At 38.3% G+C, this 72089-nt stretch overlaps 3 protein-coding genes across 10 annotated transcripts in view; all 3 read left to right on the top strand.

The window, feature by feature from the left end:
• LOC141510019 (T-cell-interacting, activating receptor on myeloid cells protein 1-like) overlaps window positions 1–2646 on the top strand; it is a 9853-nt gene extending 7207 nt beyond the window's left edge. For all 4 annotated transcript variants that reach the window (XM_074219972.1, XM_074219974.1, XM_074219971.1 and 1 more), the window contains one exon: window positions 1–2646. This exon is cut by the window's left edge and continues 453 nt beyond it. The gene's annotated coding sequence lies outside the window, so the exon portion shown is untranslated.
• A 26863-nt stretch (window positions 2647–29509) lies between these two features.
• On the top strand, window positions 29510–54958 carry LOC141510014 (immunoglobulin superfamily member 1-like). Of its 5 annotated transcripts, XM_074219958.1 has the most exons (11): window positions 29511–29642; window positions 30483–30651; window positions 30916–30948; window positions 37779–38078; window positions 38457–38777; window positions 40686–40985; window positions 41396–41683; window positions 41941–41970; window positions 42161–42252; window positions 48935–48970; window positions 54874–54958. In XM_074219958.1, exons 2-10 carry the CDS (start codon window positions 30618–30620, stop codon window positions 48956–48958), a joined length of 1422 nt encoding a protein of 473 aa, XP_074076059.1. In that variant the 5' UTR covers window positions 29511–29642; window positions 30483–30617; the 3' UTR covers window positions 48959–48970; window positions 54874–54958. The 5 variants fall into 5 exon arrangements, 4 of the variants coding, with proteins under 4 accessions (XP_074076058.1, XP_074076059.1, XP_074076060.1 ...); XR_012474761.1 differs by lacking the exon at window positions 54874–54958 and having other exon boundaries at window positions 42161–48695; window positions 48935–54868; XM_074219959.1 differs by lacking the exon at window positions 54874–54958 and having other exon boundaries at window positions 42615–54868.
• Window positions 51882–56450, top strand: LOC141509827 (immunoglobulin superfamily member 1-like). Its single transcript, XM_074219648.1, has 4 exons — window positions 51882–52000; window positions 54857–55173; window positions 55577–55864; window positions 56133–56450. The coding sequence occupies exons 1-4, from the start codon at window positions 51882–51884 to the stop codon at window positions 56276–56278; spliced, it is 870 nt and encodes a 289-aa protein (XP_074075749.1). The 3' UTR covers window positions 56279–56450.
• Window positions 56451–72089: the final 15639 nt, after the last annotated feature.

Below are 72089 nucleotides of genomic sequence, written 5' to 3'. Positions count from 1 at the left end.
ATTTGAACTTATGAAGATGAGTCTTCCTAACTCCAAACTTCAGAACTCTAAATACTATGGATGGCTCAGAATGACCTGAGTTGATCCAGGGCAAGTCATTTAACATTTGCCTCAGTTTCCTCAGATGTAAAATGGAAATAATAATAGCATGTAGCTCAGATGAGTTAATGTAGATAAAGTATTTTTCAAAACAATAAAAATGCTAGTTATTATCATTACTCATTATTATTATTAAAACTCACTACCTGCTCCACATTCTAATTTCATGTGGTCTATGTTGCAGTCATTGGAACAATAATTTTAGGCTTAGATTGTGGAAGACAATGAGAAAAAAAGGCAAGGGAAAGATTTTTATTCATTCCTTTTAATGAATACAAGGGGATAATTATGGAAGTAAAAGTTAAAGAAATGAGAGGATGGTGGAACATAGGGGACTATAGAAACCACAATATGTTCATAGGTTAATCAATATAGTTTGCAAAATGAAATAGCAGAATGGGAAGGTGAATGGAGGTGAATGAATGAAGGGGATGTATACAGTATCCTGGTCAAGTTCAAGAATGAACAGCAAAGGGAGATGACTCAACATTTTCCTTCAAGTTGGAGGGCTCCTGGAGAATGGTAAAGTCAGCAAAATGGAGGAAATGCAATGGGAATGAAAGGGAGAGGTTGCAGCCTAACAGTGGCAGGGAAGCTCACCAAAAAGTGATCTCATGGGATAAGTCTGTGTCAATTATAAGACCATGAGATTACTTTTTTGGTGGAGAAATTACATTGAGTCTAGTCTATGGAGAATCCACATTCAGAAGAGCATGTATTCTTTTGATAGAATGTGCCTGTACATTTTGCTCTGAGTTACGAGAGTCAATAATTCCCTAGAAGTGATGAGCTCATGGACCATTGGAAATATTCCAAGGCAGATTGGATAGAGCGTAGTCTTAGGGAGGATAGAGAGTATAATTGCATTTTTGTTGAATAGAACATTTTCTATTATAGGTTAATCTTTCTAGCCTTATGAATGGATACTTTCAAATGGGAGGTATGATGGAAAAGAGGGAAAATGAGGCAAGAGATATAATGAATGAGCCAAGGCAAGAACTTAGAGTTTTACTAGATGAGAGATTTCAAATACGGAATTTCAGAAGCTTTCGTTTCATGAGGAAAAGAGACTGGAGAAGGAGTAAATAAGTAAAGAACATGGATCAAGGAACAAAATTTCAATGTAGACAGGAAGAGAAGAACAATGGAGAGACAAGGTAAATACATTTGAAAATGCTAACAAAGAATTTGGAGGGTAGCAAGAAAGAAGAGTCTGAATTTATCACAGTGCAAAGGAGAAAAAGAAATTTGGTATTTGTTAGTTAAAAAAAAGAAATAAAAAGAAATCTGTGATTTATATGAAACTCCAAAATCATAGAAAGGGTAGAAAAATGAAAGTGGGGCTAGCTGGAGAAGAGAAATCATGGAATGAGTTTATTTTAAAGTATACTTTGTAAAAGGTAGACAATTTTTACTTAAGTAAGAAGGGAGAAACAAAAAATCAAAAAAAGTACTATTTTAAAAGAAACAGGTCAAATTCTCATAATTTTAAGTGGACTAAACATAATTTTGAGTGGACTAAACAATTCATAAAGGTAAACTATCAGATTGGACAAGGGAATAATAGCTACAATTTGATGTTTATAAGAAATACTTCTTAAAGACAAATATATATACATATATATAATTAAAAGTGAAAGATGGGAAGAAAATACAGTATGCATTAGAATTATAACTAAAAAAATTTTGATCAAACTATCAGCATAAAAACAAAAGAAACAATATAAACAGGAATACATAAGGAAATTTTCCTGCTGAGGAAAAAATTCCATCATTAAAAATATATTAACAATATAGGAGATTATTTAATTTATGATGATATAAATAAAATTAGAAACCTAAGAAACAAACTCAAAAATAAGAATGAATTAGGAAATTGGAAGCTTCATTATTAGAGGAGAAAGAGATAATCTGAAAGTCCAAAATTAAATCAACCTGATGAATAAAACTAAAAGGTGGTTCTTTGAAAAGAAAAATTAAAAACTGATAAACTTTAAGTCAGTCTTTTTAAAAGGAAAAAGGCAGAAAAAATAAATTATGTGAACTTCTACAAACTGAAAAAATCAAAATGATCATCAGTATTTTCTCTGCCTGGTTATTAATAAACAAAATAAGAAAACCATAAATTTAGACATTTCTTAAAAAATATAAAATGCTCAACACAAGAGAAGACCAGAGTAAAATATCTTATAATCTGTTCTCAGATGAACAGCTTGGCTTAATTGCAAATATGAAATCAAAGGGGACAAAAGCCCCCCAAATTCCCTTCTCCCTGATGTGAAGAATTTATTAGAAATGTTATGAACTTTTAAAGATCAATTCATATTTATAAAATTCAAATTGTTCTCAATTTTTGAGAAGACAAACACAACCTCCTCTTTTGTGGCCAATATGGTTCTAACACTTGAATCACTGAAGGCTAAATCAGCAAAAGACAACTAAGAGTCGCTAATTAATATCAATGTTAGAATTTAAATAAAATAATTTCAAGATTATGACAATTTATAAAAGAAAAATGTTTATTATGCCAAGTTAGCTTTATATTAGGGATGCAGAGATGATTCAAAATTAGAGAAAATCAATACAAATAAGCATTTTTAAACTAGAAACTTATGTTTATCTTAACAGATGAACAATAAGCCTTTTAAAAAGTACAAAATACATTTATGTTACCTACATATAATAAGCATAGTCTTTTAAATGTGACAAAAACAATAAATCAAAAAATCCAAAGTAATTATTTATATAATAAAGATATTAGAAAATTTCCTGGTAAATATAGGAACAAGGTATGAATGCCCTCTCCCTAATATTATTTGATTTAGTTTCAGAAATTTACTGGGACAATAGTTTCAACAAAATGTTAGACTAGAAAGTAAAGTCATGAAAATCAAAAGCATCTCTTTATGGAAATTTCAAGATTCTGAGTGCAACAAAAAGAGAAAAAAAAAAGAAAAAAGACCTACATACACAAAAACATTGGTGGTAAAGAATTAGAAATTGAGGGGATGACCTTCAGTTGGAGAATGACTAAAAAAGTTGGGATATATGTTTGTGATAGAATGGCATTGTGCTATACTAAAAAACAAGCAGGAGAATTAAAAAAAACCTAGAAGCTGATGTATGAACTGATACATGAGCTAGTACAAAATGGAGTGGACAAAATGGAAGAACATTTCACAAAGTAATGGCAAAATAAAGACATGAAAAATACTACCTATCCTCACACAATAAACTCATTTATTCTGAAAGCAGATCAAAGCATAGTTTTTTAAAAATTTAGTTTATTTTTTCATTTTTGGTGGGTGTTTTACAACACGACTAATATGAAAATATGTTTTGCATGACTATTTGTTATCACAGGGAAGAAAGAGGAGAGGGAAGAAGGCAGAAAATTAGAAACATAAAATTAGAAAATAAAATTAGAAAATTAGAAAATAAAACATAGTAAAATGGTTTCCCCATGTAATTGAGAAAATAAAAGATTAAAAAAGACTCTGAAAAGACTCTGAAAGCATTGAGAGAAAAGACAATCCCATTTAAAACAACTTTATAATTTCGTATGGCATAATTATATTCTTTTTCATCAGTGTAGCATAATTTTTTAACCATTACCTTATTGATGGATATCTCTTCTGTTTTTGACTCTACTTTCCCACAAAGTAATGCTGTGATATTTTGGTGCATATGATAACATTTTTCTAGTCAATGAACTTCTTGGGGCTTTAAAACCTTATTTGCATAATTCCAAATTTCTTTCCAAATGATTGTACTAATTCTCAGTTTTTGCTTTACACACACACAAATGCATCTGTATATGCACATATGTATGTCTAAATAAACACACACATCAAGTATGTATATTTTTGAATCTTGGATACTAAATATTTTCCAGAAAAATTTGTTGCAAACACTTTCCCCTCCTCATTTGATTATTTCCCTTTTTATCCTAGTTTCAATTCATTTGTTTGTACAAAAGTCTTTCGGTTTTAGTTCAATTAGCTCTTTATCTTTGTAATTGTTTCTATCTTTTATTTAATAAAAAGATATCTCCTACCTATACTTGAGAGTATATAAACAGCTATTCTCTTAAGGTTACACTTCCCTTTAGAATTAATTATTGAAAATGGAATAAAGGGTTGATCTAAGTCTAATTTCTGTAAGAATGCTTTCTAGTTTTTCCTGCATTCATTATCAAATAAAATCTTTCCAAAATAATTAAAGTCATCTGGAATAGTAAGCACATTTCATTTCTTGCTCAGTCTATTCCACTGATTTCTCTGTGTATTTTTTAAAATAAATGCTAGATATTAAAATGATTACTGATGCTTAATAATATAGTTTGAAGTCCAGAAGCTCTATTACCACTTTGTCATTGTCTCTTTTTTTATTTACATGGAAATTTTCCTGATCCCTTTCTACCTGCTATGCAATTTATTTATATTCTAAATAGTCCACATATATGTATATACATATTATATTTTCCATTATATTATATACATATACATCCAGACAATGCCTAAATACACACATATAAATATTTATATATTCACCTTATATACATGTATATACACATATATTGCTAACTTTACTCAAGTAAGACAGACCTTATCTGAAGTCCTTCTCAGATATTTTAAATTGGAAAACGTTTCACTCCATCTTTTTATCAGTTTTGGTGTGCTAGAGTCTAGTTAGAGACCTGGTGTAACATTGTTTCCAAGTGAAATTGAAAACAATTTTCCTGACTTCTCTTTGCCATCTTGACTCCACCCCAAGATCCAAAATCTTAAGAAAATAACTCTTTGAAAACTAGAATTGAGCAAGTTGGATCAAATGTCATTGTAAGAAACAAAAGGATTAATAAAACTAGAAAAAGCAGAAAATAATATGAAACATCTCCTTAGGGAACAGAAAAACCAACTGATCTGGAGAACAGATTTGAAGACATTATATAGGAATGTCAAACCATCTGAAAGTTATCTGAAATATAACAAAATCTGAATATAACATTCCAAGAAATTATTAAGGAAAATTGTCTTGAGGTTTAGAACAAGAAAATAAAATAGAATAGAAAAAAATCTGTGAGTTAGCACCTCAAAGAGATCCTAGGAATAAAATTTACAGGAATGTCATTGCCAAGTTTCAAAATTCCCCATGTAAAGGAGAAAACATTGCAAATACAAAAGAAAAATTAAATACAGCAGAAAATGAATTAGGGTTTCACAAGACATAGATAATTCAACAATAAAAAACCCAGAAGATTTTGGATATTTGAAGAGCAAAAGAGTTGGCTTCAAAAATAAGTTATTCATCTTTCAATATTTGTAACAAAATGATTGGAACTCAATGGAAAATTTGATAATAAAAATATAAGAAAATCCTTAAAGTGTAATTATAAAGTATTTACTGATTAAATTGTTTACTTATTATGTTAAAATGTTAATAGTAGTTATTATTAATAATGTTATTAAAACTGTTATTATTACTTAATTTAAAAGAAAATTGGGACTGGATTGTATTTAATGAGGTGATTCTAAAAATACTTGAGTAGAATAATATTAAAAGGTGAGCTCTTAAAAACTAATCATTAAAGTAAGAACTAATAATGAGGAAGTAGGTGAGGTGGAGGGTTTGTTATATTGGTGCCTTATGACCATCTGGGTGGAATACAAAACAGTATATTCATCTGAAAATGATTATAAGTCTTCTGAGCCTCTAGAGAAGTGAGAAAACTGGGGATTAGGGTGAGAGAGCGTGTTTTAAAATAAAATTAAGAGGGCGAGGATAAAAGATAAGCAAACATATTTTAAAGGGGTTTTAAGGTTAAAAAATTAATAGAAGGGAGAGGGAAGAAGATAATGTGTCAGGAATAGGGTAAAAAGAAGACTGATAAAGAAAATAGTGAGTAAAAATAAGATAGAGAAAATAAAAAATAGCAAATTATAACTTTGGATGTGAATGAGATGAATTCACACAAGCAACAAAAATCAAAGAATGAGTTAAAAATCAGAATACACTTTTTAAAAATTGTATAAATATTTTATTTTCCCAACTATATACAAGGGTTGTTTTTACCAGCCATCTTTTTCAAGGTTTTTGTATTTTACAAATTTTCTCTCTCCTTCCCTTTCCTTCTCTCCTTCCCCTGACAGGAAGCAATCTGATATAGACCCTACATTTGTAATCATGTTAAACAAAGATCAAAATTGAACATGCTGTGAGAGAAGAATCATATCCAAGAATAAGAAAGAAAACATTATATATAACAACATTACATAACGCATAAGTCAACTTTTAAAAATAGAAGAAAATCAGCTTTGATCTTCATTTAAACTCCACTGTTGCTTCTCTGAACATGGATAGTATTTTTTATCACGAGTCCCTTAAAACTATCTTTGACTATTGTACTGTTGAAATGAACAAGTCCATCATAGTTGCCCATCACCCCACGTTGATCTCAGTGTGTATAATGTTTTTCAGGCTCTGCTTATTTCACCTAGGATCACTTTCCTGGCTTTTCTGAAATCCTATCCCTCATGATTTTTTATGGAACAAAAGTATTCCGTTACATTCATAACCCCAGGTAATGGGCAGCCCCTCAGCTTCCAATTCTTTACCACTACAAAGAGTTGTTATGTATATTTTGGTACACGTGGAATTTTCATGATCTCTTTTCATGATCTCTTCAGGGTATAGACCCAGTAGAGGTATTGCTGGATCAGAGGGCATGCACATTTTTATTTCCCTTTGAGCATAATTCCAAATTGCTCTCCAGAAAGGTTAGATCAGTGCACAACTCCATCAGTAATGCATTAGTGTCCCAGCTTTTCCACATTCCCTCCAGCACTGATCATTATTCTTTGTATTCATATTGGCCAATCTGAGAAGTTTAAGGTGGTACCACAGAGATGCTTGCATTTCTTTAATCAGTAATTATTTAGAGCATTTTTTCATATGATTAAAAGTTTTGATTTCTTTGTCTGAGAATTGACCTTCTATAGCTTTTGACCATTTATTAATTGGGAAGTGACTTTTTCCCCTAAATTTGACTCATTTATATATTTTAGAAATGGGTCCTTTGCCAGAAACACTACTTGTAAAAATTGTTTCCCAATTTGCCACATTCCTTTTAATGTTGGTTGCATTGGTTTTGTTTGTACAAACCCTTTTCAATTTAATGTAATTAAAACTATCCAGTTTGATTTTTTATAATATTCTTTGGTCAAAAACCAAATTTAGTCTTTCCATGGATCTGACAGGTAAATTATTATTGTTCTCCTAATTGGCTTATAATATGACCTTTTATGTCTAAATCTTGCACTGATTTTGACCTTTTCTTGGTATAGGATATGAGATGTTGATCTATTCCTGTTTTCTGCCATACTATCTTCCAGTTTTCCTAGGAATTTTTTAATCAGAGTGAGTTCTTATCCCAGAAGCTGGAATCCTTGGGTTTATCAAACAGTAGATTGCTATACTCATTTCACTGTCTCTTTTGCACCTAATCTATTTTACTGATCCACCACTTGATTTCTTAAACAGTACCAGACAATTTTAATGACTGATATTTTGTAATCTAATTTTAAATCTGAAATGGGTAGGCCATCTTCATTTTGTGCTTCATTAATTCTTTTTATATTCTTGACTTTTTGTTCCTTCATATGAATTTAGTTATATTTTTCTAGCTCACAAAATAATGTTTTGGAAGTTTGATTGATATAGCAGTAGAATTTTCATTTTATTATATTAACTTGGCCTACCCATGAGCAACTATTTGTCCAGTTATTTAGATCTGATTTTCTTTATGTGAAACGTGTTTTATAGTTGTTTTCATAAAGTTTCTGAATTTGCTTTGGTAGTTAGATACCCAGTATTTTGCGATGTCTGAAGTTGTTTTAAATAGAATTTCTCTTTCTATCTCTTGCTGCTGTATCTTGTTAGCATTATATAGAAATGCTGAAGATTTATGTGGGTTTATTTTATATTCTGCAACTTTAGCAAAGTTGCTAATTGTTCCCACCAGTTTTTTGGTGATTTTCTAGAGTTCTCTAGTTACACCATCATATCATCTGCAAAGAATGAGAATTTTCTTTCATTACCTACTTTGATTCCTTCAATTTCTTTTTCTTCTCTTTTTGCTAAAACTAACATTTCTAATACAATTTTAAATAATGGGGGTGATAAGCAACATCCTTGGCTCTCCCCTCCACCCCAATGTTATTGGGAATGTTTCTAGCTTATCCTCATATATAATGCTTGTGGATGTTTCGGACAGATACTACTTATCATTTAAAGGAACTACTTATTCCTATGCTCGTTAGTGTTTTTAGATGTTTCTAGCCATCTTTTGAGATAATCATAACATTTGTGTTGGGTTTGTTATTTTGCTTATAGTTTTCCTAATATTGAACCAACACAACATTTCTGGTATAAATCCTCCTTGATCATAGTGTATTATCCTAATGATAACTTGTGCAATTACTTTGCTAATAATTTACTTAAAATTTTTGCCCCTATATATATTAGGGAAATTGATCTATAATTTCCTCTCTCTGTTTTGATGCTTCCTGGTTTAGGTATCAGCACCATATTGCATCGTAGAAGAAATTTAATGGAGCTCCTTCACCTATTTTTTCAAATAGTTTATATATAATTGTTCCTTGAATGTTTGATAGAATTCACTTGGGTATCCATCTGATTCAGGAGATTTTTTTCTTTGGGAGTTCATTAATGGTTTGTTGAATTTCTTTTGTCCTGAGATAGGGTTATTCAAGTATTTATTTTCCTCTTCTTTTAACCTGGGAAATTTATATTTTTGTTAATATCATCCATTTCTTTTAGATTATCAAATTTATTGGCATACAGGTTGGCAAAATAGTTCTGAATTATTGCTTTAATTTTCTCCTCACTGATGGCGAATTGATCTTTTCCAATTTTGATACTAGTAGTTTGATTTTCTTCTTTCTTTTTTAAAATCAAGTTAACCAAAGGTTTATCTATTTTAGTGTTTTTTTCATAAACTAGCTCTTGGATTTATTTATTAGTCCAGTAGTTTTCTTGCTTTGGATTTCATTGATTTTACTTTTAATTTTCAGAATTTCTAATTTAGTGTTTAATTGAAGATTTTTAATTTGTTCTTTCTCTAACATTTTTAGTTGAATGCTCAGTTCATTGATCTCTTCTTTCTCTATTTTAATCATATAAGCATTTAGAGATATTAATATATCCCCTAAGAAGTGCTTTGGGAGTATCCTATAAGTTTTGGTATGTTGTCCTTTTTGTGTCATTGTCTTGGATGAAATCATTAATTCTTTCTGTGATTTGATGTTTGATTCACTCATTCATTAAAATTAGGTTCTTTAGTGCCCAATTAGTTTTAGAACTATTTCTCCATGACTCTTTACTGTATGTGAATTTTATTGCATCATGGTCTGAAAAGGATGCATTAAATATTTTGCATTTGTTTATGAGATTTTTATGCTCTAATAATGGGTGCCATGTACCACAGGGAAAAAAGGTATATTCCCTTCTATCCCTATTCAATTTTCTCCAGAGATCTATCACATCTAAGTTTTCTATCATTCTATTCACCTCCTTAACTTTCTTTGTGTTTCTTTTATGATTAGATTTATCTAATTCTGGGGTAGGTTGAGGTCTCCCACCAGTAAAGTTTTGCTGTCTATGTCTTCCTGTAACTCATTCAGTCTCTCCCCTAAGAATTTGGATGCTATACTGCTTGGTACATACATATTTAGTTTTGAAATGACTTCACTGGTTATATTACCTTTTAAGAGGATGTAGCTTCCTTCCTTATCTATTTTAATGAGATCTATCTCTGTAACTGTTTTTTCTGAGATAAGGATTGCTACCCTTGATTTTATCACTTCAGTTGAAATATAATATATTATTCTCCAGCCTTTTACCTTTACTCTGTTTGTGTCTCTGCTTCAAATGCATTTCTTGAAAGCAGCATATTGTGGGTGTTCTGATTTTTAATCCACTCTGCCATCCACTTCTGTTTTAGGGGAGAGTTCATTCCATTTACATTCAAAGTTATAATTACTAACTCTTCATTGCTTCCATTCTATCTCCCTTCTGTTTGTATTTTTTCCCCTTCTTTTCACCACATCTTTTCCCAGTATTTTTTCTCCCCAGTTTTACTACTTCTCTCAATGTGTTTACCCTCTTTAACCATTCCCTCCCTTTTCTTTCTTTTTCTCCCTTCTCTCCCATCTATCAGTCCCTCCTTCACCCCTCCCCACACTTTCCCCTCTTAATACTTGAAAGATAAGATACATTTCTAAACTTAACTGAATGTGTGTGTTAATTCCTCTTTGAGACAAATCTGATGAGAGTAAGATACAGGTGGTTCTCATCTCTCCCCCTTCCCCCTTCCCCTCTATTGCAATAGGTCCTTTGAACCTCTTCATGTGATGTAACTTACCCTATTCAATCTCCTCTTCCACTAATCTCTTTACTATCCCTTCTTTTTAAGGAGATATTATTTTTAAATCATTCCATCAAATCATGGACAAGTCATGAGTGCCCATTACTTCTGGCCAAGTATATTTCCTCTTATAGTGCTACTATTCTTAAGAGTTATTGAGAATCTTTTTACCAGGTGGGGATATAGCCAGTATCATCTTATTGGATAAGTTTTTTTTCTTCTCCACTTTTTACCTTTTCATGTATCTCTTGTTTCTTCTGTTTGAAGATCAAATTTTCTATTTAGCAATGTAATTTACCCCATCCAACTTCTCCCTTCCTGCAGTCTCTTTATTGTCCCCCCTTTTAATGAAACATATATATATATGTATATATATATATATATATTTATACATATTTTATATCATTCTGTCAAAGTCATGGACATACTGTGAATGTCCACGCCTTCAGTCTAAGTATATTCCCTTTAACAGAGTCACAATTCCCAGATGGGAAGTCTTATTGGATAACAATTTTTTCTTTTTCTTCTGTTTACCTTTTTTTGTGTCTCTTGAGTCTCCTGTCTGTAGATCAAATTTTTTTTTTGTTTTGGTCTAGTCTTTTTATCAGGAAAGAGTGAAAGTCATCTATTTCATTAAATGGTCTTCTTTTTCCCTGAAAGAGAAGGCTCAGTTTTACTGGATAGTGGATTATTGGTTTTAATCCAAGTTCCCTTGTCCTCCAGAATATCATATTCCAGATCCTTCAATCCCTTAATGTTGATGTAGTCAGGTCCAATGTAATTCTGACTGTGGCTTCTTTGTATTTGAATTGTTTCTTTCTGGCTGCTTGCAGGAGTTTCTCCTGAAAGAGTTTTTATGGAGTTTGGCCACAATATTACTTGGTGTTTTTATTTTAGGATAGCTTTCAGGAAGGGACCTATGTATTCTTTTAGTGACTCTGGTTCCAGAATATCAGAGCACTTCCCCTTAACTTTATCCTGAAGTATGGAGTCCCGGCTTATTTTTTGATCAAGGTTTTCAAGTAATCCCATGTTTCTTAAATTGTTTCTTCTGAATCTGTTTTCCAGGGTAGTATTTTTTAATCAATGAGGTATTTTACATTTTCTTCATTTTTTTTTCTTTTTTTGATTTTGTTGAACGATTCTTGGCATCTCATGAAGTTAGTTTCCACAGATTCCAATCTTTTTAAGGAAGAATTTTCTTCATTAACCTTTTCATCTCCTTTTCCAATTGTTCAATTATATTTTTAAAGGAGTTGTTATCTTTATCCATTTGTCCAATTGAGAGAGTCAGTTTCTTTTTGTATTTGTCCAATTGTATTTTTAAAATATTTAATTTTTCTGTCATTTTTATTATAAGATTTTAATTTTTCTCTTGCATAGTGTTCATTTTCTCTTAAATTTATTTTCCCAATTTTTTCCATTTGATTTTTAAGAAATTAAGAAATATTTCTGTGCTGGAGACCAATTCATATTTCCCCCTGAAGCTTCCCTTATAATGCTCCTTCTATCCTCCTTTTCTGAGCTTGTATCCTTATCTCCAAGATAAGATTCAATAGACTCTGCTTTGCACTGATGTTATGTTTCCTTAGAGTCTTGTATTGGGGAGAGGCTGGTTAGCAGATCTTCAGTGTTGAGCTCATTGGGGTTAGGAACACCAGGGGGTTTCTCAGTGGACCAATTAGTGATGAACTGGAATCTTTCTCTGGATTGTCTGTATTGGGGGCTCCCTGGGACTGGGACTGGATCTGAGTTATCCTTACACAACCTGGGCCAGATCCTCAAGGCTAGAAAGACCAAAGACTCTCCTATATTCAACACTAGGGAAGATCTGAGGCCCACACCCAGGCCTTGAACAAAATGAGAACACTTGGGGCTGTTTGGGTGTTTGTATTGGAGAAAGTCAGACCCTCCCACACTATCAACTGGAGTTCCACTGGAAACATGGGACTTGGGCCTTCCAGAGCAGCTGAGCTGGCTGGCTGGGTGTCCTGGGTAACTGTGTTGGAAGTCTCTAGGTTAGTCCACTGCACACATGCAATGACCTCCATCAATCCCTGGCTTCACTCTGCTGCCTGTGCACTGGGTCTCTGTTCTCTTCCCTGGACACCTCCATGATCCATGACAGACCTTGCTGGAAGATGTTCCCTTCTGTTCTTCTGTGAGTTCTGTTGATCCAAAATCTTTTAAGAGGCTTGATTCATTTTTGGTTCTGAGGGAAAGCCAGGAGAACTGAAAAAAATGCATGACTTCTTTTTGCCATCTCAGTCAGAAGTCCTCAACAATATGTTGTTTACAAAAAACACACTTAAGTTCAAGGCATACACAGAGTTAAAATAAAAATTTGGAGTAGAATTTATTTCATACTACCTCATCTAAGAAAGGCAGGTGAAGAAATTATGATTTCAGACAAAATTTAGGCTAAAATACATTTAAAAAATATTCACAGAGAGGGGGCAGCTAGTGGCGCAGTGGATAGAGCACCGGCCCTGGAGTCAGGAGTCCCTGAGTTCAAATCAAGCCTCAGACACTTAATAATTATCTAGCTGTGTGGCCCTGGGCAAGCCACTTAACCCCATTGCCTTGCAAAAAAAATATTCACAGAGACTATATTTTGATAAAAGATATCATAGGCAATGAAGTAATATTAATCCTGAACCTATGAACCAAATACTATAGAAACTAAATTTTTAAAAGAAAAATTAAATGAATTGCAGATGGAGATAAATAATAATATTATTACCCTTTCCGAACTTGGTTAATTTAACCAAAAAAGAAGTTAAGAAAATGAATAGAATTTTAGGTAAACTAGATATGATCCATATCTCAAGAGAATTAAAAGAGAATAGAAAGGAATATAATTTTTATCAGTGGTTCATGATCACATATTGGAATATAAAAATATGGGAAAAAGCAGAAATAATAAAATTATCCCTTTCAGATCAACATATAATAAAATATATTTAATACGTGATGAAGGAAAAATATTTAAAACTAATTTAAAGAGATTAAAGGACCTAATTTAAAGAACGAATGGGTTAAAGAACAAATCATAGGAACATTAATTTCATGATAAAGAAATATATTGAAAAAACATATCGAAATCTATGGAACAGAAAAAGCAGTGATTAGAGGAAAATTAATATCTATAAATGCTAACATCAACAAAATAGAGAAACAGTAGATTAATAAATTTGATATGCAATTAAAAAATTCAGAATAGACAAATTTAAAAATCCCCACTTAAACTATAATTTAAAAATTCTAAAAATTGAACATGAAGTTAATAAAATTGAGAGTAAAAACTTGCTGAATTAATAAATAAAACCAGGAGATGGTTTTATGAAAAAGAAAATCCAAGTAAATAAGATAAGCAATAAGTAAGTTTGATTCAAAAAAGAGAGAAAAAATTAAAACACTAAGAAAAAGATGAAATGCCCCTGACAAAAATGAAATCAAAACAATTTTGGTCAATTATTTGCTAATAAATTGAACAATTTAACTGAAATGGAAGAACATTAAAAAAATAAATTGCATAGATTAGCAGGAGGACATAGAATATCTAAGTAGATCAATTTTTGGAAAAGATATTGAACATGCCATATATGACCTTTTCAAAGAGAAAAACACCAGGACCAGATGAATATATAAGTGAATTTTATGGCATAACATAATGATGAACTAATTTCAATATTAAGTGATTAATTTAGAAAAATAAGTAAAGAAGGATTTCTACCAAGTTCCTTTTATAAAGTCCATATGATACTAAAAGTTGCCCAAAGAAGAGTAAAAAGAGAAAAAGGTCAATTATAAACCAATTTTGTTAATGAAATTGGATGGCAAAATGCTAAATAAAATACCAGCTAAAACTTTATAACAATCTATTAAAGAGATCATACATTATGATAAAGTGAGATTTATATCACCACTAAAGAGATGATCTAACATAAGCAAAACTTTTAGCAAAAGTGATTAGATCAATCATAATGGTAAAAATAATATACTTTTATCAATAGATAAAGAAAAAACTTTTGTTAAGGTTCAATTCTTGCCAATTAAACAATATCAGTTTCTTTGAATGCATTTCTGAATCCTCTGATATGGAAGATAGCTGTCAATTTGACATTCTTTACTAGTTGCATTCAAAAAGCAATGTAGTAGCAGCAGTTGTAGTAGTAATATAGTAGTAGTAGTAGTAGTAGTAATCATCATAGTAGTAGTAGTAGTAGTAGTAGTAGTAGTAGTAGTAGCAGCAGCAGCAGCAGCAGCAGCAGCAGCAATGGTAATGTTAGTAGTAGTAGTAGTAGTAGAAGAAATAGTAACAGTAGCAGCAGCAGTAGAAATATTAGCAACAGTAGCAGTAGATTGGTTCTTGTCCTTCATTATCAAAGAAGACCAAAATGGCATCAGTATGTCTCAGACAAATGACAGTGGTTCAACTGCGACTTATCAGACCAATATGAGTTCAGAATACTCTACCACAGGTTGGCCACAAATAGTCCATGTGAACACCTGAGGTATTTACCCTAAACTTATAGATGTCACGTTTCCTTTGAGTTGCTTCAATTCTGCCTTCCTCATAGAGTGCGACCCCCTTCCTCATGAGGGCATGCTATGCTGGGTGGTCCTGTGCCAGTGTGTCCCATGCTGTACAATCAGTTCTGAAGCTCTTCAATGAGACCTTCAGGGTGTCTCAGTATCATTTCTACTGACCCCCTTGTGAGCACTTGCCCTGTGTAAGTTCTTTATAAAATAGTTTTCTTGGCAAGTGTACATCTGGCATTCTAACGATGTGTCCAGCCCATCGTGGTTGCATTCTCTTCTCCTGCCAGGTGATCTTCAGAATCTTCCTAAGACAATTTAAATGGAAGCGATTCAGTTTCCTGACATGGTGCTAGTAGACTGTCCAGGTTTCATAGGCATATAGCAATGAGGTCAGCACAATGGCTCTGTAGACTTTCAGTTTGGTAGTCAGTCTAATACCTCTACTCTCTCCCAAAAACCTCTCAAATACTGAAATAGTCCTGGCAATGCAAGTGTCAACCTCATTGTCAATGTGACCCTCCTTTGAAAGGACACTGCCAAGGAAAGTGAACTTATACATAGTAATCAAAACTTCTCCATTTGCTGTAATTGATGGTTGCACATCTAGTGCTGACTGTTGGAGCACCTGGGTTTTCTTGGTGTTCATTGTTAGACTAAAATGAGCCCAAGCAGCTGAGAATCGATCCATACTTTGTTGCATCTTAGCTTCAGAGGCTTCATTGAGGGCACCATCATCTGCAAACAGAAGATCATGCACCAACACTTAGCTTGCAGCCTTTTCAATTGAAAGAATTTTCCATCAGTGCAGTAGCTGACCTTGAGGTCATGTTCATGCTCAGTGAAGGCTTTTGTTAACATGGCTGAAAACATCCTGCTAAAAAGAATGGGAGCAAGAACACATTCTTGTTTTTCCTCCATTGGTGACTGGGAAATCTCAAGAGCATCATCCACTATCCAGAACCCGGACAGGCATGCTATCATGAGATTGATGTACAATACTGATGAACTCTGGACAACCAAATTTAGATATAATTATCCATAAACCCTTGTGACTGCTGGTGTTAAAGGCCTTGCTCAGATCTACAAAAGTTGTTTACAGACCTCTGCTCTGCTCCTTGAATTTTTCCTGGAATCGTCAGGCAGCAAATACCATATCGACTGTTCCCTGACTTTTTCTAAAATAATAGTAATAATAACAATAGTATTAGTAGCATTAGAAGTAGCAGTAGTAATTGTTCTTGCTGTTCAATCATTTCAGTTGTGACTGACTCTTTGTGATCTTATTTTGAGTTTTTTTCGGTAAAGTCATTTGAAAGGTGTACCACTTCCTTCTCCAGCTCATTTTACAGATAAAGAAAATGGGAAAAAATGTGGTAAAATGACTATCCCAGGGTCATACAGTTACTAAGTGTCTAAGATCATATTTCAACTCAAGTCTTCCTGATTCAAAGCTAAGCACCCTATTCCCTGGGTTGGTTAACCGCCCCATAGAGCACAATAAAATATTGATATCTATGAGTTATATAATACTTAGCACTTTCCAGGCAATGTACTAAGTATTTTGTAATTATTATCTCACTTCATCCTCAACCACCCTCCTTCCCAACCCCCCACCCCCACCCCAAACCTTGAAAGATAGGTGCTAACATACCATTTTACAGGTGAGGAAACTGAAGCAAATGGATGTGACATAGTTTGCTCAGGGTCAAAGAGCTAATACATGTCTGAGACTGGATTTCAATTCAGCTTTTTCTGATTCATGTAGTTTCTCAGCATATAGGTCCTAGTGCCAAATAATGACTACTTTTTAAATAAAATTCTGATTTTTCCACAACTATACTAATTCCACACTTCTTATTGCAAATGAGTCTACATTATGATTTAGTTTCAGAACAAACTTTAGCTAATTTAATTGGATTTACAATTACAACTGGTTACGTGCAAAATCTCGGTTTTCCTAAGGGCCATGAGCTGTCAGCACCTAAAATTTTAGAGCCTGCTGTTTTCAGTTAGCTCACTTTCAAAGACCCAGGACCGCAGTCTCACATTTCCTTCCATCTCCTTTTGGAGTCTCTGGAACTCTAAGGATTGGGAAACATTCCACCAATAATTCAAATGTAGATATTTAGAATGTTCTACTCAAACAGTTTCATGCTGCAAATTTATTTCTATAGTTTCCATTTGCTAAATATTAGAACTCGATTTAAAATACATTTGATTGAAATTGCTATCAGCCCCCCTCACCAGTTATTCATATATTTCTTATTTCAGTAATATAAAAAACCCCAAGCCTCTCAAACCTCTTTCCAAAACTTCAAATTTGTTACATTCGTGTCACCTTTCATTCAAACTGTGTAAAAGCACACTAAATCTTCCTTAAATATTTTACCCTTATTTCTACTCATTTAAACCTCTAGTAGGTTCCTCCACTTGTCCCTGGTTGCACAAATGACTTTGAAAAAGAATATTAACTTCAAACTGATCTTTTTATTGTACTCTGATTCCATCCTGCACTTTTATATTCCATTTTTCTAAAGTCCATCTCCTTTTGTTTCCCAATTACATTAAAGTCTAATATACCACTGAATCTCTCATATACAGATTTGCTTATACAATAACAATTAATTGTTATACATTTACATCTTGATTTGCAGTCTATTTATTTTTTATTTTTATTATTTTTTTGCCAGGTAAAAGGGGTTAAGTGGCTTGCCCAAGACCACACAGCTAGGTAATTAATAAGTATCTGAGGCTGGATTTGAACTCAGGTACTCCTGACTCCAGGGCCGGTGCTCTATCCATTGCACCACCTAGCCACTGCCATTTTTTATTTTTTCAAAGTTCTTTCTTTTTTTTTTTCCAAAAAACATTTATTTTTCCAATTATATGAAAAGATATTATTCAAAATTCCTTTTTGTAAAGTTTTTCCTTCCCACCTTTCTCTACCTCACCCCTAAGATGGTAAGTAATTTGGTATTGATTATACATGTATAATCATGTTAAACATATTACCACATTCTTTTCCATGCATATTTACATGCAGTCAAAAAAGAACTAGGACAAAAGAGAAAAATCACAAGCAGGGAAAATACCAAAACAAAACAAAACAAAACAAAGAAGAAATTAATATGTTTTGATCTACATTCAAATGCTACAGTTCTTTTTCTATATGTGGATGGCATTTGCTATGGCAAGTCTTTTAGGATTGTCTTTGATCACTAAGAATAGGGGCCATCCAGGATGGAGGGGGAGGTCCTGAAGGCATGGTCAAACAGGGATTCACTTAGACGCAATGTATAGGGGCTTGGGGTTAATGGAAAAGAGGAGACGTTGGGGAGGCAAGGTAAAACCAACTAGCTATTAATTGTAGGTGGAAGCAAACCAAAATAGAGGGTTCTCCTAAGTCGATAGGGGCTTTGAATCACAGTAATTCAGGTAACAGAGAGCATGGAGTTGATGAGAACTGAATGAGAAATAATGCATTGTTTGTAATGAGGGAGAAAGGTGGGTTCATTGTTAGAAAATTGAATTAAAGATAGTATCATCAGAGAGTTCATAGGCCTGTTGGGTTACTGGAGGTTGGGGCTCCAATATCTGAGCTAAAGTCTCACATGGGGCCAGGCTTGGAGATTCATCCAAAGATGGTAGATGATCAAAGACTGAGAGATGCACTGAGGGGTCCCTCAGCTCTCAGAGAGGCCTTGTAAAGGATGTTGGGCTGTGGGCAACCTTAGTCATAGCATCAAAGATCTTGGTTAAATGGATCCCAGCCTTGTGATGATTTCAGCATCAGCTTCCTGTCTTCACTGCCACATCTGGTATCTTAGCCTCTGATGCTCTTGACACAAGGCCTCCATCTGAGACCTTGTTCCTTTAGAACTATACTTGATGATTCAAGTCTTGGAACTTCAAGGGTCTGCTGACTAAGAACCTTTTTAAAACTTGGTTAAAACCATTCTTATCTCAACTTTTTCAGAATTGAAGAATATCGGGCCTGACTGCTGGGACTTGGGGATAGCAACTCTTGCTACCACATCCTGGCTTCAATTTCTAGTCTGCCCTGCTCTACTCTGCTCAGTTAAAGGCACTAGCATCAGACTGATTGAGGGATCAGTATATCAAAATCATCTTTATGCTCTATTTTGGTTAGTCCCAAAGCTGGGCTTGGGGAGTGCATTGGGTGAGAAGGCATTTCGAAGACAATTTGCTCAGAAAATTGTTGAAGAAAAAGGGACATGGAGACCCAATGAGAAATATTCTGGAGAGCAGAGATCTCCTGACTCTCACATCCTTTTTCCTGGCCAGGATAGTTTGAACACAAAAATTACTAGAAAGTGGAGAAGTGAGGAAGGACAGCTGTAAATTGGAGGAGGAGACATCCAGCATCTGAACTTCTTTTACAGGACTAAGCCTGGGTCAGACAATGGAGGTGTATGATGGTGAGTTTTTCTTCCAGAACTACCCCCCCCATTCTCCTTTAGTGTTAACTTGTCATAGAGAACAACTAACAGAGTAACTAGACAAAGAAATTTGTGGAAACTCTTAGAGAAAACTGGGAAACTAGAATTGAGGATGTTGCACCCATAAGCAGTGACCTTCATGCCAGTGGCCATTAAGAAATGAGAACTTTTAGCTGATAATTGAGAAATGTGGCTTAGGAGGAAACCGATCTTCTTTTTGGCATTCTGGCACAACTATGGAGAAGGTTAGGGCTACTGGCATTTCCTGGGGACCTGATTGTCAGAACCTCTTAAAGATCACAGCAGGGAGAGTCTTTGAAGGGAGGGAGAAGGTCTTTGAAAATCTCTTCTAGGTCAGGGATGTTTCATCCTGAAACTTAAGCCTCTGAAATCTGTGTAGGAGGTAATAGGTTGACATATCTAATAGACTGATTGGCCTGAGGGACAGTGGTGAAGACTCCAAGATCATTGCTCCTTCTAGGTCTTTGTTCTTACTTATGAATGCTGGGTTTAGTGTCCATTGGGTTAGATAACATGGATCATTATCCCCCTCTTCATATGAGCAAATATATAAATGTGTATATGCATGCATGTGTGTGTGTGCATGTGTATGTTCATGTATGTGTCTCTTTGTGTGGTGGAAAAGTTAATCATTGGTGGAGGAAGGAATAGAGAAAGTATAATACAGAGTCATCACTTAAGCAGAGTTTCAGAGAATAAGCAAAGATTTTTGAGGTCTGTTTGATATGGGAGGGCAGTTTCAGGCATGGAGAACAGCTGAGGTCAAAGAGTGAATGAGGAAGATGGAACATTATGAATGAGGAATGTGTGAACATTGGTTAGACTTGACTATAAAATGTGTAGAAAAGAATCGTATACAAAAAGATTGGAAAGAGAGATTGGGGCTTGGTCATGAAGAGTTTCCAAAGACAATAAAAATAACGTTTGACTATAAAATTGAAAGGTAACCATTGGAGTCTGGTGAATTGTGGAATGATGGCATCAGAGCTGCACTTCGTCTTATTTATTTGTGTAGTTCTGTGCAGGGTGGATTAGAGAAGAGAGGTTTGAAGTAGGGAGGCCAATGAAGAGATTATTACAATAGCTCCAGTAGTAGGTGATAAGAGATTGAACTTAGGGAGTTCCAGTGGAAGTAGATAAAAGAGGATAGTTGGAGGTGGACAGGCCCAGAGGCAAATGATTGGATATGTGGGGGGTGAGGTCAATTAATGGAGAGTCAGTTATAACATTGCTTCCTTGAAGAGTTTTGTGCTGCAGAATCATCACTGAAGAGCATCTTTACCTCTGACTGACGTCCCCATGCCCTTGGAACTACTCTGCTTCTTTTTGAGAATTAATGGGGATCTGAATTAGGACTTCATTGTGGACCAGTGATGGTGAGGAAGGTATTGTGGCTTGGCAATGAGGGAAGATCAATCAGAATTCCCTCAATACTTCCCAAAGGGGCATTTGTTCTAACCAGAGGGATATTACTGGGAAAAATAGTGTATTTTTAAATAAAAGTGGATAAGAGCCATAGCTTATCTACTATTGAATGCAGTCATGCCCAATGCTTTCTGTTAGTCTGTAGCTCAGAATGTCATAAGTCACAGGTCATCCCATGAAACAGCTGGAAGGAGGGATGGTGTAGACGCTGACCTCCCATCCTTTTGTGCTCAATTTGTGATAGATTGCCTCCTTATGTGGAGTGCTCCATTGCAAGACCTAATGAAAGCTAATCTATTTAACACAAAATGGATAATAGAATTTCTGCAAGGAGATGATATATTGAAAAGAACAGGAATGAAGCAAGGAAGAACAAGTAAGAGGAATTGACTGAGCTCATTCATTTTCTATTGTTAGCATGAGCTCTTGATTAATCACAGTTACAAAGTCAAAGCAATGATCGTGGAATCTTCTGAACTCATATTGGTCTGGTCAGTCACAGTCTTCCCCATGATCTCAACATCATGATGCCATTTTGGTTCTCTTTGAGCAGGAAGAACAACAGTCAACCAACAATGTGGTAAATGTGGACACATTCTCCTTTTTTCTCAATTTTTAATGTCTTAATAACATCACAAGGGAAACACTTCCTGGTCAAGGTGAGAGTTTAAACTTTTAGCCTTCAGATTGAATCATGTGATGGGCTTCCTCTCCTGAGAAGTCATGTAGTCCTAGGAAGAAAGGATTTACTGAGCAAGAAAATGTATTCACTCTTTACCTCTTAAATATTCCCAGGAGTCATTATGACTGGAAAGAGCCACGGTAGCTAGGTGGTGCAGTGGATAGAGCACCGGCCCTGGAGTCAGGAGGACCTGAGTTCAAATCTGGCCTCAGATATTTAATAATTTCCTAGCTGTGTGACCTTGGGCAAGTCACTTAACCCCATTGCCTTAAATAAATAAAAAAAATGATGACTGGGAAGATCCATCTCCCAGAGACTGGAGGAAACAGCTAACCTCAAATCACAAGAAAACTACTTAGTTCGAGGTCCTGTCTTTGGAAGACAAATTAGTCTTTGTTTCATTAAATAAAATATTTTTTTAAACAGTGGTAAATTATAAATGAATCATTTTGCATCTCTTGGCAGGTATGCTCAAAACAATTTTTACCAATAGGACACACAACCAAAAAGTCAAAAAAACCCATTTAGATTGAAGAGCACATTAATGAATGGGGTAGGTAGGCATTAATATTGCATCCCAGTCAGAGAGTAATGGGATCTGGGGCAACTATCTGTCCTATATTTTAGCTTTTTCCTTTTTTGGGCTGACTTATGCTCCTCCAGGTCTATTCCTATGGTGGTTCAGATCTGATTTTGATGTAGTCATCCCTCAAAGGGGGAAAGATCCATGTATTAATGAAGGTGACTGCCTCTGAGCCTGAGGCCAACAGAAAACTGAATTTCATTGCATTTCTGAGTACATATGAAGGATGGTGGGAGGATAGAAAGCTTCCAGTAAAAGGAAGGATGCCCTTGAACAGAGCATCTCAACACAGGGAAGTTCCAAGGTTGTTGTTGTCTATAACAAGGGAAATGAAGACCTGAGAGTGGAGTCACAATAGCTTCAGACACAGTCTATGAGAACTTTGAAGAAGATACTCACTGTGCTCCATCACTGGAGAGGTGCCAGCCTGGGTCAGGGGAGGAAGTGAAGGGGGAAAGCAAGGGGAATTGATCTAATCAGCCATAGTTGGACACACAGAAATTTATGTCAAACATAGTGATGCCATTTTGATCTTCAAAAACAAAGGACAAGAATCAACTAACTATGGGGTAGGTAAAGGGGCTAAAAGTAAACACCATCTGGCAACTTCCCATCTTCTTATATATAGGGTAACTTTGTGCTAAGTGCTATTGCTTCTAGTGGCTGAAAAATTGTTAGTAATTTTGATGCCCTCTTCAATTCTTATGCCCTTGGACTTATACTGGTTGTCTTTTTTTCCTAATTACAGATTTTCCTTGGAATGACTGACTCTGGCATCAGATATACAGCTTTTGGCATGGCATTGCAATCTAGAGAGGATGTTCACCTAGGCAACTCAAACCTGGGGAAACTGCAGTACTCAGAGTAAAGGGAATGAGGATGAGAAGGAAGAGAATTTCAGAGGGACTGGCCTTAGAGAAATCTTTGAGGTGATGGAGTCTGTCCTCCATGTGATAGAAAGAGAAACAAGTAATAGGAGAGCTAGGAATCTGATCCCAAGAGCCCTGACTCTCTCAGTCTCAGCATTTAGAATCAGCTGAGACTTTCTGGAACTTCTCCATGGTCTGGATTGGGTGGAAGGGAATCCTCCAATGAGTTCCTTCTTTGTGTCCTCAGATTCAGGTAACAGTGAGTTAGGGTGCACCTCTTTTTTTCTTTTTTAATAGTATTCTATTTTTCCCAATTATATATGATGAACATTTTTGCCATACATTTTTACAGTATCTTGTGCTCCAAGTTTTTCTTTTTCCCTTTCTTCTCCTCTTCTTATAATGATGGGTAATTTATATAGTTTATATATGTGCTATCATGTGAAACATATTTTCCTATTAGTCTCAAATGGGGAAGAAGAATCAGATCAACAGAATAAAATAACCATGAGGAATAGTAAAGTAATTGAAAAATGCTTGTATCTGCATTCAGAGTCCATCAGTTTTTCATCTGGATATTGATATTCTTTTCCTTCCTGAGTGCTCTTGTATTATTGTGCTGGTGAGAGGAGCTTAGTTATTTAAAGTTCATCATCATACAATAAATATACATAATAAATATATATATAATATACAATAAATATATATATATATGTGTGTGTGTGTGTGTGTGTGTGTGTGTGTGTGTGTGTGTGTGTGTGTATTATTTACCTTGTTCTACTCACTTTGCAAGTCTTTCCAGGTTTTTCTAAAATCTGCCAGTTCATCATTTCTTATTGCACAAAATAGTCTATTACATTCATATACCTCAGCTTGTTCAGCCATTCCATAACTGATCCTCTCAATTTCCAATATTTTGCCATGATGAAAAGAGCTACTTTAGATATTTTTGTACTTGTAGTTCCTTTCCCTTTTTTATGATGCCTTTGCAATATAAACCTAGTACTGGTATTGATGGATCAATACCACAGTTTTGTAGCCCTTTGGACAGAGTTCCAAAATGCTATCCGGAATGGTTGGATCAGTTCATAACTCCACTAAGAGTGTTTTAGTTTTCCAGTTTTCCCACATTCTCTCCAACATTTATCATTTTGCTTTTTTATTAGATAAGCCAATCTGATATGTCTGAGTTGGTATTGTAGTGATTTTAATGTGCATTTTCATAATCAAAAGTGTTTTAGAATGCTTCACATTGACCTATTGTGGCTTTGATTTCTTCATCTGAAAACTGTCTGTTCATATCCTTTGCCCATTTATCAACTGGGGAATGGCTTGTATTCTTATGAATTTGTCTCAGTTCTGTATATCTTTGAACAATGAGACCTTTATCAAAAACACTTGCTGTAAAGTTTGTTTCCTAGCTTTCTGATTTCCTCCTAATCTTGATTGCATTGGTTTTATTTGAAGAAAAGACTTTTAATTTAAAGTAATCAAAATAATCATTCTGTATTTGGTAATGCTCTTTCTTATTTGGTCATGAGTTCTTCCCTTCTTCCTAGATCTGAGATACAATTCCTTGCTCCTCTAATTTCCTTATGGTGTCTCCCTTCATGTCTCAATCAAGATCTTGGTTGGTCTATCCTTAGTTTGTGTCCTATTGATTTCTGGTCTTCTCAGCAATTTTTTAAAAATTGTGAACCTTTATTCCAGAAGCTGAAATCTTTGGGTTTATCAAACACTAGATTGCTATAGTGATTTACTACTGTGTCCTTTATACCTAAGATATTACTGATCCCCTGCTCTCTTTCTTAATCAGTACTTTAGAGTTTTGATGATTTCTGTTTTAAAATATAGTTTAAGATCTGGTATCGTTGGACCACCTTCCTTGGTATTATTTTAAAATTAATTTCCTTGACTTTTTTACATTTTGCTTTTTCAGTTGAATTTTTCTTTTTTACTTTTTCTAGTTCTATAAATTAACTTTTGGTAGTTTGGTTGATATAGCACTCAGTATCAATTAATATAGACAAAAAATTATCATATTTTATTATATTTACTCAGTGTGTTCCAGGGAACAATTTTTAATTGTTTAGAATTGACTTTATTTTTGGGAGAAATGTTTTGTAAGGACTGTGGGTTTTTGAACTGCTTTTCTATTTGGTTATTTTTACCTTTTGTGCAGTTTTTTCCAAAGTTTTCTCTTACCTCTCATATAATTTTTAAGCTTCTTTTTAAGTGCTTCTCCAAGTTCTTTCTGGACTTGAGACCACTTCAAGTTTTTCTTTGGGGTTTTGCCCATAAGGTTTTATTTTTAGGTTTTTGTAAGGCAAAGGGGGTTAAGTGGCTTGCCTAAGGCCACAAAGCTAAGTAATTATTAAGTGTCTGAGAATGGATTTGAACCCAGGTACTCCTGACTCCAAGGCCAGTGCTTTATCCACTATGCCACCTAGCTGCCCCTGCCCATATGGTTTTTGACATCATTGTTCTCTTTTGGTTTTGTTCCTTCGACTTCCACATCACCATAATAGCTTTCAAGGGCCAGATTCTTTTTTCAGTGTGGAATTCCTTATTGTTTTTGCCTTTTTTGGGGGGGTTGGGTGTATGGCTTTCCCTCTCACTTAAATTTCTGATTTGCTCCAGACTGAAAGGGACACTGTCTCAGATTTCTTCTGTCAGGGATTTCAGGTTCTGCTTCACCTGGTATTGTACTGATGTTTCCCTGAACTCCATAGGGGACCTCCATGTCTGATGTTCCAGTGTGGGGGTTGAATGAAGGTTGACTGGTGCAATTGTAGGCCATAAGGGTCTGGCAGTTTACCCAGTGGTGAACTGGGGTCTTAAAGGGAGTATCTGGTGACTGAGACCTGGGGGGGATTATTCTGTTTTTCTAGGAGTTCCACTAAAGAATGTGGTGTTTTGGCCTCTGCAGGATGCCTATTTGCCTGGGTCTGCATGTAATGTTTCTTGAAGTGGAGTCAGTCAGTCCCTTGGTTATAGTTCAGCATGTGAAGGGACCTGGTAATGACCCTGACCTGGTCCACCACACTGGGGCTAAGATCTTGTAGTTTTTATTTTATTTTTTTAGTTTTTGCAAGGCAATGGGGTTAAGTGGCTTGCCCAAGGCCACACGGCTAGGTAATTATTAAGTGTCTGAAGCCAGATTTGAACTCAGGTTCTCCTGACTCCAAGGCCAGTGCTCTATCCACTGCACCACCTAGCCGTCCCCTTAGATCTTGTAGTTTTGCTGAGTTGGGGCTTGATGCAATGCTGCCTCTCCTAGCCTTGACTCCCTTCTTCCCCTTTCATTGGAGTGGGACAGACTTTTTTGCAGTTGTTCCAAGTGTTTTGGGCTAAAAGATTGTTTCTTTGCTTATTCTATAATTTCAGAATTTGTTTGGAAGTTCTCTTTTATGGTTGTGTGGAAGTGATTATGGGAGGCTTGGAGTGATTTCCTGACATTCTGCCATTTAGCTCCTGGACGTCTGGGGTCTACCTTTTAGTTGACAGGATTATCAAAACTGACAAAAGAGAAAAATGACAAATACTTGAACAAGGACAATGATTCAATCTTGGTAGAATTATTAATGGATTCACCCTTTCTGTAAGAAAATTTAGAACTGTGACTCAGATTGAATTAAGCTATGCCTACTCTTTGACCCAAAGAGAGATTTCTGAGTAATGGTGGCCAAATGAGAGTCTGGGAATGACCATGAAGATGGCCACTCCTCCTAGCTCATGGTCAGTGCTATTCTTGAAGAAGCACCTTTAACCATAGAGGTTTTCATTGATGGAGCCTGTCCTTGGGAGAATCTACTTGCTTGAATAGACAAAGGAAGTGGAATCTAAGTTCAAGGATAAAGGAGAAGTTTGTTCCAGAATAATGCCAATGGAAAGGAAGGGTAAAACAGGGAAAGTTTTGGGAAGGATGGAAGTTTTGTGGTGGACAAGTGATTTATGGCATTAGTCAGAGATCTTGCTTCACCAGGATTAGAGGAACAGGGGGTGTGAAGTTGCTTCCTATTGGATTGAGGAGGCACCAGGGTCTCGAATCTTATCTTCCAAAGTCCTGTGGTAGGGAGGACAGTGTTGGTATAGGGTTCTAAGTACCAGTACTGGGCATTGACCACTAAAATCCTGAAGACTGGTTCCTCTGGAACTGGTCTGAATTCAAAGTAGGACCAATACTTTGGTTTCTTGCAGAAATTACCAGAAGATATTTCCCATGGAGAATGTACCCTAGGTGGACAGGCAGACCTTGTATCTGAGGCTGAGTTCACCTCTCTCTCTCTAGACCTTTGTCTTCATTTTTCCTTTCAGCATTGAGTCTGGGGGTCAGAGACCTTTCTTTGAATTGTTTTCTTGGAGGTGAAATGTTGTCTCTCGTCTTCGCGATTTGGTGTTAAAAAGATGGGCCTCATGCTGAGATCTTGGACCTCACAGAGCCAGAGTTCACAGCAAGATGTTCTCCAACTCCTATGTCTCAGAGTGGAAATAGCATGGCCAGGCTTTAGTGGGTGGAAGCCACTGGTACAGCTAGCATATCCTGAGTCTGACCTCTCTTGGACTGTTCTATCTTCTCCTGTCTGCTCAGAAAATCCTGGAAATCTCAGGTCAAAGGCTCAGCATGGGCTTGACTCTGTCTAGGTCAGGCCCAGGACTGGAATGAACTGGGACAGGAGGGACTCTATGATAAAGGCCTTTGCACAGAAATCTTCTTGGCTGGAGGCAAGGTTCTTGGACTGGGCAGATCCTAGAACTTTCTGGTCATCTGCATCTGCCCTGTGCTGAATTCATAGAAGAACTGAAGGCAGGGAATTTTGGGGCAAGGTTCTGGATTGATAACTTGTTCTTCTCTTCCAGGTCTGTGCTGCACCTATATTATTAGGATGTAGAAAGGTGACTCTTTGGCCTATATGTCATCCTGTTGAGGGCTATCAGGGAAGGAGAAGATGTCAATGGGTCCAATACTTGCATCCTTTGTTCCCACAGGATGTTCCCACATCCTTTGTTGTTTGGATGTGATCAGTGCAGTGATTTTGGAGAACTAAAGTTTCCTAGCTTTTAAAACTGAAATGAACCTTACATCTTGGCACCTGAGGTCAGATGAAGGAAGCCATTGGCTTCCATAGATAATCATTTAGATAGGAATTATAAGCAGCTCTTCTGAACCCCCACCTGGTCCTTGTTACATATCAAGCTCCTCAGTCTTCCTTAGGCCTGTGTAAGAGGGGTGTTGAACACCTCAATTACCCTCTTAATATACCCAACAAGATGCTTAGGTGAGAATTCTTTTGATTAAGTCACTGAATAATCCATCAATGGCACAGACTAGACATGTACCACTGAGTAGGAGTAAAGACTTTCCAAACACTGAATTGAATCCTATGATGAAATACTTTGATCATGGTTAGAAGAATCAGGGGCCCTTCTGGAGGCAGGAGAGTCTGAGGTGAGATGTGCAGGTGCATTCTAGCTATCAGCCCAAGGGAAGGGGAAGTCTTATGGAGTTCAATGATCCCTCCACCTATGGTTTGTCATTTTCCTTTTAGGCCCATTTGCTGAAGACATTTCTGCCTTTGATGAAGCTGATTTCATCCTAGCTTTACATCCCTCCTTCTCAACTTGATTGTTTAGCCCCAATTTATGGAATGAATGTCTAACTTAGCCATAGAAGCATCTCTCACCTGATAAATGTATCTGAGTAGCAAACATCTAGTTAAATGAATGAATTGGGGGTGGGTATCAGAAATAGCCCTCTGACTCTTCTTGGACCCTGCTTCATTGCATCTGTCACATCCCTACAAAGCCATCAAACCAGGTCAGACTCTGCCTTCTCCATGGAGCAGTCCCTCATGGCCCCAGGCAGCAATGATCTTGTTCCTTGCTTCTCTGGTAGCTTCTACCAATTCTTCCTTCTTCTGTGAATGGAAGATGGCAGACTTTACCCACTTAACCATTCTCTGATACACGAGGCATCAAGAGTGTGTGGTGGAAGGAGGATGGGAGTAGGAGGTGTAGGGTCTGGCAGCCCATCCCAGATCTAGGGGACTCTTGGATCTTAGGAACATTATTGCACCTCTTTGGACCTCAGTTTACTCTTGTCTAGCATGTTGAGATCAGACTAGGCCATGTCTAAGATCCCTCCACTTTTCAGACCCATGACTCTGCTTTTGTGACCATCACCCTGTGCTTTGGAACCTTGAAGCCACAGGCTGAGTTTGAGCTCCATGATGAGCCTTGCTTATCCACAAGGAGACAGGGATGGAATGTGGGGGAACATGTGTGTATATTACAGGCATTTGTATATATGTAACATGTGTTTGTTTATATATATATATATATATATATATATATATAGATATGTATTGTGCATAGACACACACATCTATCTATCTATCTATCTGTCTATGTCTATGTTGGGACAGTTATTGGTACAATGGATAGAGCACCAACCCCTGGAATCAGGAGGACATGAATTCAAATCCAGGCACTTAGCAGCTTGTGACCTTGGGTAAGTCACTTGACCCTGATCACCTCTCGTCCAGGACAATCTCTAGTCCTCCTGATCCTTATCCTGTGACTCAAATGAAGCTGGTAACTTTGCCCAGCCTCACCTCACTCCAATCCTGTGCACAAGCTTGTCATGGCATCTATCTTCTTGGGATAAAATCTGGGGTCTCTAGTTTCATATTGATGAACTCTCTATATCCTCTTTTAGCTTGAAATTCCATGATCCTAATCATTCTTTCCTACCCTGTCTCTGTCTCTCTCTCTCTTTAGCTCTCTCTCTCTCTCTCTCTCTCTCTCTCTCTCTCTCTCTCTCTCTCTCTCTCTCTCTCTCTCCCCCCATTCTCTATCTCTCCCTTCTCTCTTTCTCCCTTCTTTCCTTCACACAGAATTCTATAGCAGGAGGGAAAACAGTTTCCCAATTGTTAACAGCTTGCTGGGATCATGTACTCACTACACTAATCAAAGATACTGACAGGGAAAGTTGGTTATCCATTCAAAGATGGTGGGTGATCAAAGACTGAAAGATGCATGGAGGGGGCTCTCAGCCTTCAGAGAGGCTTTGTAAAGGAGACTGGGTTCTGTGAAACCTTAGTCATGGCATCAAAGACCCTGTTCTAATGGACCCCAGCCTTGTCATGGAAGGTGATTTCAGCATCATCTTCCTGTCTTCACGGCCCTATCTGTTATCTGAGTTTCTGATGCTCTTGACACTAGGCCCTTGATCTGAGGCCCTGGGCTTCAGAAGTAGATTTGATGACTCAAGTCTTGGGTCTTTAAGGGTCTGCTGCCTGAGACCTTTTTAAGACATGCTGTAAATCATTCTTGATCTCAACTTTTTCAGAGCAGAAAAATGTGCGTTGTGCTAGTCGAGGTTTGGGGTAATTGTTCTGGCTACCACATCCTGGCAACCTCTAGACTGCTCTCATTTCCTGTGCTTAGTTAACATCACCAGCACCAGATTGCCCGAGGAGTCAGTATGTCTCCCATATTCATCTCCCTCCTCTATTTTGGTGAGTCCCCAAAGCTGGGCTTGGGGGATGTATTGGGTAAGGGGATTTTGAAGTCAATGTGGCCAGAAAATTGTGGAAGAGTGAGGTACACAGAGGCCCAGTGAGAAGTATCCTGGACAGAGCAGAGACCAGGTATCCTGGCTCTCACTTCTCTTTTCCTGGCCAAGATTGACTGAATACAGAAACTGGTAGAAAGTGAAGAAGTGAGGTGGGGCTATTATAAATTGGAGGAGGAGATATCCAACATTTGAACTTGTTTTACAGGACAAAGCCTGGGGCAGATGGAGGTGTATAATGGTGAGTCTTTCTTCTAGAACTTTCCTCCCTTGATTCTCCTTTAGTCTTAGCTTGTCAGAGAGAACAACCAGCAGAGTAACCAGAGAAGAGAATATGGAGAAATTCGTGGAGAGGCTTGGGATACTAGAATTGAGGAAGCCAGTGGGATCTGAGCTACATGCATAAGGTATCACTTCATGCCAGGACGACCAGGAAATGAGAACTTGTAGCTGAGAACTGAGAAATGGTGCTGGGCAGGAAACTGATCTCCTAGTTGGGATTCTGGATTTCCGTGAGCCTTGGTTCATTCAATTACAGTGAAATGTAAAGGGACGGTGCCATTAACGCTGTCTTCTAGAGCAGAGAGGTTTCATCCTGAAAGTTAAGTCCCTAAAGACTACGTAGGAGGTAATAGAGTGGCATAGCTAATAGGCTTATGGCCCTGAGGGGATGTGGTAGAGACCCCAAGGTTTTGCTCCTGCCAGGTCTTTGTTTTTACTTATGAATACTGGTCTTAGACTTGATTGGATAAGATGTAATCCCCTTATTTATATGAGTCTATAACATGAGTCTAAAACATATGTTTTTGTGTCTGTATGTGTGTGTGTCTGTGTGATGGAAAAGTTAATTATTAGTAAAGGATGAGTTTGGGCAGAAGTTATCACTTGAGCAGAGTTTCAAAAGAAAAAAAAAACATTTTTTAGTGGCCTGGTTGATATGGGAGGGCAGTTCAGGAATGGAGAACAACTCAGATCAAAGAGTAGATGAGGGAAATGGTGCATTGAGTGTGAGGATGGGTATCTGCAAAGTGGAAAAAAAGGAGTAATGTATAAAATGATTGGAAAGGTAGATTGGAACTCAGTCATGAAGTGTTTTTCAAAGGTAATAAAAGTAACATTTGACAGTAAAATTAAAAGGGAATCATCACACTCCTGGGGCAGCTAGGTGGCAGAGTAGATAGAGCACCGACCCTAGAGTCAGGAGTACCTGAGTTCAAATCTGACCTCAGAAACTTAATAATTACCTATCTGTGTGGTCTTGGGTAAACCCATTTGCCTTGCAAAAACCTAAAAACATTAGAAAACATTAAAAAAGGGAATCATTGAAGTCTATTGAATAGGGGAATGGATGATGAGAATAGAGTTGCACTTCACCACATTTACTCATGCAGTTATGTGGAGGGTGGATTAGAGAAGAGAGGTTTAAGACAGGGAGACCAAGTATTATTACGATAGTTCCAGTACTAGGTGATGGGAGACTGAGCTTCAGTGAGCACTATGGGAGTGGGGAGGACAGATGGAGGTGGACATGCCAAGAACTGGTATCTGATTGGAAATATGAGGAGGAGTCAGATGTAACATTTCTTCCCTGGAGAGTTTTGTGAAATAGGATCATTACCCAACAACATCTTTAACTCTGACTGACTTTCTCATTCCATTCCCCTCCATTAACATAAGCAGGGGCCCCGAGAGGCAGGAAACACTATAGAAACCAGGTCTTCCCAGTAAAAGGAAAACATCAGAAACCCTGCAGGAGATCCTGGAAATTGCTTTTTTTTTTTTTTTTTTTGAGAATTGATGGGCATCTGAATAAGGATTTCATTGTGGGCCAGTGAGTGTTGGTAGGGTGTTTCGACTCAGCAATTAGGGAAGACCCATAGAGTTACTTCATTGTTTCCCAAAGTGGCATTTGTTCTCCCCAGAGGGGTCAAGAATACTTCATATTGGGAAGAAAAAATGGGGAGTCTCTTTTTCTATGAATTCTTCTAATAAAAAGTGCATAACAATCAAGAACCAATAATACCGAGAAGCAAGAATTATCTAATATTGAATACAGTCATGCCCAGTGCTTTCTGTTCTGTGGTTCAGAAGGACATTGGGTCAGCCCATGAAACAGCTGGAAGGAAGGATGATGTGGATGGTGACATGCTTCCACATCCCTTTGTGCCCAATTTGTGATAGATTGCTCCCTTAAATGGATTAGTCCACTGTAAGACCTAGTGTTAAAAACTACATAAAACAAAGTGGACAAAAGGGTTTCTGTGAAGTGATGACATATTAAAAAGAAAGGAATGATGTGTGGAAGAATGAGCCAAAGGATTGGACTGAACTGATTCATTTTTTATGACCAGTATGAACAATGATGGTGGGTCCTTCTGAGCTCATATTTGTTTGGTTAGCCACAGTTTGACACACTGTACTTTGATCTCAACATTGTGATATCATTTTGGTTCTCTTTGGACATGAAAAACAACACCCACCCAATGATGTGGTAATTTTGGACACATTTTCCTTTCCTCTCAATCTGTAATATCTTAGCAACATCATAAGGTTCATACCTCCTTGTCAAGTAGGTGAGAGCTTCAATTTTTAACCTTCAGATTGGATCATGAGATGCTCTGAGAAGCCATCTAGTTCTTGAAAGGAAAGACTTGATGATGGTCAGTACATAGGCAAATTTTATCTCTTGAATATGCCCAGGAGTCATTATGGTGGAAAAGGTCCATCTCTTCGGATCTGGAGGAAAACATAGATCACATATCAAAAGAGATCACCTTAGTTAGGTCTTGTCTCAGGAAGACAAATATATTTTTGTTTCATTGAAGAAAATATTATTTTAAGATAGTAGTAATTTTTATCATCTCATCTTATAAATTTTTTGACTATTCTATAGTATATAGGACATATTCCTATGACAATATATGAATGCCATTTTTTAGCTATTTTTTTCAAGGCTAATGAGGTCAAGTGGCTTGCCCAAGGCCACACAGCTAGGTAATTATTAAATGTATGAGACTGGATTTGAACTCAGGTACTCTTGATTCCAGGGCCAGTACTCTATCCACTGCACCATCTACTCACCCCGAATGCCATTTTTATAATAAATCATTTTACATCTCCTGGCAGGTATTCTCAAAACAATTTTTACACAACCAAAATGATAGTCAAAAAGCATTTGATTCAGAGAACACTGCATTAATGAATGGGGTAGGAATCCATCATCTTGCAGTCAGAGAGCAAGGGGATCTGGGGCATCAATCTGTACTGTCTGCTACCATCTTTTCTTTTAACTGACCAGTCCTGTAGGTCTGATTTTTATGCCCTTTCCAGTTCTGTGCTTTGGGCTAATCCCGTTCACTTTTTTTTTAGTTATTGATTTTTCCTTGGAATGACTGGTCTGGCATCAGACCCATCATATTCTGGAATGGCACCAAGGCCTAGAGATAATGTTCACATTGGCAGGTCAAGTCTAGGAAAACTGCAATGCTCAGATTAAGGTGATGAGGATGAGACTAGAGGTTAGGGTCAGGAAGAGAATATCAGGGAGACTGAACTTGGAGAAATCTTTGAGATGAGGAAGACCCTTTTCCTTGTGATAGAAAGGGAAACAAGTAATAGTGGGGCTAGCGACCTAACCCCAGGAGTCCTGACTCTCACAATCTTGCATTTAGGATCAACTGAGACTTTCTAGAACATCTTTATGATTCAAATTGGGTAGAAGGAAATCCTTCAGTGAGTTCCTCCTCTGAGTCCTTAGATTTGGATAATAGAAAGTTGGGCTACATCTTTGTTTCCTTCCTTTTTTAATAGTATTTTATTTTTTTCCAATTAATCATGAACTTTCTAATGTCCATTTCTACAATATTGTGAAGGACATATTTTTCTCTCTCACTCTCTTAATCTCCTCGTACTGATAATAATAGGTAGTTGATATAGTTTATATAGGTACTGTCATGTAAAATATATTTTCCTGTTAGCTTCAGGTTTGGAAGATGAATCAGATCAACAGTTAAAAAGTAACCATAAGAAAGAATAAAGTAATTGAAAAAATGCCCAGCTCTGCCCTCAGAATCTATCAGTCTTTATTTGGATATAGATATTATTTAACTTCCTGTGTCCATTTGGATCATGGTATTGCTGAGAAGAGTTTGGTCATTCATAGTTGATCGTCATTCAGCATTGCTAATAAATAAATGAGTATATTGTTTCCCTGGTTCTGCTCATTTCACTTCATATCAATTCATACAAGTCTTTCCAGGATTTTCTGAAATCTACTTGTTCATCATTTCTTTTTGCACAACAGTATTCCACTACATTCATATACCTCAGCCATTCCCTACTTGATCTCCTCAATTTCCAAAATTTTACCTCCACGAAAAGGGCTACTTTAGATATTTTTGAACCCTTAGGTACTTTCCATTTTTTAATGATCACTTTGCAATACAAACATACTAGTGTTATCGCTGGGTCAAAGGTTCTGCACAGTTTTACAGTGCATTAGACAGAATCCCAAAATACTATCAACAATGGATGAATCTGTTCATAACTGCTCCAACAGTGCATTAAAGTCCCAATTTTCCCACATTCTCAAGAACATTTTTTACTTTGCTTTTTTATTATATTAACCAATCTGATATGTATGAGTTGATATTGCAGAGTGGTTTTCATGTACATTTTTTTTAATCGAAAGAGATCTGGAACACCTGTTCAAAGGCCTTTTGATTGCTTGGATTTCTCTATCTGAAAATTGTCTGCTTATATTTTTTGATCATCTATCATTTGAAGAATGGCTTATATTCTTTTGAATTTGTCTCCATTCCTTATATCTTTGAGAAATGAGACCTTTTTTAAGGTCTCTAAAGATTTTTCCTTGCTCTCTGATTTCATAATATTGGTTGCCTTTGTTTTAACTGAACAAAATATTTTTGATCTAATATAATCACAATTATCTTTCCAATATTTTGTAATGCTTTCTTCCTCTTATTTGACCATAAATTCTTCCCCTCTTCATAAATCTGAGAGGCAGATAACTATTCTTCCAAATTTTTTTTAGGTTTTTGCAAGGCAAATGGGGTTAAGTGGCTTGCCCAGGGCCACACAGCTAGGTAATTATTAAGTGTCTGAGGCTGGATTTGAACTCAGGTACTCCTGACTCCAGGACCAGTGCTCTATCCACTGTGCCACCTAGCCGCCCTCTTCTAATTTTCTAATGGTTTTTCCTTTCATATCTGAATTATTTTGGCCTTATTTTGATGCATGATGTAAGATGCTAGTCTATATATTGTTTGTATCCTATTGTTTTCCCATTTTCTTAGCAGTTTTTTTTAAATTGTGAGTTTTTATCCCAGAAGTAATTTTGGGGTTTATCAAACACTGGGTTGCTATGGTCATTTACTACTGTTTCTTCTGTATCTATTAAGTACCACTGATCAACTGCTGTATTTCTTAGCATCAGATGGTTTTGATGATTACTGTTTCAAAATATAGTTTGAGGTATGGTGTTTCTAGACCACCTTCTTTTGTATTTCTTCCTTAAGAATGAATCCCCCTCGTATTCTTTACATTTTGGTCTTTCAGTTGAATTTTTTGTTGTCATTTTTCCTAGTTCTATACATTGTTTTGAAAGTTTCTTTGGTACAGTACTCAATACCAACCAATTTAGACAGAATTGTCACTTTTGTTGTATTGACTTAGCTTCTCATGTGCAATTCATATTTTTCCTACTGTTTAGAAGTGACTCTGTGTGTAAAAAATGTTTCATAAGGGACACTGAGTTTTTGTGTGTATTTTTTTCTATTGATCATTTCTACTTTTTAAGTAGTTGCTTTCTTTTTTTCCATTTTTCTCCTACCTCTCTTTTATAATGTTTAAGCTCTTTTATTAGTGATTCCACAAAGTTATTTCTGGTCCACAAACCACTTTTAATTTTTCTTTGGGGTTTTGCCCATAGGATTTTGACATCATTGTCCTTTTCTGAGTTTGTGTCTTTTCTTCCTACATCACCATAATAACTTTAGATTCTCTGTGTGTGTGTGTGTGTGTGTGTGTGTGTGTGTGTGTGTATTTCTTTGTTGTTTATTTGCTCATTTTTTTTTGCCTTTTCCTTTTTATTTAAATTTTAGTTTCATTCCCAGGCTGAAAGGGGCTTGTCTAAAATTTCTTGTTTCATGTCCTGGTTGCTTACCTTTTATTGCCCCAATGTTTCTCTGAGCTTCATAGGGGACCCCCATGACTGATGCTTCCGTAAGGGGATCAAATGAAAAGTGACTGGTGTAGCTATAGGTCATAAGGGTCTGGCAATTTCTTTTCTTTTTTTTTTTTTTTTAGGTTTTTGCAAGGCAGTGGGGTTAAGTGGCTTGCCCAAGGTCGCACAGTTAGGTAATTATTAAGTGTCTGGTCATATTTGAACTCAGGCCCTCCTGACTCCAGGGCTGGTGTTCTATCCACTGTGCCATCTAGCTGCATTCTCTAGGCAGTTTCTTAAAGGGAGTATCTGGTGTCTGAGACCTGGGTGGGGTGTGATTCTGATTTTCCTTGGGATTCCACTAAAGCACTTGATATTCTGACCTTTGGAGGATCCTGTTTTCCTTGTCCTCTGGTGAAGCATATGGTGGTTCTTGGAGTCAGCTGGTTCCCTTAGTTAGGCTACAGCATGTGAGGGTCCTGGTAATGGCACTGCCCTGGTCCACCACCCTGGGATCAGGATCTCTAGTAGGTTTGCTGAGTTGGACCTTGCTGGGGTGTTGCCTCTCCTGGACTTCACTCCCCTGTTCCCCTTGTACTGAAGTGAGACATACCTTTCTTGCAGTTGTTCCAAGTTTTTTGGACTAAATGATTCCAATTCCATAATTATCTTGGAAGTGCCATTGTGTGGTTTGCTCCTGGATGTCTGGGAACTCTTTCAATTGGATTTCCTTCTTAACATCCTTAGAAGGAAAAGGGACTTGAGTAATTATCTGTTCACCTATCATTTAATATGTAAGGAATCTGAGGCACAGTTCTGACATTCTGGGCCAAGTTAGGACACAAACCCAGATCCTGCCTCTGAGCCCAGTGATCCTTCTTTCCTAGGATCACTCTCTAAGCCTGACCTCCAAGCCCTTCCAGCTCCTGTGGTGCCCCCAGGGACAGATGTGACCTTCTTGTGCAGTCTACCACCAGACTCCTACCCCCAGCCAATGATATTCATTCTGCAAAAGGATCAGAATGAAGAGCCCTTACAATACAAGATTGGAGAATGGAAAAAGGCTGATTTCTTAATTTTTTCTGTGAGACCCCAAGATACCGGCAACTACAGTTGCATCTATCATCAGAATAGAGATTCTTACAGGGTTTCAGAGCCTAGTGAGACTCTGGAGCTTTGGGTAACAGGTGAGAGAGGGACTGGGCCTGGGTATCATAGAGCAGAAGGACTGGAGTCATGGCCTATGAGCGAGAAGGAGAGTATGGGAGGGGATCCCATGAGGGACTGGGGTGAATATCATGGAGAAAGGAGTCTGGGTTCTTGGGAAAGATAGGGTGGATATGGGGAGGTACTGCCTTGACCCACAATGTATGACCCAGGCACTTGGGGGAAAGGATGGACACAGGACCAAGCTCCAACATCTGCTCCTTTCCTGGGAAGGGTCTCCTGGGAATGAAATGACAAAGAAGACTTAGGAGTGATGAGCCAAGGGTCCTGGGAGTCTTCCCCAACAAGTCATCTAAGAGGGTGACTTGGAAATTCAGTATCTGTGCTTTGCCTTTCAGAGATACTCCCCAAACCCTTCATCTCCGGTATACCCAGTCAGCTGGTGGTGTCAGGAGGGAATGTGACCCTCCGGTGTTGGGGGCCAATTCGAGGTATGAGATTTGTTCTCTACAAGGAGGGAGAAGAAGGTTTTGTGGGGATCAGAGACTCCACCCAAGGTGAGGCTGAGTTCCACTTGACCCACGTGGACATCAACAACATGGGATATTACAGTTGTCGCTATGACCTTGGACCAGACAGCCATGTCCTCACACTGTTCAGTGATCTCCTGGAACTTAGAGTGCAAAGTGAGGAGCAGAGGAAGAAGGATTCTCTGGAAGGTACTAATGACCCCTCCCTTACCCCAGGAGTTAGACTATAGCTCCTCTACTTTCCATGACTGGTTTCTAGCCTCATTGATCTCTTCAGTTTCCAATATTTTCCCACTATGAAAAGGACTATTATAGATATTTTTGCACTTGTAGCTCCAAGATGTCTTTGCAATACAAACCTAGTAGTGCTATTGATGGATCAAAAAGAACACACAGATTCTAGACCTTTGGGCAGAGTTCCAAAATGCTATCCAGAATGGTTGGATGAACTCCCAACTGTACCAACTGTGCATTAGTGTCTCAATCTTCTCACACTTTCTCCAATAGTTTTAATTTTTCTTTTTAATTATATAATCCAAATTGCTATATCTGAGTTGGTATCACAGAGTGGTTTTTAATGAGCATTTTTCCTAATCTAAAGTGATAAGGAACACTTCTTCAGAGATTTATTAATGCTTTTATTTCATTTATCTGAAAACTACCCGTTTGTGTCTATAACCGCTTATCAGTTGAGGAACGGCTTATATTCTTTTGACTTTGTCTCCATCTCCTATATTTTTGAGAAATGAAACTTTTATCAAAAGCAATTGTTATAAAGATTATTTCTTAGTTTTCTGCTTTCCTTCTAATATCGATTGCATTGGCTTCATTTGGACAAAAGATTTTTAATTCAATATAATCAAAATGATCTTTTCTTCATAATGCTCTTTTCCTCTTATTTGATGATGATTCTTCCCCTCTTCATAAATCTGAGCGGTAGACAACTTATTCTTGAATTTGATAATGGTATCTCCTTTCATGTCTAAATCATTTTGACCTTATTTTGTTGCATGAGTTGGGATGCTGGTCTGTACTTATTTTGTGTCCTATTCTTTTCCAGTTTTCTCAGCAAGTATTTTTTAGCTTTGATTTTTATCCCAGAGGTAGGAGTCTTTGGATTTTTCAAATACTAGTTTGCTATGGTCTTTTACTATTGTTTCTTCTGTATCTAATATATTCTGCCAATCCATTCCTCTATTTCTTAGTCAATATCAGGTAGTTTTGATGATTATTGTTTCAAAATATTGAGATTTGGTGTTGCTAGACCACCTTCCTTTGTATTTTTTTCATTAATTAATTTCCTTGATAGTCTTTATGTTTTTGCTTTCAGTTGAATTTTTTTTGCTATTTTTCTAGTTCTATAAATTCACTTTCCATAGTTTGATTGATTTAGCACTCTATCGATTTATTTAGACAGAGCTGTCACTTTTATTAAATTGACTTAGCATACACATGAGCAATTGATATTTTTTCAATTGTTTAGAGGTGAATTTTTGTTTGAAATGTTTATAAGGATAGTGAATTTTCTATCTGCTTTTCTATTTGGTTATTTTACCTTTTAAATAGTTGATTTCTTTTTCCGATTTTTCTCCCACCTCTTTTGTATGATTTTAAAGCTCCTTTTTGAGTGCTTCTATGACTTCTTTCTGGATTTAGACCACTTCCAGTTTTCTTTAGGGTTTTTTCCCATAGGCTTTTGACATTGCTATTCATTTTGAGTTTGGGTCTTCATCTTCTCATATCACCATAATAACTTAATATGATCAGATTCTTTTGTGTGTGCTCCTTTCTGCCAGAAACAAAACTAAAATTTAAATCAAAGGAGAAAGGCAAAAAAATGAGCAAAAACCAACAAAGAAATATATAAACACACATTTTGCTCCTGGAAGTCTGGGTCCACCTCTTATTTGGGTCTCCTTCTTCCACTGTTAGAAGGAGAAGGGACTTGAATAACCATCTGTTTACTTCTCACTTAATATGTGAGGAATCTGAGGCACAGAAAGGTTAGGGGACTTGTTGGAACCACAGTTCATTCTGGACAAAGGTGAGACTTGAATTCAGATCCTGACTTCCAACTCAATGATCCTTCTTTCCTAGGACGTCTCTCTAAACCCTATCTCCAAGTCCTTCAAGCACTGGTGGTGGCCCCAGGGACAGATATGATCTTTTTCTGTGGCCTGCCCCCAACCTCATATCCCCAGGCAGTAACATTCATTCTGCACAAGACAGAGGACCAAGAACCAGTGGATATCAAACCCGGAGAACGGGCAAAGGTGGATTTCTTAATTTTATCTGCGGGTCCCCAGGATTCTGGGAACTATAGTTGCAGCTACCATGTGACTGCAGATTCTTCCAGGATTTCAGAGCCCAGTGAGACTGTGGAGATCTGGGTAACAGGTGAGAAAGAAAGTGGTCCTGTATATCACAGATCAGGACTGGACTTATGGGCTATCAGTGAGATAGGAAAGTATGGGAGGGGGTCCCATGAGGGACTGGGGTGATCATCATGGGGCAGAGGGCCCAGGACCCTGAGAAAGACAGAGGGGATAGGGGAGGACTACAAGGCTATAAGGTGTGACCCAGGCACTTGAGGCAAAGGATGGAGATGGGACCAAACTTCCAATGAAGTCCACAGGATGGGAGAGTTTCAGCATTTTTCTCCTTTTTGGGAAAGGTTCCCTGGGAATGGAATGACAGAGAAGACTTAGGAGTGATGAAGGGTCCTGGGAGTCTTTCCCAGAATGCCAGCTTCTCTGTCCCTCAGAGGGGAACTTGGACTTTTAATGTCTGTGCTTTGCCTTTCACAGAGACCCTCCCCAAGCCCTTCATCTCAGCCTCACCCAGCCAGCTGGTGGTTTCAGGAGGGAATGTGACCCTCCAGTGTTGGGGGTCAATCCGAGGTGTGAGATTTGCTCTCCACAAGGAGGGAGAGGAAAGATGTGTGCGAATCAGAGAGTCCACCCAAGATGGGGCTGAGTTCCATCTGACCCATGTGAACATCAAGAACAAGGGAAATTACAGTTGTCACTATGACCTTGGAGCAGAAAGCCATGTCCTCACATCACCCAGTGATCTACTGGAACTTATATTGCAAAGTGAGGAGCTGAGGAAGAAGGCTTCTCTAGAACATACTGATAAGCCCTCCCTTACCCCAGGAGTAGGAGTCCATATACCTTCTCTACTTTTGTCTATAAGGACTCTATCTTCCACGGTTGGGATTCCTAGTCAAGGAGAAAAGACTAAGTCTCTTTTATTATTCCCAGGGACATGGGGGCATAGGGGAGGGCCTGGGACATGGGCATTCTCCTTGCAAACCCCATTCCCTTCTCAGTAGGAAAATTCTGTTTTGCAGGTGAGGAGGATCTATCCTCTCAGCACACAGGTAAAACAGAGGGTAAAAAGCAGCAGTTTCAGAGTTTGGGGAAAGGGGGATATGTGTCCAGACCTTCCTGGTCCAAGCCCAGCACTAGCCCCCCAAAGGATGGGAAGGTTCTGAGGGTCAGGACAGGATGGGTGGAGAGGAAAGGGAAGAAATACTATAGACTGATCTTTACTTTCAAATTTTATCTCAGTATCTAGATATATTCTGATCACACTCCGCCATGTTTTCATTGTCTTCCTCTTTCTCCTTTTGGCATATGAAGGCCATCAATACACCAGACTGGTGAGTTTGAAGGGGAATAAGTATTGGGGTGAAACTTGGGACCTCAGTTTTCACATGCATTAAAACAGGGGCTTGACTCAGATAATCTCTCAAATTTCTTCCCAAGTTAAACCATAGGAGACTAATTGATATTGTGCCCTCTCTCTTTCTGTCTGTCTGTCTGTCTGTCTGTCTGTCTCTCTCTCTCTGTGTCTCTCTCTGTCTCTGTCTCTCTCTGCCTCTGTGTCTGTTTCTGTCTCTCTGTCCCTGTCTCTCACTGTCTCTCTGTTTCTGTCTCTGTCTCTCTGCTTCTGTTTCTGTCTCTCTGTCTCCCTTCCTCCCTCCCTCTCTCTTTTGCTTGCTATGTCTGTCTCTCTCACCAGTGATTTCATATGAACAGATCCACAGAAGGCACAGAAACTCCACTGGGCTTCCTTCCAGGTTCCTGATCTAATGTACCATCTCTGCACCATCCATGACCACCATACTGGCATCTGAACATGACTTTTACCCAGCCCCCCCACCTCGATTCTGTTCTCTCCAAGGACTCCCAGGTGTCCTGTGCCTTTCTAATCCCTTAGGAGACTCTGCAGGCGAAGGTCTTTTCTACTTAGTTGTTTTCTATATTTGGCCAAAGCATTTAACCTTCCATTTGAGTGTTGGTCTTTCCAATGAGCAGCTGTATAAGTTTCTTTCATTATAAACTGATTTAATTGCTTTACTGCTCAAGGCACTCGCAAAAGCCTCTCCGACCATGATTCAGAAGAACAAATTATCTGGAACTAAACTTTCCTTATAGTTGAACAGTCACAGTCATCCATTGCTACTGGAAAAAACAAGGCAAATATGGCTTTTTCCTCTATAGAATCCTTATTTGATTTAAATAATGCTGGGAAAATGGGAAAGAAATCTGAGAGAAACTAGATACCAGCTATTAAAATGACATTGCATACAAATGGCAACAGAATTGACAGATTAAAGGATCACAGACAAAATTAACTGTCAGAGTTATGAAGATGGGAAGAATTCATGACAAACCCCCAAAGACAGAGAAGAACACTGAAGGTAAATGGACAATTTTGATTTAAAAAACTAAGAATAGTTTTTTCAAGAACAAAACAAAAACAATTCAAGTTCAAAGAAAATTATTTACATGGAAAGGGAAAAATGGAGCAAGTTTATCTCATAAAAGCCTAATTCCTAACACACATAGGAATCTGCTTGAATTTTTTAAAAATAACAGCCATCTTCAGTTTATAAACAACCAAAAATGTGAATAGGCAGTTTTAGAAGAAAACAATCTATCAATAATTACATGAAATGCTATAAAAACCAATAATCAGAGAAAATAAAATTAAAGAATTCTAAAGTTCAAATTTGCAGCTTTCAGATTATCAAAACTGACAAAAGAGGAAAATGACAAATACTATAGGACAGATACAGTACTTCAATCTTGGTAGAATGGTTAACTGGTTCCCCCTTCCTGAAATACAATTTTGAACTGTGACTCAGAAAGAATAAAAATTTGGTTGGCCCTTTACCCAACCATAAGAGTATTTTCTATGACCAAATGAAATCAAAGGAATAGGACACTATTCCTATATACGTAGACATTGCCTGCAGCTTTTTCTATGCTCAGTTACTTATTAAATCTTTATTTAGCACTTAATATTCCAGACCCAGGACTTAATACCAAGGATACAAAATTAGACAGTTCCCACCCTAAGGGAAGAGACAACATGCAAATAGCTATATACAAGCATGCTATACAAAAAAACAAACAGGAAATTAAAAAGAGAGGCAAGGGATGAGGGTTATAAGGGACTGTGAAATTCATCCATATGGACAGTGACTTACCCAAGAATTAGGGAAGGGTTTGAGGAAGAAGAAGAATACCAAGGAGCCGATCTGTTGCATTATTCTTTCTTTTTTTTTTTTTTTTAGTTTTTGTAAGGCAAACGGGGTTAAGTGGCTTGCCCAAGGCCACACAGCTAGGTAATGATTAAGTGTCTGAGACTGGATTTGAACCCAGGTACTCCTGACTCCAGGGCTGGTGCTTTATCCACTACACCACCTAGCTGCCCCTTGTTGCATGATTCTTGAAGACGGGTTACCTGTATGTGTGGACTGAATGACACTGACCTGAAGTGTGACCAGAAACAGAAGAGATATTTCTGTGTGATGGTGGCCAAATAAAAGTTTGAGAATGACCATGAGGATGATCACTCCTCTTCCTAGTTCAGGGGTCTTGGAATATGGTAGAAGAAGCCCCCTTAAACATAGAAGGCTTCATAGATGGGGCCCATTCTAGGGAGAATCTATTTGCTCTGCATAGATAGAGGAAGTGGAATTAAAAAGGACAATTGTTACAGAATGATGCCCATGGAAAGGGAGGGTAAAGGAGGAAAGGGTTTGGGAAGGTGGAAGTTTTGTAGTGGACAAGGGATTTGTGGCATCACAGAGATCCTACTTCACTAAGATTAGAGGAGTAGACGGTGCTAAGTTACTGCCTATTGGACCAATGGACTAGTCTTGACCTTTAAGGTAGGAAAGGCAGTCTTGATATAGGTTTCTGGGCATCAGCAATGGGCAGTGACCACTGAAAACCTTAAGACTGCATCCTCTGGAACTGGTCTGAATTCACAGAAATAACCAGAAGACACTTCCCATGGGAAGTGTGGCCAAAGTGGTCAATTAGATCTTGTGTCTGAGGCTGACTTCACCTCTTTGTCTAGACCTTGGTCTTTAGCCCTATCCTGGCAGCATTGAGTATGGGGGTGAGACCTTCTTCCTCTGAATTGTTTCCCTGGAGGTGAAGTGTCTCAGGGTTTGTGGAACTGGTGGTCACAGCCTTGAAAGACAGGCCTGATACTGAGACCTTGGTCCTCTCAGAGACAGAATTCTCAGCAAGATGCTCTCCAGCTCTTATGTCTCAGAGTGGAAATAGTGTGGCCAGGTTTTAGTGGGTGGTCACTGGTCCAGCTAGCACATTCTGAGGCTGGTGTCTCTTGGGGTTCTATCTACTGATGTCTGCTCAGAAAATTCTTGTCTCCAAGGGCAAAGGGTCAACATAGCCCGGCTCCATCTAGGTGATCCCCAGGAATGGACTGGGACAAAAGGGATAGAAATGTCCTTGGGGTTTGAAGCAAGGATCTTGGACCGGACAGGTCCCAGACCTTCTCTCTGTTGATGTCATAGAGGAATTGAGGGGAAGGATTTTAGGGCTCGTGACTGGAAGGGGGGACTTGAAATCATCTATAACCTGAGCTTCTCTTCTACATCTATGCTGTCCCCACATTGTTAAGGCATAGACAGGTGAATCTTTCCCCAAGAGGCCATCCTGTTGAGGGCAATCAGGCAGGAGGTAGGTGGGAGTGGGTCCAATCCATCCATCCATTGCTCCAAGAAGAATCAGAGAGGGTTAAGGGGCAGAGGGGTCTTGAATGGACTGATTTTGGAGAAGAGTCACAGTTTCGTAGATTTTACAACTGAATGGATCTCACATCTTGTTACCATTTTCCATATGGAAACCTTGAGGCCAGATACATGAAGTTATTGCTTCCTTAGGTAATAATTTAGATAGGAGTTAAAAGCAGCTCTTCTGAGCCCACACTTCGTCTTTGTTAAACATCTCCAGGGTTTCCTGATGATGTTTGTCCTTCATCTTCTTCTTTTTTATTTTTGGAAGTCAATGGGGTTAAGTGACTTGTCCAAAGTCACCAGCTAAGTAAGTATTAAGTGTCAGGGATCAGATTTGAATTCAGGTCCTCCTGATTCCAGGGCCAGTGTATCACCTAGCTGCCAACTTTGTTCTTCATTTTTAAAAATTTATTTACTTATTTAGAATTTTATAGTTTTTTCCCTAATCTTATTTTCCTTCCCACCCACCACCCACAGAAGGCAATCTGTTAATCTTTACATTGTTTCCAGGGTATACATTGATCTCAGTTGAATGTGAAGAGAGAGAAATCATATCCTTAAGGAAGAAAAATAAAGTATAAGAGATAGCAAAATTACACCATTAGATAACTTCTTTTTAGGTTTTTGCAAGGCAAATAGGGTTAAGTGGCTTGCCCAAGGCAACACAACTAGGTAATCATTAAGTGTCTGAGACCAGATTTGAACCCAGATACTCCTGACTCCAGGGCTGGTGCTTTATCCACTGTACCACCTAGCCACCCCTAGATAACTTTTTTTTTAAACTAAATGTAATAGTCTTTGGTCTTTGTTCAAACTCCACAATTCTTTCTCTGGGTACAGATGGTATTCTCTGTCACAGATAGCTCAAATTGTGCCTGATTGTTTGACTGATGATGGAATGAGCAAGTCCATCAAGGTTGATCATTGCCTCCATGTTGTTGTTAGAATATTCAGTATTCTTCTGGTTCTGCACATCTCATTTAGCATCAGTTCATGCAAATCCTTCCAGGCTTCTCTGAATTCTCATCCCTCCTGGTTTCTAATAGAGCAATAGTGTTCCATGACAAACATATACCACAGTTTGCTAAGCCATTCCCCAATTGAAGGACATTTACTTGATTTCCACTTCTTTGCCACCACAAATAGGGCTGCTATTAATATTTTTGTACAAATGATGTTTTACCCATTTTCATCATCTCTTCAGGGTATAGACCCAGTAGTGGTATTGCTGGATCAAAGGGTATGCACATTTTTGTTGCCCTTTGGGCACCATTCCAAATTGCCCTCCAGAAAGGTTGGATGAGTTCACAGCTCCACCAACAATGTATTAGTATCCCAGGTTTCCCACATCCTTCCAACATTGAGTGTTGTCCTTTCTAGTCATAAATGGCCATTCTGAGAGGTGTGAAGTGGTACCTCAGAGATGTTTTACTTTGCATTTCTCTAATAATTAGTGATTTAGAGCTATTTTTCATATGCATATGGTTCATTTTGATTTCCTTATCTGTAAATTGCCTTTGCATAACCTTTTACCATTTGTCAATTGGAGAATGGCTTTTTTTAAAAAATTTGATTCAATTCTCTGTATATTTTAGGGATGAGTCCTTTGTCAGAAATACTAGTTGTAAAGATTGTTTCCCCATTTACTACATTTCTTTTGATCTTGGTTACAGTGGTTTTGTCTGTGCAAAAGCTTTTTAATTTAATGTTATCATTGTCACAATCTTCTAGAGTGCCCTAGGCCTTTGCAAGTTGGGTGTTGTATACCTCATGACTCTCTTAATATACCTGACAGGATGCTGAAGAAAGATCTCTCTTTGATTGAGTCACAGAATAATCCATCAATGGCATAGACTAGATGGGAACAACTGAGTAGGAGTGAAGCCTTTCAAACCACTGAATGAAATCCCATGATGAAATGTTTTGGTGTTGGTGGAAGAATCAGGGGCCCTTCTGGAGGCAGGTGAACCAGAAGGGAATCAGAAGGCAGGAGCTTTCCCACCCCCTTCTGGACCCAGGCCTAGTCTTGTGGTGACTGAGGATTTGGGGCAGAAGGTCAGAGGTGGCTCTAGATCCAGGGCTTGATCTCAGTGTAGAGCCAGGTGTGCCTCAGAGGTGCTAGGACTTTTGTTGGAGGCAGGTTCTCTGGAGCCTGGGAGGTCCCTGGGCCCTGTAGAGACCTTGACTGACATTCTCTTTCATGTCTCTGATGCACTCTGAGGATGGTGGGAGCCCGTGAATATGGGGGCTATCTGGGCATCAGAGGTCTGAGGACCTCTAAGCCCCTGGGGATGGGGGTGGGGGCGAGGAAGGAACAGAGCTAAGCAGTCAGTGCCAGGGGCTCCCTGGTCAGAGATGCTAAGGCTCTGGTGGGGAGGCTGCCATCATGAGCAGGCAGGGTCGGAGGAAGAGCAAGGCCAGATGAGGACAAGGGCACAGAAAGTTTTAGAGCAAGAAGGAAAATAGTTTAATTTAACAGTTGTTCTACCTCACTATGCTCCTGTGCCCACTACACTAATCAGAGACTTTAACAGGGAAGGGATGATGATCCATCCAAAGATGATGGGTGATCAAAGACTGACAGATACACTGAGGGGGCTCTCAGCCCTCAGATAGATCTTGTAAAGGAGGCTGGGCTCCAGGCAGCCTTAGTCATAGCATCAAAGACCTTGGTCTAATGGACCCCAGCCTTGTCATAGTATCAGCCTCTTTCTTCCTGGCCATATCTAGTATCTGAGCCTCTGAGCCTTTCTGCCTGAGACCCTTGTCCTTTAGCCCTAGCCTTGAAGATTCGAGTCTTGGGGCTTTAAGTGTAGAATGTCTGAGAACTTAAGACATGATATAAGCCATTCTTGATCTCAACTTGATCTCAGAGCGGAAAAAATGTGGGCCCGGCCAGTTGATGTGGGGTAGTAGGTCTGACTACCACATCCTGGCCCTAGCTGCTAAAGCGCCCTCCTCTTTTCTGCTCACTTAAACCTACCAGCTCCAGACTGACTGAGGGGTCAGTATGTCTCCCATATTAATCTTCCTGCTTTATTTTGGTGAGTCCCAAAGATGGGTTTGGGGGATTGTGGGGTGAGATGGAATTGTGAAGACAGTTTGACCAGAAAATTGTGGAAGAGAGGGACACAGAGGTCCAGTGAGAAGTATCCTGGAAAGAGCAGAGACTTCCCTTTTCCTGGCCAAGACTGAGCACAGAAATTGCTAGAAAGTGGAAAAGTGAGGTGGGGCAGCTGTAAATTGAAAGAGAAGACATCCACTATCTGAACTTGTTTTACAGGACAAAGCCTGGGGCAGACAATAGAGGTGCATAAAGGTGAGTTTTTCTTCCAGAACCTTCCCTCTCCATTCTCCGTAAGTCTCAGATTATCATAGAATGTGACCAACAGAGCAATCAGAAAGACAGTGTCAGAGAATATGGGGAAACTCTAGGAGGAGCCTGAGAAAACAACATGGGGGAAGCCAGTGGGAAGGAAGCAATTTCAGGGAATTCAAGCTCTGTCTACCTCTCACCATCCCCGCTTTGAGCTTCACCCATAGGCTGTGACCCTCTGCTGCCAGGACCACTAGGAAATGAGAATTGCAGTGGAGAATTGTGACGTGACTGGGGAGGAAACCAATCTCCTTGGGATTTTGGAAACCATTTTCTGGGGACTTGATTATCAGAACCTCTTAGGGGAGGTGGAGTGGGCCATTGGAAATCTCTTTTAGAGCAGGATGATTTCATACTGAAAACTAGGTCCTAGAAATGTGCGGAGAAGGTAATAGTTTGACATACCTGATGGATTGATTGCCCTGAGGGGCCATGGTGAAGACTCATGTCCTTGCTCCTGCTAGATCTTTGTTCTTCCTTAGAAATACTGGACTTGAGTCAAATGTGGAAGAGAACATGGAACATAGTCCCTACATCAGAAATATCTTTTTTTTTTAAATGTAGCTTTATAAATATATTTATATATATTTTATATATATATATATACATATATATATATGCAAATGTGTATATATGTGTTTGTTGGGAAAGTTTGTGATCCAATGACTAACTCCAATGGAGGATTGAGTAGGGACATAATGCAGGGGTAATCACTTAAGCAGAGTTTCAAAAGAACAAAAATGTTTGATTGGGAGGGCAGTTTCTAGAATGGAGGATGGCTGAGGTGGATAAGTGGATAAGAATGATAGAACATTTTATGTGAGGAATGGTATGAAGGTTGGCTTGCTTGACTACAAAGTGTGAAATAAGGTGTAATGTATAAAAAGGGAGTAGAAAGATAGATTGGGACTTGGTCATGAAAGTTTCCAAAGGCAATTAAAATCACATTTGACTGTAAAATTGAAAGCAAACCATTGGAGTCTCTGCAATAAGAGAATGATAAGATCTGAACTTCACCATAATTATTTGTGCAGTTTCATAGAAGGTGAGTTAGAGAAGAGCGAGGTTTAAAGCAATGAATTCAATGAAGAGATTATTAGAATAATTTCCACACTAGGTGAGGAAAGACTGAGCTCAAATGAGCACTATGGAACTGGGGAGGACAGATGGAGGTGAACATGCCATGATTCGATATATGAGGTGAGGTCACCTGAGGAGGAATGAAGTGTCAGATTACTTTTCTGGACAGCTTTGTGAAATGGGATGATCACACAAGAGCATCTTTAGCTTTCCACTTAACTTGACAAGGGGCCCTGAGAGAAAGGAAGCAATATACAAACCAGGTGTGTCCTGAAAAATGCAAACACCAGGAGCCCTGCAGGAGACCCTGGGAACTATTCCTTTTAGAGAAATTGATAGGTACCTGAATTAGGACCTGATTGTGGGCCAGTGAAGGAGGGTAGGATGTTGTGGCTCAGCATTTAGGGAAGACCCATAGAGTTCCTTCAATGGTAACCATATTGAATAAAGTCATGCCCAGTGCTTTCTATTGGTCTGTGGTTCAGAAGGTCATGAGGCCTGTGTCAGTCCATGAAATAACTGGAAGGAAGGATGGTGTGGGCAGTGATACCCTCCCTCATCCCTTTGTGCCCAATTTGTGATAGATTGCTTCCTTACATGAATTAATCGGTTCATTGTAAGACCTAGTGTTAGTTAAACTATGTAAAACAAAACAGAAAACAGAATTTCAGTGAAGAGGTGACATATTGAAATGAATAGGAGTGTTGTGTGGAAGAACAAGCAAGAGGAATTGTCTGAACAATGACAGTGGGGCCTTCTGAACTCGTCCTGGTCTGATCAGTCGCAGTCGGACACCCTCTACTTTGATCTCCAACATTGTGAGGCCATTTTAATTCTCTTTGAGCTTGAAAAACAACAACCAATCAATCTCATTATCGTTGTGGACACATTTTATTTTCTTCTCAATCTGTTATGTCTTCGTAATATCCCAAGGTCTGCACCTCCTGGTCAGGGGAGAGTTTAGACTTTTAGCTTCCAGTTTGGGTCATGTGATAAACCTCTTCTTTCTAGAAAACATAGAGTTAAAATGACTTGCTGATGGTCATCATGTAGGAAGTCTTTACCTCTTGAACACTTTCAGGAGACGTTACTACTGGAAAAATCCATCTCTCAGGATCTGGAGGAAACCATTGACCATAAATCAGAAGAGACCTCCATAGTTTGAGTCTGTCTTAAGAAGACAAGTATGTTTTTGTTTCACTGAAGGAAAGATCATTTTAAAAAAGTGGTCATTTTTATCATCTCATATTATAAAATTGTTTTTGACTCTGCTCTATAGTATATTGTATATATTTATATGGTAATATATAACCGTCTTTTAAAAATAAATCAGTTTGGATCTCTTGGCAGACATGCTCAAACCAGTTTTACCCAACCCAAAAGATAGTCAAGAAGCATTTGAAAACATAACATTAATGAATAGGGTAGGAATCCATCATCTTGGATGTCAATCAAAATCTGTTACCATCATTCTTTTGGCCCACCCAATGCTTCTCCAATGGTTCAGGCTAGTCCTGTAGGTCTGATTTTGATGCAGTCTTCTCACCATCTGTGAATCATAGTGACCCTGAATTTGAGTGACTCTGAGTTTGAGACCTACAGAAAACTGAGTTTCAGTTAGCATCTGTCATCACCTATTGAGAATAGTGGGAGGATAGAAAGCTTCCAGAACAAGGAAGCTTTTTGCTTCTGAACACAGTGAAGCTCCCAGGCATCTGTTGACCATAATAAAGGAAATGGAGACGTGAAAGCTTCAGCCACAGACCTATGGGAGATGAGGTTCATCACAGGAGATGCTGACCTACTTCAAGAGAGGAAGAGAAGGGGGACAGCCAAGGAGATCAGGCAAAAAGATCAGCCAGAACGAATTTCACTTGCTTTTAGTGCCATGAGGTGGGTAAGGGGACTAGAAGCAAGGATCACCTGGTGGCTTCCCCTCTTCCATTTATTATTTTCTATCTTTGTGCTAAATGCCATTGCTTCTAGTGACTGAAAAATTGCTAGTGATTTTGCTGCCGTCTCCAATTCTGGTGCCCTTGGGCTAATCCTGGCCACCTTTCCATAGACACAGATTTTAATTAGAATGACTGAGTTTGACATTAGAGTTACCAGATTCTGGCATGGCCCCAAGAACTGGGATGATGTTCATCTTTGTGCTCAAATCTGGGAAAATTGCAATGCTCAGATTAAGGGGATGAGGATGAGGAAAGAGGTGAGGGTCAGGAAGAGAATATTAGAGGGACTGACCTTGGAGAAATCTTGGAGGTGAAGGATTCTATCCTCATGTGATAAACAGGGAAACAAATAATAGCAGAGCCGGGGATCTGACACAAGGAGGCCTGACTCTCTCAACCTTGCATTTAGGATCAGTTGAGACTTTCTGGAAGTTCTTAATTCATGTTGGGTGAAATGAAATCCTACAATGGGTTCCTCCTCTGAGTCCACAGATTTAGGTAACAGAAAGTTGGGGGACATCTTTGTTTCCTTTCTTTTTTAATAGTATTTTATTTTTCCCAACTTATCATGAAAATTTTAGCATTCTGTTTTATGGTATTTTAAGTTCCAAATTTTTCTCTCTCACTCTTTTTTCTCCTCTTCTGATAATGATAGGCAGTTGATATAGTTTATATATGTGCTGTTGCATAAAACATATTTTCCTGTTAGTCTCAGGTATGGAAGAAGAATCAGATCAACAGGGAAAAAATAACCATGAGAAGGAATAAAGTAATTGAAAAAAAAATCTTAGATCTGCTCTCAGAGTCCATCAGTCTTTATCTGGCTATAGATATCATTTTCCTTCCTGAGTCCACTTAGATCATTGTAATGCTGAGAAGAATTTGGTCTTTCATAGTTGATCATCACTCAGTGTTTTTTATCATTTTTCTGGTTCTGCTCATTTCACTTTGCATCAGTTCATACAAGTCTTTCTAGGATTTTCTGAAATCTGTATGTTCATCATTTCTTTTTGCACAACCAGTATTCCATTACACTCATATACTTGTACAGCATTTCCCACTTGATCTCCTCAATTGTCAATATTTTGCATCCATGTAAAGGGAAATTATAGAAATTTTCTAACCTGTAGGTCCTTTCCTCTTTTTGATGATCACTTCACCATCCAAACTTACTGTGGCATTGATGACTTAAAGGTGTTGCACTGTTCTATAATTCTTTGGATGGAGTTCCAAAATACACTCCAGAAGGGTTGGATGAGTTCCCAACTGGGACAAAAGTGCATTTGTGTCCCAATTTCCCCATATCTCTCCAGTATTTTTCATTTTGGTTTTCTTTGTTATATTCACCAATCTGATATGGTTGAGTTGGTATTAGAGAGTGGGTTTTATTGTGCACTTTTCTAATCAAAAGTTATTTGGAATACCTCTTCATAGGCTTATTTATTGCTTTGATTTCTTCATCTGAAAACTGTTGGTTCATAACCTTTGACCAGTTATCAATTGAGGAATATCTTGTATTCTTTTGCATTTGACTCTATTCCAAATGAGACCTTTATCATAAACATATTCAAAATGATTTAATCTGCATTTTGTAATGCTTTCTTCCTATTTGGTGATAAGTTTTCCCCCTCTTCATAAATCTGAGAGGTGACTGTTCCTTCTTCTGATTTGCTAAAGCCACCAACCTTCATGTCCAAATCATTTTGACCTTATTTTCGTGCATGGCATGAGATGTTGGTCTGTAATTAGTTTTCCAGTTTTCTCAGCAGTTTTTTCATATTGTAAGTATTTATCAAAGTATTTGGAGTCTTTTGGTTTATCGAACCCTGGGTTGCTCTTGTCATTTAGTACTGTATCTTCGGTACATAATATATCCCACTGATCCACTGCTCCTTCTTAGTCAGTACCAGATAGGTTTGATGATTAATGTTCTAAAATATAGTTTGAGATCTGATATTGTTGAAGCAACTTTCTTTGTATTTTTTTATTATTGCCCTTGCTAATCTTCACAGTTTGCTCTCAGTTGAATTTTTTGTTGTTTTTTCTTATTTATAAATTACTTTTTGGTAGTTTGAGTGATATGGGGCTCTATCTCAATTATTCTGGACAGAATTGTTATTTTCCTTATGTTGGTATTGAACTGGGACTTAAAGGGAGTTTCTGGTGTCAGACCTAGGATTCTGTTGTTCCTGGGGGTCCACTAAAGAACGTTGTGGTGTGGCCTCTGGAGGATGCCTAATTGCCTGGGTCGTGGTGAAGCATGTGATAGTTTTTGGAGCTAGAGTCTGCTGGTTCCCCTAGGCATGCTATAATATGTGAGGCATCCTGGTCATGACATTGACCCACTCCACCATTCTCGGGCTCAGGATCTCTTGTAGGGTTGCTGAGGTGGACCTTTTTGGGGTACTGCCACTCCTGGCCTGGCCTCCCCAAGTCCCTTTTTACTGATGTGACATAGACATTTCTTCCAGTTATTCCAAGTTTCTTGGACTAAAAGACTGTTTTCCCGTTCCTGCTTATTCTGCAATTCCAGAATTTTCTTGAAGGGCTACTGTATAATTAAGTGGAGTTGAATATGGGAGACTTGGAGAGACTTCCTGCTATTCCACCATTTTACTCCTGGAAGTTTAGGGTCCACTTTTCAATTGGATCTCCTTCTTCCATTGTTAGAAGTCAAAAGGCCTTAAAAACCATTTTTTTTATCTGAGGCACAGAAAGGTAAGGGTCTTGTGGGATCCACAGTTCATTCTGGGACAAGTTGGGACATGAGCCCAGATCCTGACTCCTAACCCATTCATCCTTCTCTCTTAGGATCTCTCCCTAAGCCCCACCTCCAAGCCCTTTCAGCTCCTGTGGTGGCCCCTTGGGATGATGTGACCCTCCAGTGCAGCCTGCCACAGGATTCATACCCCCAGCCAGTGACATTCATTCTCCACAAGGCACAGTACCCAAAGCCTGTACAGATCAAGACTAGAGAATGGACAAAGGTTGATTTCACATTATATTCTCTGAGACCCAATGACACTGGGAACTACAGCTGCATCTACAAGAAGACTACAGGTTCTTACAGGGTTTCAGAGCCTAGTGAGACTCTGGAGCTCTGGGTGATAGGTGAGCTGGGGCCAGGCCTTAGAATCACATAGCAGAAGAATGGGACTCATGGGCTACCAGTGAGATAGGAGAGTATGGGAGGGGTGAACATCATGGAGCAGAGAGTCTGGGGTCCTGAGAAAAACAGATGGGATATGGGGAGTGCTGCTTTAACCTACACTGCATGATTTAGGTACTTGGGCAAAGGATGGAGACAGGATCATCCTGCCTAGGAGGCCCAAGGGATAGAAGAACTTCAGCCTCTGCTTTTGTATTGGGAAGGGTCTCATGGCAGTGGAGCAGAACAACAAAGAAGACTTAGGCAAGATGACTTAAGGGTTCTTGCATACTTTCTCATTATGTGTGGCTCCTCTGTCCCTCAGAGGGGACCTTGGATCTCTAATGTCTCTGCTTTGCTTTTCAGAGACTCTCCCCAAACCCTTCATCTCAGCCACCCCCAGCCAGCTGGTGGTTTCAGGAGGGAATGTGACCCTCCTGTGTTGGGGGCCAATCCGAAGTGTGAGATTTGCTCTCCACAAGGAGGGAGAGGAAAGATGTGTAGAGATCAGAGAGTCCACTCAAGGTGGAGCTGAGTTCCACCTGACCCATGTGAACATGAATGACACTGGACAATACAGTTGTCACTATGACCTCGGGCCAGTCAGCAGTGTCACAACACCATCCAGTGATCTCCTGGAACTTTCAGAGCAAAGTGAGGATCAGAGGAAGAAGGATTCTCTAGAGTATACCCATTACCTCTCCCTTACCCCAGGAGGAGGAGGAGTCCATATACCTTCTCGACCTTTGTCTTTATGAACTCTACCTTCCATGACTGAGATTCCTAACCAGGGGTGAAAAGACTAAATGTCTCTTTTTTTATCATTCCCACAACCAAGAGGACATTGGGGAGGACCTGGGACGTGACTCTTCTCCTTGAAATTCCCCACTCACTTCTAATTTGGACACATTATATTTTGCAGGTGAAAAGGATCTATCATCTCAGCATACAGGTATGACAAAGGGTAAGAAGCAGCAGCTTCAGAGTTTAGGGAAAGGGGGCAATAAGTCCAGACCTCCGTGGTCCAAGCCCAGCATTCACCCCCAATGGATGGGAAGGTGCTGTTAGGGATAAGAAAATGGGCAGGATGGGTGGAGAGGAAAGGGAAGAAATGCTGCTAAACTCATCTTCATCTTCATCTTCTATCTCAGGGTCCAGATATATTGTGATCACACTTTGCCATGTTTTTATTCTCTTCCTCCTCTTTCTCCTTTTGTTATACCTGGGTCATCAATAACCTAGACTGGTGAGTTTGGAGGGAATAAGTTTTGGGGTGATACTTGGGGCCTCAGTTTTCATATCTACTAAACCAGTGGCTTCACCTGGAATCTAGGTTCCAGATAATCTCAGATCCCTTCCAGAGTTTAACTATAGGAGATTAACTGATATTCTGTCTCTCTGTCTATCATTATCTCTGTATCTCTGTTTTTCTCTCTCCACCCCCTCTTCCTCTCTCCTTTTATTTCTACTTATGACTATTTTTCTCATCAGTGACTTCATGTGAACAGATCCCCAGAAAGCATCGAAACTCAGTTGATCTGCCATCTTCTTGTTCTCATGTTCTGATGTGCCCCTGCACCATCCACAACCATCATAGTGGAATCTGCATGACTTTCTCCCTGCTCCTACACTGATTCCATTCTCTCCAGACTCCCATATTGCCTTTGTCTCGTGCTTTTCCAACAGCCTTGGAGACTCTCCATTGGAGCGTCTTTTCTAATGAGTTCTGTCTTCTCAATATGTGGCCAAAGTATTTAAGCTTTAACTTTAGTATTTGCCTTTCCAATAAGCAGTTTGAATAAATTTCTTATATTATAGACTGGTTTAATCATTTTTTCTATTCAAAGCACTCTCCAAAGTCTTCTCCAGCATCACAATTCAAAAACATAGTTTATTTTAGTTCAGTTTAACAAACTCAGTCATTTATTACTACTGGAAAGAAAAAGAAAGCAAACTATAATTTTGTCTATATGGTCTCCTTATTTGATTTTTAAAATGCTGAGAAAATAGGAAAAAGTTAGATGGAAACTAGATGCCAGAGACTAAAATGAGCTCAAAGACAAATGGTGACAGTATTGCCAAATTAAAGGACCACAGCCAAAATTAACTGTCATATCTATGAAGAATACATGACTTCACTGAAAAGATAGGGAAGAAAGAGGGTACATTTTGGTTACATTAAAACAAGTATAATTTTGCAAGAGAAAAGCCAGTACAACTCAAGAAAGTTATGTAAATGGAAGGAAAAATGGAGCAAATTTATGTCATAAAATCTTCATTTTTAAGATACATAAGAAACTACTTCAAAAATTTTTTTAATTTTTTTTTTGCAAGGCAATGAGTATACAACAGCTTAAGACAGTCCCCACCTTAACAGAAGAGACAACATGCAATAAGTGATGCCCAAGGTCACACAGCTAGGCAATTCTTGAGTGAGTGAAGGCAGATTTGAACTCAGGTCTTCCTGACTCCAGGGCCTGCACTCTATCCATAGTGCCACCTAGCTATCCCCAAAACTACTTCAAATGTTTAAGAATAAGATCCATCTACAGTTTATAAACATCCTAAAATATCACTTGACAGTTTTTAGAAGAAAACTAAGCCAGCAAAAATTTTTATAAATGTTCCAAATAATCATAGGTTGGAGAACGATGTTAGTCCTTCATTCTCAAAGACCACCATAGCATCAGGGACATGATGCCATGACAAGCACATAAATTGAATATGAGTGAGAGGGGTCTGTGCTATGTCACCAGCCTTACTTTCCCCTCTAGTCATCTAGGTCCAGTGGCCAGATAGGAATCAGGATGACAGGAGACGGCCCTGGATGTGAGGTAGTCAGGGTTAAGTGACTTGCTCAGGGTCATGCAGCTTAGTTAGCAGGAAATATCTGAGACCAGATTTGAACTTCTGTCTTCCTTAATCCAAGTCTAGTGCTCTATCCACCATGCTGATCTTCTAAATAACCAATAATCAGAGAAAGGAAAATTAAAGAATTCTAAAGTCCACCCTCCCTCTCAGATTATCAGAGAAAAATGATAAATACTTGAAAGTGTGGGAAACAGGGACAGTGATTCAATCTTGGTTGCATTGTGAGTTGGTGGTTCACCCTTTCTGACTCACAATGGATTAAACTACGCCTCCCCTTTGACCCTACCATAACAATATTTCCTGTGGTCGAGAGAAATCAAAGAAATAAGAAATCACTTCTCTATAGACATTAGCAACATCTTTTTCTGTACTGTTACTCAAAAAGCATTTATCAAACACTTTAATATTCCAGTCACAGGGCTAAGCACGGAGGATTCAAAAGCTAAAGACAGTCCCCATCTTAATAGAAGAGACAATTTGCAAAACCCTGTGTGCAAACATATATACAATGATAAATAGGAAATTTTAAAGAGAGGCAAGGGATAAGGAATATAAGGGACTGTGAAATCCCTCCACATGGATAGTGAGTTGCCCATGTGTCAGGGTAGAGTTTGCACCAGAGAGGAGGATGAAGGAGACAGCCTCTGGCATGGCTCCTGAAGACTGGCTACTCATATGTACTCATATGGGCTACAGTGAACTGAAGTGTGATTAGAAACAGAAGAGAGATTTCTGAGTGATGGTGGCCAAGTGAGGGTTTGGGGATGACCATGAGGATGTCACTTCTCCTCCTGGTTCAGGGTTTGTGGGTATACTAGGAGCCTCCTTAACCATAGAGGGCTTCCTAGATAGGCCTATTCTAGGGAGAATCTGCTTGCTCTGAGTATGTGGAGGAAATGGAGTTAAAAAGCTCAAGGATACAGGAGAAGTTTGTTCCAGTGATGCCAATGGAAGGGAAAGGCCAAGGAGGGAAGGGTTTAGGAAGGGTAGAAGTTTTGTGAAGGGCAAGGGATTTGTGGCATCAATCAGTGATCCTATTTCACTAAGATTAGAGGGACAGGAGGTGTGAACTTGCTGCCTTTTGGACTGAGCAGGCACCCCTGGACCAGTCTTACCCTCCAAGGTCCTGTGGTACAGAGGGCCGACTTGGGAGAGGGTTCTAGGTAACAGTACTGGGCAGAGACCATTAAAAACCTAGAGACTTGTTCTTCTGGAGGTGGTCTGAATTTACATGTGGATCCAATACTTTGGTTTCTTACAGAATTAAACAGAAGACACTTCCCATGGACAGCATGGCATAGTTGGTCAAGCAGACCTTGTGTCTGAGGCTGAGTTTACTTCTCTGGCTAGACCTTTGTCTTCAGCTCTGCCCTAGCAGCATTGAATCTGGGGCTCAGAGCCTTTTTTTCTTTTGAGGTGTTTTCCTGGAGGTGAAATATTGTCTCAGGTCTTGGGAATTTGGTGTCATAGTCTTGAAAGAGGGGCCTGGTGCTGAGACCCTGGGCCTCTTAGAGAATTCTCAGCAAGATGTTCTCCAGCTCTTATGTCTCAGAGTAGAAACAATGTGGTCAGGCTTTAGTGGGTGGAGGTCACAGGTCCAATTGACACATCCTGAGGACCTCTCTTGGACTATTCTAGTTCCTGCTATCTGCTCAGAAAATTCTGGAACATTCAGGTCAAAGGTTCAGCATGGCCTTGCTTTGTCTAAGTGAGGCCCAGGGTTAGAATGGTGTGGGAGAGGAGGGACACTGTGTGAAGGCCTTTGGCACAGAAATGTCCTTGGAATCAGAGGCCATCCATGTACACATATGGTGGGACACTGATGGGAAGTTTGCCATCATGAGTGGGCAGATTTTGGGAAGAGCAGGAATGGATGAGGACAGGTCAGTTTAACTGAAGGGGCATGGGGTTTTGAGAGGTGTGGAGCTGGGGTGGATGGGCATGTGCAGGGCTTCTGTGACCTCTTTGTCCCCTTAGTCTTGTCTACTAAACTCCAAGCCCAGGACATTTGCACCTTCTGGAGAAACAAGCTTGTGACCTCTGAAATGGAAAATGAAGGTTAGAGCAGCTAGATCACCAGATCTGGAGACAGGCAGCCCTGAGTTCAAATCTGACCTTATATACTTACTGACTGTGTGCCCTTAGGAAAGCCACTCTTTGTCTGCCTCAGTTTTCTCAATTGTTAAAGGGGAATGTTGAGCACAGAAACTTCCCATGTTTATGAGGATCCCATGAGATCTTTTTCTAAGTGTTTAGCTTAGTAACTATCACATGGTAGGCATCTTATAAAAGCTATTTTTATTCTCAATGACTGTGGTGATGATAAATTCTTGTCCATGAGGTCCAAGTCCCAGACACAGATTTTCTTTTTTCTCTTTCTCTAGATACAAACCCTTTATTATTTATAGAGTTTATGTGACTCATTCAGTGTCACACAGATGATAATTGGGATATGAACCAAAGACTTTACCCCTCCAGGGATAAAGATCCAAGACTTTATTCCCCCCCTTCCCCAATTCGTAGACCTTTTTTCTCTTTCCCTATGATCTCAACAACTTTCATGCATTCATTTATGAGCTTGATATAGAGGAATCTCAGGACCATATAGACAATCTGATTTTTCTCCTGTTTCAATTCCAAAACTCCAACTGGATATCCCAGAGATACTTCAAACTCAATGCACTGAAAATGGAACTCATTTTTTCCTCCCCTCAACTTTCCTGTGCTTCCTTATTTCTCTACTGCAGGAAATATTTTGGAGAAGGCCTTTAGGAATTCTCTTTTTACAAGTATTTTTATTTTTTGAAAGAATTATTTATTTGAGCTTTATAGTTTTTCCCCTAATCTTGCTTCCCTCTCCCATCCCCAACAGAAAGGCAGTCTGTTAGTCTTTACATTGTCTCCATGGTATACATTGATCTCATTTGAATAAGATGAGAGAGAAATCATATCTTTAAGGAAGAAACATAAAGTATAAGAGATAACAGAATTACATAATTAGATAACTTTTTTAAAAAAATTAAAGGTAATAGTCTTTGGTCTTTGTTCAAACTCCACAATTCTTTCTCTGGATGCATATGGTATTCTCCATCACAGATATCCCAAAATTGTGGCCAGGTGTTGCATTGATGGAATGAGGAAGTCCATCAAAGTTGATCATCACCCCCATGATGCTGTTAGGGTGTACAATGTTCTTCTGGTTCTGCTCATCTTACTCATCTTCAGCTCATGCAAATCCCTCCAGGCTTCCCAGAATTCCCATCTCTCCTGCTTTCTAATAGAACAATAGTGTTCCATGACATACATATAGCACAGTTTGTTAAGCCATTCCCCAGTTGAAAGACATTCACTTAATTTCCAATTCTTTGCCACCATAAACAGGGCTGCTATGAATATTTTCATACAAGTGATGTTTTTGCCCTTTTTCATCATCTCTTCAGGGTATAGACCCAGTAGTGGTATTGCTGGATCAAAGGGTATGCACATTTTTGTTGCCCTTTGGGCATAATTCCAAATTGCTCTTCAGAAAGTTTGGATGAATTCACAGCTACAACAACAATGTATTAGTGTCCCAGATTTCCCACATCCCTTCCAACATTGATCATGGTCCTTTCTGGTCATATTGTACATTCTGAGAGGTGTGAGGTGGTACCTCAGAGATGCTTTAATTTTATTTCTCTAATAAGTAGCAATTCAGAGCATTTTTTCATATAACTATGTATTGCTTTAATCTCCTCGTCTGTAAATTGCCTTTGCATATCCTTTGACCATTTGTAAATTGGGAAATGGCTTTAATGTTCCAGTCACATGGCTAAACACTGACAGTTCCCACCCTAACGTAAGAGACAATATGCAAAAAACTGTGTACAAACATGCTGTATAAAAGGATAAATAGGAAATTATAAACTCTGGGACCCATTTACAAGGAGCCCTCCAACCCTCATGTCAAGTCTGAACCCAATGAAGCCCTGGAAATCTGGGTGACAGTTGAACAGGAGAAGGTCCAGCCCTGGGGACCAGAACAGATGGCGGGATCTTGGTTTATGGCATCATAGGACAATTTTGGAAGGCTCAATGTAAGGTGCTATTGTGAGTACCATGGGAGGAAACAGGAGGCTCCATGGGAGTAGGCTACACATGGAGGGATGACCCTGGCCCAAGGGTAGAGAGTTAGGATGGGAACCAGAGCAAACTGTACTCCCAAGTGTGAAGAAGTTTCAGCATCTGTCCCCTCCAGGAGATATCTTACCCCCACCCCACCCCCACCTCAAGCCTTTGGGATCATGTTAATACCCTTATACTAAGGTAGGGTAGCCATGGAGCCATGCTGCATTTTATGGACCTCAGTCCAACCCTACAGAGGACATGCCAGATGCCACCATTTCTAATGTTAAAGTGGAACCTCAGCCTGGAGGATAGGGCAGCTGGGGCACATTCTTCTCTGTTTCTTCATCCAGGGGACTGGAGTAGGGAGAGAACTGTATAACAGAAAATAAAATAATCTAGACTTCCTAGGATTTGAGTTAAGTTCTCCAGGAGAGGGGAAGGACAAAGAGGAGTCACGGGAGTCAGAAGGAGTAAGGGAAATCCATCCTAGGCTAGCTAACTTCCCTGCTTTTCAGAGAAGACTCTAGGTTCTTTGCTTTTACCTTCAGACTCCCTTGGCAAGCCCTGTCTCTCAGCCTAGTTAAACCCCATGGTGGTCTTGGGAGGAATCGTGACCTGCCTGTTTCAGGGCCATCTCCATGGATGAAGATTTCTCTGTACATAGATGGAGAAGAGACATCTGTGGGCAACAGGGAATTCACTCCAAATGGAGCTTTGATCCATGTAAACATCGAACAGATTGAAAAATATAGATGCTGCTATCATCTTGGAACAGACAGTCCTGACTTGGCCCTGCCCAGTGATTCCCTGGACCTGATAATATATAGTGAGACATAGATACAAGAATAGCTTCCTTGCCCCAGGACTAGGGATTTGGTATCCTCAGTGGGAGGGGAGAGGGATTGGAGGAAAGTGAAGAAGGGAGAGAGAGAGAGAGAGAGAGAGAGAGAGAGAGAGAGAGAGAGAGAGATGGGGAAATGTTTCATTATTTCATTTTTATAAGGTTTTAGACACTGGGATATAAAGAGAAGTTAAAAAGGTAATTCCTACTCTCACAAAACTGATAGACTAATAGGTGAAAATTACGTATATAGAAATTGTGTATATATATATATATATATATATATACATACATAAAAATGTTTATGGGTGTATGTAGTATGCCAAAGAAGAAAGCATGGACAAGAGAGCACCCCAGGGTAAGAAGATGACTGGCAGTGGGGAAGAGAAGTCCAGAGAGGGCGAAGTAGGTCATTGCCTTAAGGAAGCATGACCAAGGTGTCTCAGGAGATAGTGTTTGGATTAAGGAATCTAATAGGTCAGATTAATTTTAAGAGACAGACTTGTATCTCTGACCTGGAGAGAAAGGAAGAGACATAAGAGACATTTTGTCTCTCCCTCAGTTTGGGGCCACGTGCTCCATGAATATAGAGCCAATGCATGATGATTTATCATTGTCATCTTTCTCATGGAGCCGTGGCCTTGGAGTTGGGAGAAGGGGAGTTCAAATTCAGCCTCAGACACTTGATACTAGTTGTGTGACCTTAGGAAGTCACTTTATCCTGATTACCTCACATCCAGAACCATCTCCAGTCATCCTGCTTCATATCTGATCACTGGACCTAGATGACTCTGGAGGAGAAAGTGAGACTGGTGAATAGCACAACACCACCTCCCTCAAATTTGATTGACAGGTATGTCATGACATCATGTGGACATGGAGAATGAAGGATAAACCTCATGATATAGGAATACAGGAGGTTCTCTCTAAGGTGACTAAGTATGACCAGATAAGGAAGACCTGACAGAATTGGGGGCAATATCTCCTCACCTACCTGGGTCCAAACTTAGTTCTTGGTCATGACAGGAGAATGTTTGCAGAACAGGCAAAGGGACAAAGGGAAGAATTTTCTTGGTTCATTTATATCTGAAAACTGACCTCCACTCACCATCCCTTTCACTGTCTCAGCATGCAGAAGTATTTTGATCCCCATTGGCTACACCTTCTAGCTTCTTCCTCTTTTTTCCTTTTGGCTTTTCTTGACCATTATCACACCCATGCTGTCAGTTTGCAGGTTAAAGGGCAAATTCCTTGGATGCTATTGCAAATATTTATAGATATTGGGATCTCTATTTTTATATTAGTGAATTCTCAAGATTCTCTTCTAGTTGAAATTCCATAATCCTAATTATTCTACTCCCCTTCTTCATCTTTTTCTGTTTCTGTCTGTCTCCCTTTATTGTTCTCTATTTTCTTCTTCTTTTTTCTTCTTTTGCTTACATGGAGATGACTTCAGCAGGAGGAAAACAGTTCATTTTCCCAACTGCTAACATCTTGCTGTGGCCCTGGGTCCTCCACACTTATCAGAGACTCAAACAGGGAGGGGATGATGGGCTTTGACTCTAGAGCAATACTCTTACTCCTCATCCTCTCTTCCTTTCTCCCTCTATACAATCTATACAGATTAGTTGGCAGGGATCAGTCATAGGTGAGAGTGGAAGAGATGACACTGGGAGCTCAGAACCTGGAGGACCTTCTCTAGCCCTTAGGTACAGGATTCAAGTCCTAGTGATCACAGACTTTGGCATCTCAGGACTAAGCCTGTTCCATCATCCTCAACTTGGATAATGCAGTCTCACCTTTGGTCTCCACATTTTCACTGATTGTCCCCACATTATACCCAGATGCTTTGCCTTTTGTTTTTTTCTCAATGACTAAATCATTATTTCCCCCCTTTCTCATAATGGTGTCCGATTATTCAGTTTCATGGATTTTCTTTGAATACCCAAGTTTGGAGACCTCCTGAAACTGGCCTTTATTTAGCTGAAAAAGGTCTTTAATTGAGCATCAAATAGTATCTTCTTAACTTTTCAAAGAACTCATATTATCTGTGACTGGTCTTGCATTGCAACTTAGACATAAACCTTTCTTCTTACTTTAAGAAGCAGGAGAGACCCCAAAGCATACTCATTAGCTCCATATAGATTACTGATGGAAGGGATCCAGTTGTCTCTGACTTATTTTATATTGACTCTGATGGAACTGATCTAGCCATAAGTCTAAACCCATGAGAAGATTCTGATGCTTCTGGCAAAACCCATTAACCTTGAAAGTTGTGAAAATTCAATGTGGCTTTTATTAGGTATTATGTTATTATTTTAACTACCCCAGAACAAGGTTTCGAACATGTTGATGCCATCTGGTGAATGTGTGGGGAAGGTGGGAAAATATGTAAAGGAATGAGACTTGAAACATCTCAAATGTCTTTATTGGAATGAAGACTTGCACTTGCCTGTAATGCATTCCCACCCCATTTTACTCACTTTCCCCCAATGCAAGTTATCTTTATTTATATCTACATATAGAATTATACTTTGACAAAATTGAAATATGTAATAAATTAAATGAGTAATGTTTACTGCCTGAAACCATAAGTTTTAACAATTGAAATAAATCAAACTTCAATGTAATTAATATAAACAAAATTCCAGCAAATTGTACCTCCATATAAGTACACTGTCTTCTTCCTTTCCTTTTTTTTTGGCTTTTGCAAGGTAATAGGGTCAAATGACTTGCCCAAGGTCACACAGCTAGGTAATGATTAAGTGTCTAAGGCTGGATTTGAACTCAGGGGATGCGCTCTATCCACTGTGCCACTAGCTGCCCCTTTAAGTACACTGTCTTATTTATTTTTTATTTATTTATGAATTTATTTATTTATTCAGAAAACTTTGACCTTGGCCATAAAGAGAATCAAATCTGTTTCCTCTTTGCCTGCAATTCCTTTTTTTTACAAATTGACATCAGAATTAATAAATTGTGCTTTGTATGTTGTAAAAGTTAATTTTTTGGTTACTTAAAATATAAATATTACTTCCAAACTGACAAATCTCTTTAAAATGGCAAGGAAGCAGGTCAATAAGAAAATTATGTTTTCACTTGTAAGTCATTTGGGTAGAGAGCATATTCATGATAAAAGTTTGGTAAGTTCACTAATTGAACAAGTAAGTTTCTCCAGTACACTGTCTTCTCAGAGGAAAAACCCAGTAGTATTCCAATAACTAACACAGATGGGCAAAAAATGACTTTGAAGAATATATTATTGACATTTATCATACATTTAAGAAATGTGGTTAAAAAGCAAAAAAATCTGATAATTGCATCATAATATGTATTGTTTTCAAATAGATTTGGTAATTTCTTTTACAAAGTTAAATTTCAGCCCTCTGTAGGTAAATCCCTTAAAATTTGAATGACCTTATGGTATGCATTCTGTAAAATTCAGTAAATCAGAGTAACAGTAGGTCAACCACCTTTGAGATATGTTTTCTTTGTTTAAAAACAGACTATTAAAAGTACAAAATTATATAAACAAAATCTAGATTTTGTATACCTGACTCAGCATTTGAATGGGCAAAAAAAAAAAGATAATAGTTTGCCATTTCCTGATACACTGCACTTCATTACAATATCAATTGAAAAATCTCCATTGAGTCCCCTTTAATACAGAAGATAAGACCTGCATCAAGAGTGCCTTATTTAGCATTGTGAAAAGAAGAATATTTGTAAGTTTTTCTACTGTGAGTACATTTACATTTTCTTCATGGAAGAGAAGGGTAAAAAAACCTCAAAGTGCAAAAAATTTGCAACATTTTACTGAAATATAATATGGAAGTCAAAGTTATGTATCTGCTAAATATTAATTCTATTGCCAACAGGCACCAAGAAGAGGTAATGATGAGTAAAGATTAAAATATCCAATAAATCAGTTCTCTGTCTGATGGTGCTGGACTTTTAAATCTTAAATTGAATGAGCATAAAGAAAAACCTTGTCCTTTCACACATAAAGTATTGGGGTACAGTTGCGAGGGAGGAAGGGAAACAATAGATAATGCCTTTTCTGCTTCCTCTGCACAGTGTAAAATTTCTTATTCAGAAAAAATGTGTCTGTAATTAATTTCAGCGTTTCTTCTGTTTACTAAGATTCTAGAATTCTCATCTCTATTGTAAGGGTTGAACTCAAATGTCAAGATCTTTGAGTTCCATCACCGATCTCTCTGTCTATTAATGTTTTCTTCTTTCTCAAACATTCTGAAATCACTTGGATCATTGTTCATTTTTTTCTTCTTCCCTTATTTATTGATATGATTCCTAAACATGTATGTCATATTCCACCATTAAGGTCCAGGAAGATTTTATTTTAATTTTTGTATCTTTGGAGTTTGTTTCAGAGTCTTACTATTAAAAGGGGTTAACAAAAATTTGTTGAATTGAATCAGCCATCTATCTTCTTTTCTTCCTGTACTCATCATTTTTTTTTTTTTTTAGATTTTTCAAGGCAATGGGGTTAAGTGGCTTTCCCAAGGCCACATGGCTAGGTAATTATTAAGTGTCTGTGGTTGGATTTGAACCCAGGTACTCCTGACTCCAAGGCTGGTGCTCTATCCACTGTGCCACCTAGCCACCCCCACTGTATTCATTATTTAAGGTATCCTGCAAAGACCATGGAATATTCCATTTGGAAGGTACCTCTTGAGACAGAATGATGTTTATTCCCTCTTTCTCAGAACAAGGCCTCTATCATTCTTGTTTGTTTTATTTTTCCTTTCTCTTCATTAGTTTTCTCTAGACTTCTTGCTATGCCTAGATTGGTGATCTACCACTTCCTTCCCAAAGAAGTTGAGAAATCCTGTCCCTGATCTCCTCTCTATATATAGGAAAAATAGTTGTGAAGAAGAAGGAATATGATCAGCCCAAAAGAACTGTAATTATCCCTTCCTTGTCCAGTTCTGTTAAGACTGATACACATGTGATTTATGTCCCCTCATTCATTCCTCCATGGCTGCCTCTTTGCACATACTCTAATCTGCTGTACCCCTCATTTCCCCTCTGGTCTAGTTTCCCTCTTTCTTTACTTCCAACCAACAACACCACAAAACCACATAGAATGCTTCTATTTATCCACACTTCTGCTTCTGTGCCTCTTTGAGAAATTTGTCTTTTCGAGAATCACAGGTCTTTTCCTTCTGATTGGAACAAAGGGACACGATCATCCTCTGCCATTTTGGGAACTTATTTATCTCTCCAGGATTCTCCTGATTCCTTAATAAAGTTATGAAATTTTTCTGACAAGTCATTGCCCAATTGATAAAAGGTCAAACAGGCAATCTCAGATGAAGAAATTTAATTCGTCTATAGTTATAGGGAAAAAAATTGTTCTAAATCATTATTGATTAGAGAAATGATTATCCAACCAACTCTGAAGTACCACCTCACATCTATTAGATTGGCCAATATGACAAAAAAAGGAAAATGATCAATATTTGAGGTAAAACTGGGACACCACTGCATTGTTGGTGGAATTGTGAATTCATCCTTACTTTCTGGAGAAACTATTTCAAACTATGTCCAAAGGGCATACCCTTTGATCCAGCAATACCAATACCAGGACTTTATCCCAAAGAGATAATAAGAAAGGGTAAAAAACCAACAGGCACAAAAATGTTTATAGCAACTCTTTTTGTAGTGGTGAACTGGAAATTGAGAGGTTGCTCATCATTTGGGGAATGGATGAACACACTGTGGTACATGAATGTGATGGAGACCTGTTGTTCAGGAAGAAATCATAAGTAGATGGACTTCAGAAAAAATCTGGAAAGATTTGCCTGATGCGATGCTGTGCGAAGTGAGAAGAACCAGAAGAACATTGGACACTTTAACAGCAACATTGTAATTTTATTTATTTATTTATTTTAGGTTTTTGCAAGGCAAACTGGGTTAAGTGGCTTGCCCAGGGCCACACAGCTAGGTAATTATTAAGTGTCTGAGACCGGGTTTGAACCCAGGTACTCCTGACTCCAGGGCTGGTGCTTTATCCACTGTGCCACCTAGCCACCCCTATCATTGACTTTAAAATTTTTTTCTATCTCTTATTTTCCCCAAATACACCTCCAATTATAACTAAGAATATATAAACAATTTCTCTTCTAAGGTCACATATCTCTTTAGAATGGATTCTTGAATATAGTGTAAAATGTTTTTGTCAGATTGCTTTGGAGTTTTTCTGTATTCATGACCAAATGAGAGTTTTTCCTAAAAATTTAAATTATCTGATTTATCAAACATCTTGTTAATTAAATTTCCTTTTTTCTCTATTGCCCAGTCTGTTCCATTAATCTCTTCCTTTCTTATTTAGCCAACCTAAATGATGCCTGCTGCCTAATAGTATAGTTTCAGGTCTAGAAGTTCTATCACTTTGTCCCTGCTTCTTTTCATTCTTTTCTTCAAGAAGGAAATTTTCCTGATCCCTTTCTCCCTGTGATACCCAATCCTAATTTTCCTAATTCATATGCACATACATGTTTATTTATTCTTTTATGTGAATATATTTATATATTCACACAATTATCCTATATACCTATATACAGATCTGATATGCATATATATGTGTGTGTGTGTGTATATTTGTGATCCTATTCATTGCCAATTTACACATACTATTTTTTGACTTATAAGCTGAAAGTTCTTGAGGGAAGGGAATGTTTCATTTTTCTCTTTGTTTCCTCAGCATTTAGAACAGAGTCTTTCACTATCCTAATAAATGATTGATTGAGTCCAGGATAACAGACCCCAGGTTACTACATTCTCTGTCTGAAGCCTAGCTGTTTCACTTTGTCACCCATCTACACGAAAATTTCCACTAGCCAGGAATGATAAGACAGACCTTGTGTAACAAATCTTTAATACATTTGTCATATCCTGAATTATTGGTTTAGTTTGACTCCTTGATTCCTTATTCAACCTCTGTCCCTTGCTCTTTCGCATTAGACTCTGGGTCCAAGTTCTGGAATCAAATAACTAAGGGGGATTATCTTCCTATCCTAGACAAAGGCAATCAGCATTGTGAGCAATGACTAGGCATGTTCGAGTTACCTCTCTGTGGGAAGCTAGGTGGTGCAGTGGATAGAGCACTGGCCCTGGAGTCAGGGGTACCTGAGTTCAAATTCTGCTTCAGACATGTAATAATTTCCTAGCTGTGTGACCTTGGGCAAGCCATGTAACCTCACTGTCTTAAAAAAAAATTTAAAAAAAGAAATACTTCTCTGAAAAAGCTCATATAACACATTTTAATTGAAACTATATCATTAATATTTCTTCACTTTATTAAACCTGGACATTCAATACCATTCCATACAATATATACCTGATTTGGGATGGTTATTTTCTTTTTTAAAATGTATTTATTTATTTTGAATTTTACAATTTTTCCCCAATCTCACCACCCCCCCCAGAAGACTGTTAGTCTTTACATTGTTTACATGGTATGTATTGATGTAAGCTGAATGTGATTAGAAAGAAATCATATCCTTCAGGGGAAAAACATAACGTATAAGAGATAGCAAGGGATGGTTATTTTCAAAGTATAAATGAAAATTCAATTATTTGCTTCAAAAGGGTATAGCTTCAGTACAGCCCTGGGTTATAGTGTATCTCTATAATTTTCTTCCTCTCCCAACTGTGATATCTGAATAATTGTCATATGAATGTGGTAAGAACCAGGTTTTTCTTCCTTGGTTTAGAGTCTTTCCTCTCTTCTCACTGCTTTTGATTCAGATGCACACATTGAACCCAATTTCATTTCCCCTTACACGACTTGGAACCCTCTAATACACCTTGGTGGGGGCTCCACCTTACTGAGGTCATATTGGAGTTTTTTCTATTTCCATTAATTCTTTATCCATGGAAGACCAGAATTAGTTTTATGGGGTCCAAGGGTTGCTGCCATTCTTGTCTTTCTTCTTAAACAAAGTCACTAGATGGAAGTACGAACATTTGAGTCCAATTTACTGGAGGTCAGTTCTAAATATCTCGATTTAAAATGAAATAACTTTCTGAGAGCCAGTCTTGAAGTTTTGGCTCCTCTTAACAGTGGACTGATTCCTACAAATAGCTTTACCTTGCAGTTACCAAATGTGGACTTTTCTTATAGAGGAGATAGTCTTTTTATATTCCTATGACCCGGTCCAAAGTACCCATGGGGCATCTCATGTGAATATTGATAACTAAGTTTGGCTTGGCTGGTTTTGACCCAGTTTCATGAAGAATTAATGATTGATCTCATTGGCTGACATTGATAGATGTCATACTCCTATTGCCATGTCTATCCAGTTAGCTAGTGTAGATGTAGTCAAATCATTTTAGGAAGCTCAAACTTCCCTTTCTATAACTGTTAATATTCATATTCCACATATCAGGTTTTGGTAAAGTTCAGTTATAAAAGCCAGTTTTCAGATGACCTAAAGTTGTAGGAGGAATGACCTTGAAACTTGAAGAATAGTTAAAAAGAATCTATGGAAAGGGGAGAAATTTATGATCAAACAAGTAATAGATGATGATGGTATTAGTCCTTTATTCTCAAAGAAGACATATGACATCAGGGAGATGATGCCATGACAAGCAAGTGAACTGGATTTGAGTCAGGGGGAGGCTGGGCAAAGTCATCAATCTTACTTTCTCCTCCAGAGGCATCTGGGTCCAATGGCCAGATCTGAATCAGGATGACTGGAGATAGCCCAAGATGTGAGGTAATCAAGGACTTGCACAAGGTCTCATAGCTAGTAAGTATCTGAGGTCAGATTCAAGCTCCCATCTGCATGATGCCAAGGCCAGTACTCTATTACCTGCTCCAACTAGCTGCCTCTAATGACCAAATAAGAATTAGAGTTCATTATAAATTGCAAAATGGATAATTTTGATTATATTAAATTAAAAAGACTTTGCACTAATAAAATCCATGCTACCAAGAATAGAAGAAAAACAGAGAGTTCAGAAAAACTTAGAGATCTGATAAAGGTCACATTTCTAAAATATATAGAGAATTGAATCAAATTTATAAGCTTA

This window comes from Macrotis lagotis, chromosome 1 (assembly GCF_037893015.1).
Source record: "Macrotis lagotis isolate mMagLag1 chromosome 1, bilby.v1.9.chrom.fasta, whole genome shotgun sequence".
NCBI lineage: Eukaryota > Metazoa > Chordata > Mammalia > Peramelemorphia > Peramelidae > Macrotis > Macrotis lagotis.
Note: the sequence above shows the minus strand (reverse complement) of the source record. Positions and strands in the feature narration are given on the sequence as shown.

Excerpts from the sequence above, each read along its gene's own strand:
- LOC141510014 (XM_074219956.1), top strand. The coding sequence starts at position 30,618 with ATGTCTCCCATATTCATCTCCCTCCTCTATTTTG. Across the intron at positions 38,778-40,685 it reads GAAGAAGGATTCTCTGGAAG|GACGTCTCTCTAAACCCTAT; the intron begins GTACTAATGACC and ends CTTCTTTCCTAG. Across the intron at positions 41,684-41,940 it reads ACTGGAACTTATATTGCAAA|GTGAGGAGGATCTATCCTCT; the intron begins GTGAGGAGCTGA and ends TCTGTTTTGCAG.
- LOC141509827 (XM_074219648.1), top strand. The coding sequence starts at position 51,882 with ATGAGGTTCATCACAGGAGATGCTGACCTACTTCAAGAGAGGAAGAGA. Across the intron at positions 52,001-54,856 it reads CTTGCTTTTAGTGCCATGAG|TCATCCTTCTCTCTTAGGAT; the intron begins GTGGGTAAGGGG and ends CTCCTAACCCAT. Across the intron at positions 55,174-55,576 it reads TCTGGAGCTCTGGGTGATAG|AGACTCTCCCCAAACCCTTC; the intron begins GTGAGCTGGGGC and ends TTTGCTTTTCAG.